We start from the raw sequence: 72089 nt of genomic DNA, 5'->3' as shown, positions 1-72089 counted from the left end.
GCCAACTTAGTTAAATTATCATTTAAGGCAGACCCTGGCCATTCATAAAACGACTGTAACACGCACCGTTCGGTTAAGGCATACAAAGTCACATGATTAACAACCCAAACTAACTCAACAGTACCATTGAGCCTCGGCTATTTCATCAACCTAGAAAGCTGCTATAGCAAAACAAACACTAGGAAAGAAAGCCTCTATTCCTGCACTCGTAGTAAAAAAGACTTGAAGCTTCTTAACACTTGTAGATATTAGGTTCAACATAACAGTAAATGATGTACATTAGCTTGAGCTCAGAAATTAAAGACTCGAGGAGCACATTGTGGGACTAAAGTCTCCCCCAACTCAATCAGATTACCAGGCTACAAAAGTGAATAGTCAGCTCCTGCCTAACAGGATTTAGGTTATTTCCTAATTCTTTTTTTTGTTTCAATTCATTCATTCGTCTTAAAGACTCGAGGAGCACTGTTTCTTAAAATTTAAAGAGACCACTCGTTTAGCTATATTGAAATGAGAAACAGGACTACTTTCCAAAAGTAGTCTGATATAACACATCTGCACCAAAAAACATATATAACACATCTTGGAGATAGACATTGAGAAGGTCTTTGTAGCTTAGATTTTGTTTGATCTTCAGTAACCTAGAAAAATATTATCCTAAGTTTTGTTTGATCGTGATGGTAAACTAGAATTCACTCACTTGAAGGTCCAAAATTGTATAATCACCAACGAATTGGAGAACAAAAACTCAAAATCTCCAATAATAACACAATAAAATCAATTAACCAAATCCCTACCGCCACGAGAACTATATTCACAAAAGATAAACTTTGAGACAACAAAAATGAAATTAATCTTCACGGTAACGGCGCCAATGTTGAAAGAAAACATAGATCGTAATTACTATATTATAAATAAAAGAAAATAAGTCATTAGATGGAATCAATACAATACAAATAAAAAGAAATATCAAAAGGGTTCATTTGAAAAAAAAGCTCTATGATCAATCGGCTCCACCCTCTTCCTCTACCGGTAAAGAATCACCTAAATCAAACAAGTCTCTAGGCTTATTCTTAACAACATGCCACCACCCTTTTTGTATCTCATCTTCTATGTAAAAAACTTGTTTTGCTTGAGATGAGAATACAAATGGATCATCTTGCAATAATCGCCCCGCTATGCATCAATTTAGAAAAATTGACACATACTCCTCCATTTGGATAGGCTCTTACACCCCTATAAATGTCTACCCAATCACAACGAAACAATACAACTTTATAATCTCCATAGTAAGTTAATTCATAAATATCTATCACTTTTCCATAGTACGCCTCTCCATCCGCTTCAACCATAATTCCAGAATTTTGTGTCAAAAGACGACAATCGCGATCCGTGGAAAGGAACTTATAACCATTGATCATGAATCCTTTTAATTTTCTACCATAATAATTCAAACCACCCGCCAACGCTCTTCTTAGTTTTCCATCTTCGGTGGTTACATCTATGCAATGTACCTACGATGGTACATCATTAAATCAAAATACATTTTTTTCAAACAAAGAATTATTTGTTCACATTAAAAGAACTTAAGTAACCTTATTTTGCAGCCACCCTCCAAATTCATTGATGATCCAATTACTTTCATCACTCTCCGTGACAGAATTTCGTGAGTTCATTTGACGCTTCTCCGTTAAAAATTCACTTCATAGAAGAAGAAAAAACTTAGAGTGGTCTTTAAAAATTGATAATTCAAAAGAAAACAGACATAATACTTACTCTAATTCCCCTTTAATCTCATCACAATGAAGTAAAACGTAGCGATGAGCTTGCTTTAAGGTTTTGTCATCAAGGCGAACGCTAACCTCCTTCCCTATAACTCGACCACCAGAATTAAACAAGTAATCATTGGGATTTGGAATGTCATCATCCATCCTTTTAGGTATATTGAAGATAGTCTTAACACCTTGAAGATATCTCGAACAAAACCTAATTGTCTCCTCTAAAAGGAAGCCTTCTGCAATAGATCCTTCAGGTTGGGCTTTATTGGTTACATGTGATTTCAAATGGGACAAGTACCTTTTAAATAAAACATTTATACTTAAATTATAATAAATAAAAAGAATTTAATGAAATAATATAGCTCAGACATATAAGATATTAACCTTTCAATGGGATACATCCATCTGTATTGCACTGGTCCACCAAGTTTAACCTCCTCCACTAAGTGAATCAACAAATGGACCATGATTGTAAAAAATGAAGGCAGAAACTCCTTTTCCAACTCACAAAGAGTTAAAATAATTCCATCTTGAAGACCATCTAAATCATCTAGATCAATACTGGTGGAGCACAACTTCTTGAAAAACGAAGATAATCTAGCCAACAAGTCAATCACCTTTGTAGCATTAGAAGCTCTTAAGGCGACGGGGAGGATATCTTGCATTAGAACATGGTTGTCATGACTCTTGAGGTTAATCAACTTCCTTTGCTTCATATTCACACAACTAGAAAGGTTGGATCCATATCCATCCGGAACTTTAAGTTTCTGCAAAACATTTAAGAACCTCTCTTTCTCCTCCGTAGACATAGAATAAGAAGCCGGAGGCATGTATTCGCTTCCATTATGATTGTATCAAGCCAAAGATGAGGCTTTATCCTCCAATGTTTAAGGGCTACTCGATCATCCCTACTATCTCTACTCTTATCATTACCTAGAAGAGTTCCCAAAATATTCTCAGACACATTTTTCTCAATGTGCATAACGTCTAAATTATGCCTTAGAAGATTATGCTCCCAATACACCAAATCATAAAATATGCTTCTTTTTGTACCATAAGAATTTTCATCTTGGACATCATTGTTATTATTGTTATCATTATGACCTCTTTGTCTACCTCTTTTTTTTGTGGTGCCTTCGAATTTCCATAAACATACTCGACCTTTTCTTGTTCCCTCAATATATCAGTCCCGCTAGGACGAGATGGAGCTTCACCCCACTCGTTAGTTCCGAACTTCTCACAAAACATGGAACCTTGAGCTCGATATGGGTGATCTGGCGGGTAACCATTTTCTATACATACAATAACATATCTTGCTCCCAAATCTATCAGAAGGTGTGAAATCTATGCATACTGGACATGCATTGTAACCTTTTGTGCTCAAACCAGAAAGCATTGAATAGGCAGGAAAGTCATTAATAGTCCAAAGCAAAGCCGCTCGCAAATTAAATTTCTCTCTACCAAAAGCATCAAAAGCTTCAACCCCCGTCCACAACAATTTTAATTGATGCACTAACGGTTGCAGATACACGTCAATATCAATTCCGGGACTTGTTTTTCCGGGAATAAGTGTGGATAAAATGAAAGAAGATGGTTTCATACATAACCATGGTGGAAGGTTATAAGGAATTGACATCACCAGCCACGTACTATAAGAGGTGTTCATTAAACGATAAGGATTAAACCCATCACTCGCAAGACCTAATCGAACACTGCGAGGGTCTAATGCAAAATCGCTATGACGCTCATCAAATGCTTTCCAAGCTAAGGCATCCGATGGATGCCTCAAAATCTTCTTATCATGTTCACCCAATCTCTCTGTATCATGCCATCTCATCTCTTCCGCTGTTTCTGATGACATGTAGATTCTTTTTAGCCTCGGGATAAGAGGAAAATATCGCATTACCTTAGCTGGCACACTTCTCTTCAATGTATTTGTATCTCCATCACTTACATCGCCACTCATACCCTTAGTTCTCTTCCACCTTGATGTACCACAAACATGACACTTGTCTTTCTCTAAAAATTCCCCCCAATACAACATACAATTATTCGGACAAGCATCAATCTTTTCATACCCAAGTCCCAATTCTTTTATCATTTTCTTACTGTAATAATAAGACGAGGGAAAATCAAGTATTTGAGGAAATGCATCTAAAATTAGCTTTAACAGCATATTAAAAGATTCAATAGACCAGTGATTCATACACTTCAAGTGAAACAAGTGTAAAAGAAAAGATAACTTTGAAAAATTGATACACCCCTCATATAATCTCTCCTCAGAAGCTTCAAGTAACTTCTTATATGTCGCATCTTCTTCTATTGTAGAATCATCATATTCAACATCTGTTTCATATGTCACTGGTTCCTCAATCCATTCATCATCCTCTTGTGCTTCAAAAGTTTGGCAATTGGGAGGCATATTAACACTAAAAGCTGATCTTAATAGTCCCCCCATATTATCTCGACCAATAAACCCACTTTGATTACCGGGGAATCCTTCACTAGTACTCCCTCCATCACTCTCAAACATACGCTGAACCATATCCCCTTTCCCATGAAAGATCCAATTCTTATAAGACTTATAAAACCCTTTAAACAAAATATGTCTCTCTACTTCATTTATCGGAAACCATTTATCCACCTTACAGTTCTTACATGGGCATCTAATTTTTCCTAGGACTAGATCTTGCTTGGCAAACTCAATGAATTGCATACATCCATCGATATATTTAGGGTGGCCAGTGGGTAGATCGATCCAACTTGTATCCATATCTATATGAAATAAATTTAGTAATAAGATAAATAAGTAATAATATAATTCATGTAATAGGAAATATTTTATAAGTGCGTACTAGAACGTTATGATCTTCCTTAGAACCTTCATATAGCATATAATTCAAATATGAAATAGTTAAAAATATAATTTACATAGGAGATTAATTAAGTGAAATATTAAAATTATGATGTCCGTCGTTCTTCATCGCCATTGAAATTCTTCCCTTCGATGAGGTTTTCTCTTTCTACAGTTCGTCAAATTTATAACCTATCTTATGCATATGTTCTTCTATTTTGTAAATGTAACCCTATAATTTACAATCAATTAATATAATGTAGTTATAATTTGTAATTTATAGGTGTTTCCTGAGAAAGAAGAAGATGAAGGTGTGGGTTAGTCTTTTTTTTTTTAATTAATGGTATAAGGTGTTATGTAAATAGTGTATCCCTGGGTATGCTAATTATGTCTAATGAATCAAAATTAGAGATAAATTATTTGTCAAATTGGGTATTTCTTAATATTTTGGGTTGTTTTTGGTTATAAGCATAACTGAATTTAGTCTTAGCATAAGTTTGATTTGTTTGGAAATGTTTCACACACGAAGTAATTTCTATCAAAATGATGGTGTCTTGCAATATAATACGGAGTACCAAATATTAATTTTCTTTTAGTCCAGTATTTATTTATTTTCTCAAAATCAAAACAAAAATAAAAGTACTAAATAATATTTAAACATTAAAGAAAATTTTAGGCTAGAGATATTAGGTAGTAGTAAAATGTGATTATAATTTATAACTTTGAATTTTTCATAACGCATTTGTTTAATTAAACAATAGTAGCAGTAGCAGTAGTAGTTCAATATCACCATCAAGCAATAGAAACAGAAGCAAGTTGTAGCAGTAATAACATCGGCAAACAACCAGTAACATCACCATCATCAAAAAATCAAAGCGAAGAAACAGCAGCAAGCAGTAGCAATAGTAGTAGTAGTTTAATATAACGATCAAGCAATAGAAGTTGAACATCACAAACAAGTAGTACATCACATTAACTGAAACTTAGCTAAAAAAAAATTAGAAGAGAAAGAGTTATGCACCTGTGAGAAGAGAAGGCAATACTAATCAGCTTGGTCCACTAGTCCTTACAAACCTTCTGATGAGCTACGCACACAAAAAAAAGGTTTAACAAATTAAAGTTCTTGTTCAACAAGTAAAAAACACAATCAGTGATAAAACAAACTCAATTGTTGTAAGAATGCGACACTAAATAGGATATAGGTGTTCACTCATAATGAAAATCTGTTTAAGAATGTCACATACACAAGATTATAATGAGCATAAATTAGTTCAGAGTTAGGTAAACCAAATTAACCAATCCGACGACCCTTTACCATCTCTAGTCTGTACGAGTACTGTAATGACTATAATGACAGCACCAGGAGATCAGTGAACAATCTTCTGGAATAACTAAAGAATAAAGCAACTTAACTAGCTGATTTATGAATTGTTTTCTGGCTAAATATAAAGGTGGACTTTGACTAGCTGATTTATGAACTGCTTTTCGCTTAAATAGGATGGAAACAAGATTGAATGCTGGAAACATAAGATTGAATACACAGGCAGTATTTTTATAGATTGAAGCAAGCTATATTGATAAATAATACATAGTTCCTGTTCCATAAACATTTGATAAGCTAGAAGGAATCTTTTGATCATCCTGAAATCACACACTTTTAAGCAGTGCTTTACTGCTGATTCCTTCATGCATTCTCGTTTGAACAGCTTTTACAGCTGCTACTCGTGCTGCATTAGCTGCTCTACTAGAAACTACAGTATACTAACCGTAAAATATTGCATAACACTCTTTAAGACTTATTGAGTTCAAAATTCAATAATTCTGCAAATATCAAACAGAGACCATATGCATCACGCTCAAAGCACAACTGAAAACAATATTTGATAATGCAGAAAATTCATCACAAAATCATCAATCCGGTGTCAACTCCTACATCCAAAAACACTAATCATATTGTACAACAATTCCAACAACATACCAAATATAAAATTCAGATTAGAGTGCAGAAACGGATGCACGGCAAGAAACCAACACAAAAGCTAAACAACAGCAACAGATGTAACAGCCTGCATCCAACAGACATGCAAAACAGGATAAAAAAAACACCTAAGGACCTAAACCAGCAAGGAGAGCCTTCTGCAAGCATCTCAAATAGGAAATAAGCACAGAGCACCAATCTATAGAGTCTGCTGCCAAATACAGCTTGTAATCAAAACAAGAAGCAACCAAAAAGACAAAACAACTAACCGAAAATCGACAACAACAAAGACGAATAATAACTCAAAACAAGAAAGATAGAAAGGCATAAAAAGTCACATGATTAACAAGCAAAATACAAACTCACTCAACATTACCATTGAGCCTCGGCTATTTCAACAACCTAGAAAGCTGCTATAGCAAAACAAACACTAGGAAAGAAAGCCTCTATTCCTGCACTCGTAGTAAAAAAGACTTGAAGCTTCTGAAAGAATGAATGTCTAGTTCATTTGATTATGTTAGGCTAATTATAAAGAATGCAAAAAATCATAGGTCTTTGTAAGGAAGAGTGCCAAAATTGCAAACAACTTTCTCACAGAGATTGAGGCACTTAACAATGAAAGGAGACATGCGAACAAGATTTTCTATGAGCATGACAGGGCAAACAGATTTTCTGTGGAATAGTGAGCCTAGCCTTCTATTCTAGAGAAAATCATTATATCCCGGTCAAAGATAGCTTCCAGTTGAAAGCTCTCCCTTTAAAGAGAAACTTTCGACTTCCAAATGAAACTGACAAATTTTTATTAGTTAAAAGAGGCACCTAATAGGCTAATATGCAGATTTCTCTCTTCCCTAACCCCTCTCCAACAGTAAATCACTGTCTCATCTAACTGCCTTGCATCTCAACCCTAATCGTTTCGGCAAAAGCACCTAAATGACAATTACATGCTTAAACAGAATTTTCCAGAGCTACCCCATATTTCAACAGATTTCATGAAACACATTCCTACATAAAAACCATTTACATACATCCTCCGTGCTTTGTATTACCATAATAAGGATGGAAAAGAAAAAAATCAAATTTTGCCCAATACCTTTTGGTTTGAAGGAAGATACATGGGCTCCATATTACTGGTATGATCAAAATCTTCAGTTTTTAAATTTCATCATTTGAGTGTTATCATCAAAATCCATTTTAATCGATCTATATAGTTTTGTTTTGCGTAGATTTGTGTTTGCCTTTTTCCAATATTTTGGTTCTGTTCTTCTATTTGCTGCTTTATTATAAATTGATAATTTGCTTCTGCAACAGCCAACAGAGGAACTATAATTGTGGAATGTTGATTAGTTGACAGGCGAAGTTAAAAGGTTTCCAGTTTAGAGAGTTTGGTTTCTTCAACTGACTTTCTACAGTTTGCTCTCTGTTTGTTAACCTGCTTACTTCTCCATTTTTTAAGATTCTGCTTTTGCACTAAAGTTATCAATTATTTTTATGGAATGTTGATTATTTCACAGGTGAAGTTAAAACTTAAAAGGTTTCCAGTTTAGAGGAAACTGCAAAAAAATGTTGGTTTTTTTTTTGGAATCAGTTGATGAACTCCAGCCTCTACTTATTTATCATTTGGAACGGATTTGCTCGAGTGCTTTCCCTGAACTCATTATGACTTCTTTTAAAAAAAATATGACTAGTTGTAGTCCAGTCTCTGTGTGGGTTTGGTGAAGCAGGGTGATAATCTGAAGTTCAAAGAGTAAAGTCTGAAGTAGAAGTGTAGAACCAACAAACTGTTGTCATTCTGAAGCTAAGATTGTAGCAGCAGGGTTATGTATGTCATCAGAACTTCAGTTTTTCAATTTCATCATTTGAGTGTTATCATAAACAGCATAATTTTGCAACAAAAGTGTAAACAACATCATGAGTGAATTTTGCAACCATAAACAGCGTAAAACACCATAAACAGCATAAACAGCATAAAAACCATAAACAGCATAAAACACCTAAGATCAAAAACAACGTTCAAACACACAAATTTTGCAACAAAAGTGTAAAAATATAACCAAAAAAAACCTTGAAGAATTTATTGGAGTGAATTGGACGAATTTATCTCACTAACCAAATATCTACCACGATGTGTAGGCAATTCTTTTTGCAATTACGGCAACAAACAAATATGGGCAACAAAAGTTTTTTAAAAAAACTAACCTGGAAGATCTAATTACTGTCAATAATTGAGCGAAATTATCCCGTACACCAAGGAAACAGCCCCAAATCAACCAGAGGATGCTCGAAGTTCTCCACAAAAAATCTCCAATTAGAAATAACAGCAGCGAATTTATTTTCGAATTTGATGGTAGAATTGTGAATTCAGTTGGGATTTTCCATAAATATATACAATGAAGAGTGAGATAAAAGTGGGTGAACTGAGAGAATTGAGGGACTCTGTTGGGATAACGTACAGGTTGAAGACGAAATCCAAGGAATTCGTTAATGTTGCTGAAGGTGAGGAGGAGTGAAGACGGGAAACTCTGATGAGGGTGGTTAGGTTTCGCAGCTAGCAAGGTCCTTGAGGAGGTTGAGAGAAACGTGGGAGGTGGAGTGAGTGTAAAGCGGGATTCTCCCAAATTTTAGAGACTTCGGCGGGAGATATTTGGCCGAAATTTACCCTGGTAACAGACACGTGGGTTCCTCGTGTCTTCATTTTGCAAATATCGACGCTTTATGATGTCGAAAAATATTTCGACAGTATAAAGCGTCGAAATTTGCAAATTCTGAATTCGCGCTCCAGAACCCATTGCGACTATTCCACACAACTGAAGGAAATAATGCCCTTGGTCCAAGTATGCATTCTATGTTAAGTCTAATAAATGCGGTTCAGTATTAATTAACAAGTTAATAATTCAGTGAGATCAAGTGAGCTGAATGCCTAGCTAGAGGCCGCTTCAGTTCAAGTGGAATTAATGATATTAATCCACATCTTACTCTTGACTGAACCCGTAGGGTCACACAAATAGTACGTAAACGGATCAAGTATTTAATGGCATTAAATACTCTATCTATGGATATTCGGAACCGACGGATCTTGGTTTCAGTGGGAGCTGAGATCGTCACAGGCAAGAAATGAATACTCCGGAAACGATGATATTACCGGAAACGGAAATATGGATCGTATCGGAAATATAAATATTATCCAAGTCGTAGATGTTGCCGAAAACGGAAACATGGTACGTATAGGAAAATATTATCGGAAATGGAAATATTACCAGAATCGGAAATATTGCCGGAAACGGAAATATTGTCAGAATCGGAAATATTACCGGAATCGGAAAATAATTCCGGAAACGGAAATATTAAATATTTGTTCGAAACGGAAATTAATTCCGGAATCGGAAATGTTAAATATTGTTCGTATCGGAAATGAATTCCGGAATCGGAAATTTAATCGGAAGCGTATCGTACGAATAAGCATCGGACGAGGCCTGCCGGACGAGGCCCAGCACGAAGCCAGGCCATCGCCCAGCAAGCCAAGCGCGCCGCACAAACAGCCACGCCAGGCCCAGCGCAAGGCCAGGCCCAGCAGGCCGTGGCAGCGCGCACAGCGCGCGCAGCGCGCGCGGGAGCTGCGTGGGCTTGCAGCTCGCGCAGGCCTCGCTGCGTGGGCTGCTGCTCGTGCGCACGCATGGGCGGCCCATCGTGGCTGCCGTGTGTGCGTGTGTAAGTGTTTGTGTTCGTGCACGTTTCCTAAAACGTGCAGAGTTCGGTTAATGATTAAATTCCTAATTCTATTTGATAAATTAATTAAATTAGAGTTCTTGTAGAATTCTAGGTTTAATTAATTTGTATCTGAATAGGATTCCAATTCCCTTTCCATACCCCTATAAATATGTGGCCTGGGTTCACAATTTATAACGAGTTTTAAAAAGTATTCAAAGTGAGTTTTTGAGAGAAAAATTCAGCCACACATCTTGCTCAAAAGTGCCGAAAATTCTAGTACCTTAAGGGCGATTCTAGTTGGTCAATCTTAAGGCGGATCCGGACGTGCTGTGGACCATCTACGGAGGGACGACACTTGGAGTCCTAAAGACTTGTTCTTGTTCGGTTCGGGCGCAGCTAGGGAGGGCACGCAACAAAGAGTATGCATCTAAATTATGCTATATGATTATGTGTAAATAATATGTAATCCTGGGTTAATGGTTGTTTCCGCATGATTTATGTAATATTATATGTATCATAACCTAACAGTGGTATCACGAGCCCCTTATTATTTTCATAATCTAAATTGCATGAACATGGTTAAATATTACAAATTTGCAAGAATTAAAAGGGGTGATTAATTTTCGTAATTGTTAATTAATTGCAAATTGCGTTTATTTAATTATACGTACGCAGTTTTTCGGCAGTTTCTTCGTTACTCATCCAAATCGAGTGATTTTTGTGTCAATTTCGCATGTAAAAGGCATTCTAAAATTTTGACAAAAAAGTGTTTTTCTGCCGAACCTAGAATTCTCAAATTCGAAGCCTAACTATGACTTTTCGAAGGTTTTAGTTTTTCGAATGCAAAATTTCGTAAATTTAAGATGTTAAATTAAATATTTGCGATTCTTGTTGATAAATCTTGAATTTTTGATTGACCTACTGTATATGTTTAACAAGTTTGAATGCCTAGCCTTGTTAATTATGCAATCTAATTTGTAATTATGATTAATTTGTTGAAAATTAGAATAATTTAGAATTAATTTGATTTTCATAATTAATTATAATTTAATTAGAAACCTATGATTAAAAACCACCATAAAAATTGTAAATTTATGATAAATTTTAAATTTTTATGACCTAGACTTGAATCCATGTAAATCGGAAATCAATTGAATAATAAATTTTCGATTTTTCGCCCTAAAATTATGAAATTAATAATATTTATTAATTTGTCATTAATTTTATAAATTTTAAATTTTTTATGCGATTCGTTCATATAACTTGCACGCACAAAGCAATGGACGCTTCGTGTTACCCTTAAGGGGTGTTGTATAGTGCGGGCATGCGACGACGAGCAAGGGAGCTCGTCGCCCGTGCGGCACGAATGCAATGAGCAAGGCATGGTGCACGTGCACAAGGCAGCAGCCCTGCCTTGTGTCGTGGGCCACGAGCAATGGACGAATGGGCATGGGCGAAGGGCGAGCCAAGGCAGTCGCGTGTGGGCAGCAAGCGAGCTGCGCCACAACGCGCACTGCCTCGCGCAAGAGCGCGCAGCCTCGCGCGCAGCGAGCGCAAGCTCGCGTGCCACGAGCGCTGCGCCCAGCGTTGCTCGCGCGCACAGCGAGCGATGTCGCGCGCCCAGCGAGCGATGTCGCGCGCCCAGCGAGCGATGTCGCGCGCCCAGCGAGCGATGTCGCGCGCCCAGCGAGCGATGTCGCGCGCCCAGCGAGCGATGTCGCGCGCCCAGCGAGCGATGGCTCGCACGCACAGCGAGCGATGTCGCTCGCACAGCGAGCGATGGCTCGCGCGCACTGCGAGCGATGGCTCGCGTGCGACGAGCGCTGGCGCGCACGCAGCGTGCGATGGCTTGCGATGGAAATGCAGCAGCTATGCGACGAGCGCATGGGCTGCGCGCACATGGCCAGCGATGGCTGTGTGCGAGCGGCCCATGGGCGTGCAATGCGTAGGGTGTTTGCGTTACGATTAGATCGTTTTGAATGTTTAATTTGAAAATTTCAGTTCACGTAATTTTAATTAATTTTAAAATTAATAATTTAAATTATTTTCTTGGATTTTAATTTTGAATATTGTAATTATAATAAATGTTATTTATTCTAATTATTTTACTAAAATTAAAATCATGAATTAATTTAAATACGACTGAAATTAAATTAAACTTTTTGGATTCAATTATAAATTTATATGAGCTTTAAATTTTAATTAAATTTGTATGTTTCCGGTTAGACTAGAAATACATTTTTATGTTTAAAATTAGTAAAGCATATGAATTTATTGGTTTAAGTGGGAGCGTATTTTAGTCATAAACTCTTGATTAGGTCTACAAATCCTTAAGGTTAAAACAACTTGATTAGAATTAATAAGGACTGAATAATTGGTAGATTATTGGTGCCCTTGATTAATTGCTGCAAATGTTTACGTGATGCATAATGTGTTTTACTAACCAACTATGTGGGCCATTCATGATAATGAATGGGTGAATGGTATATATTGTATATGTACTGTTTTGCAGGTTATGAAGTGACTAGTATGGCCCAAATAGGATAGAAAATATGGTCTGCGTACCATTAATTTGAATGTAATTGGTCTGAAGTACCAAAGTTATTTTTCAATTCAAATATGGCCTGCGTACCATCAAATAGTTGTAATTAGTTATAGCTTATCCTATTTGAAGAAAATGGTGCCTCCCACGGAGATTTTCAAGACGGACTTTGAAGTTAAAGCTTCAAGATGAAGTCGGGCCATACTAGATCACAAATATCTTATGCATGTTTTAAGTTATTTATTGCTTTTAAATATGTCTTAAAATGCATGAGATCAAAAGCTTGATTATGTTGCATGATTAAGGATTTTAGTTCACTTAAAATCTAACCAACATAGTAAGAGCTTTAAGTTCCAAACTTAAAAATTGAGTTAAAAGGTGCCATGCCAAAATATACACTTGCTTGGATATCCTTTACATCAATCTAGTAATAGTTTTCGCTCAGCGAGGTGTTACTTATTGGTCCTAAAGGGGCAAGGTACACAAATAATTGTGAGTACATGTTAGTTTTGGTGAAACTCAACGATATAAGTAAGGAGTCCTTTTATGTCGTGGCAAATTCGATAGGTTTACCTAATAAGTTCTTAGACGTACCTATCAACCAAGAATAGTTTCTAGACTATTAGCAAAAGGCTTTTGCTTACCTAAGATGTTCTAGGATTAAGTCGACAAACTGTGCTTAGTTCTTCAATGATTTTAGGATCTTGGAATCATTTTATTCACACCTGCCGGAACACATAATTTGAATAAAATGCTTAATAAACATTGAATTATGCATGTATGCTAGAATTTAAGTTTATTAAGAGAAACTGTGAATGGTTATTTATTTGTTTATTCTTTTCAATTGTAGTTTTAATATGGCAAACAACAATCAAAACATCATCATGGGTTCTGAGCTTATGGTCAAGCTAAACCTGACAAATTTTCTTGAATGGGAAGCTGAGCTAGTTGAAATAGTCAAACTCAATGGACTTGAGTATGTACTGTCACATCCCATGCCAAGCTACTATGCCAGAGACATGACCCCTGAGAGATTTTACGCCTGGGATGCGGATCTCAAAAAGGTTATGAGTCTCATGCTGAACAATATCCCTGATGATTGGGCTAAAAGGTTTGTAGCCTATGAACCTTTTACGCTCATCAAGAATCTGAGGGATATCTGTCGTGGAAGTACGGAGGACAGGGACCTGAATGTCCATGAGTTGATTGAATCAATGTCTGGTCTAAAGGTTAGTTCTCCCAACAGGTGTTATAGGATGGAGGTCCAAGAAACACATGTTCAGCTCCTTCGCACTAAACAGAGGGTAGGCGTCCCACTGAGGTTCCATGTGGATCTTATGTGTTCATATTTTGATCGCCTAAGTCTACTAGGAACACCAATAAGCGAAAGGATGGCAGTCTCTGTCTTGCTCAATTCACTACACAGTGGGTTTGGTCGCTTCAAGCAACTATACCTAAGTGAACCAAGAGAAGAAACAGTTGCAGAATTTATTCACCTTGTCAGAAAGGCTGAAGTAGTACTGGACTGTGAAGCCAAAGATTTACTCAAGGCTAGAAAGAGACCATTCAAGAAAGGTGGAAAGTCCAAGGGCAATGCTAAATCAAAGCAGGACAAGTCCACATCAAGCTGTCTTTATTGTGATGGAATAGGCCATTACAAAAGAGAATGTCCAAAGCTAAAGGAAGATCAGAAGAACGGAACAGTCGTTCCATCTTCAGGTATTTTTGTTATAGACTGTATACTTGCTAATTCAACTTCTTGGGTATTAGATACTGGTTGTGGCTCACACTTATGTTCCAATCCACAGGGACTAAGAAGAAGTAGAAAGTTAAGCAAGGGTGAAGTCGACCTACGAGTGGGAAATGGAGCAGGGATTGCTGCATTAGCTGTAGGAACTTACTATTTGTCGTTGCCCTCCGGGCTAGTTTTGGAACTGGAAGAATGTTTCCATGTTCCAAGTCTTACTAAAAACATCATTTCAGTTTCTTGCTTAGATGCTAAGGGATTTTCTTTTTTAATAAAAGACAATAGTTGTTCGTTTTATTTTAAAGAGATGTTTTATGGATCTGCTAGATTAGTCAATGGACTTTATTTATTAGATCACGACAAACAAGTATATAACATAAATACCAAAAAGGCCAAAAAGAATGATTCAGATCTCACCTATCTGTGGCATTGTCGATTAGGCCATATAAACTTGAAACGCTTAGAAAGACTTCAAAAGAAAGGAATTCTAGAACCATTTGACTTAGAGGATTATGGTAAATGCGAATCATGTTTACTTGGCAAAATGACAAAGCAACCTTTCTCTAAAGTTGGAGAAAGAGCAAATGAACTATTGGGTTTAATCCATACAGATGTATGTGGACCAATGAGTACAAATGCTAGAGGTGGTTTCAGCTACTTTATCACTTTCACTGATGACTTCAGTAGGTATGGTTATGTCTACCTAATGAAGCATAAGTCTGAATCCTTTGACAAATTCAAGGAATTTCAGAGTGAAGTAGAGAATCAATTAGGCAAGAAGATTAAAGCACTGCGGTCTGATAGAGGCGGTGAATATCTGAGCTATGAATTTGATGACCATCTGAAAGAATGTGGAATTCTATCAGAATTGACTCCTCCTGGAACACCACAATGGAACGGTGTGTCGGAACGGAGGAACAGAACCTTGCTAGACATGGTCAAGTCAATGATGGGTCAGGCCGAACTTCCATTAGAATTTTGGGGACATGCACTAAATACAGCTGCACTCACTATAAATAGAGCTCCGTCTAAAGCTATCGAAAAGACTCCATACGAATTATGGTTTGGAAAGCCTCCAAATGTGTCTTTTCTTAAGATTTGGGGATGTGAAGTATACGTCAAACGATTAATTTCAGACAAACTTCATCCAAAATCTGACAAATGTATCCTTGTGGGCTATCCAAAGGAAACAAAGGGGTATTACTTCTACAATACATCTGAGAACAAAGTGTTTGTTGCTCGAGATGGTGTCTTTTTGGAGAAGGATCACATTTCCAAAATGACAAGTGGGAGAAAAGTAGACCTCGAAGAAATTCGAGTCGAACAACAAACTCTAGAGAATGCTCAAGATGACATTCAGGATGAAACTCAGAGATCTTTAGAAGAATCTGGTGAGAATCATGGTCAATCTAGAAATGTTACCCCGCGTAGATCGCAAAGATATAGATCTCAACCAGAAAGGTACTTAGGTATTTTGACGAACGAGAGCTATGACGTTCTATTACTTGAAAGTGATGAACCTGCGACTTACAAACAAGCTATGACGAGCCCTAGCTCCAAGCAGTGGCAAGAAGCCATGCAATCTGAATTAGACTCCATGTCTGAAAACCAAGTATGGGATTTGGTCGATTTGCCAGATGGCTACCAAGCCATTGGAAGCAAATGGGTTTTCAAACTGAAAAAGGACAAGGATGGGAAACTTGAAGTTTTCAAAGCTAGATTGGTTGCAAAAGGTTACAGGCAAGTCCACGGTGTGGATTACGATGAAACCTTTTCACCAGTTACAATGCTAAAGTCTATTCAAATAATGTTAGCAATCGCTGCATATTACGATTACGAAATATGGCAGATGGATGTCAAAACTGCTTTCTTAAACGGCGTTTTAACAGAAACTGTGTTTATGACACAGCCTGAAGGTTTTGAGGATCCAAAGAATGCTAAAAAGGTATGCAAGCTAAAGAAGTCAATCTACGGATTGAAGCAGGCATCCAGGAGCTGGAATATACGTTTTGATGAAGCAGTCAGTGACTTTGGTTTCATCAAGAACGCAGACGAATCTTGTGTATACAAGAAGGTCAGTGGGAGCAAAATTGTTTTCCTAGTATTATATGTCGACGACATATTACTTATCGGAAATGACATTCCTATGTTGAAATCTGTCAAGATTTGGCTTGGGAAATGTTTTTCGATGAAGGATCTAGGAGAAGCACAGTACATATTGGGCATCAAGATTTACAGAGATAGATCTAAAAGGATGATTGGACTTAGTCAAAGCACTTATATCAATAAGGTGCTTGATAAGTTCAAGATGGAGGACTCCAAGCGAGGCTACCTACCCATGTCTCATGGAATGACTCTAAGCAAGACTCAGTGCCCAAAAACACTTGATGAGCGTAGACGAATGAATGGGATTCCATATGCATCATTGATTGGTTCAATAATGTATGCTATGATATGTACACGCCCGGATGTTGCGTACGCACTCAGTGCTACGAGCAGATACCAGTCAAACCCAGGAGAGGCGCATTGGACTGCTGCCAAGAATATTCTGAAGTACCTGAAAAGGCACAAAGATGACTTCCTGGTCTATGGTGGAGATGATGAATTAATTGTTAAAGGCTATACGGACGCAAGTTTCCAAACCGACAAAGATGATTTTAGATCACAGTCTGGGTTTGTCTTCTGCCTCAACGGAGGAGCAGTAAGCTGGAAAAGTGCTAAGCAAAGCACCATTGCGGATTCTACAACTGAAGCGGAGTACATTGCTGCAAATGAAGCAGCAAAGGAAGCTATATGGCTAAGGAAGTTCATAGGTGAACTCGGTGTAGTCCCCTCCATTAAAGGACCAATAGCCCTGTATTGTGATAATAACGGAGCTATTGCACAGGCAAAAGAGCCTAGACACCACCAGAGAGTCAAGCATGTACTTCGTAGATTTCACCTTCTACGAGAGTTCGTTGAAAGAAAAGAAGTCGAGATAAGCAAAATTGGAACTGATGACAACATATCAGATCCATTAACTAAACCTCTGCCGCAAGCGAAGCACAACTCGCACACTGCAGCTATGGGAATCAAGCATATTGGAGAATGGCTTTGATGTCTCTGTTTAATGTTTTAAAGTTTTAGAGTTTAAATCTTTGTAAAACATTATTGGTTAATCATTCACAATAAATGAAAAGAATTCATTTTTCCATTTAATTTGTGGTTTATTAAATGATGAGTCCCTTCAATTTGACGATATATTCAAGATAGACTGTCAGGACCAGTCCTGTGACTAAGAAATGTCTATCAAGTGAACTTGAATGTCAAAGGTTGAAAATGGTCCCTAATCGAAGTTTTCTATAAAATTGGACGCATAGAAAACGTTAGACGATTAGAATGCAAGATGACTAGTAGTTCTGTTTCTTGAACTATGTGGACATGGCAATGTCATAATCATTTGCATAGATACTTACTTTGGGAAGACTAGTATCGGACAAGACCTATGAAACTTTACTGTAAGAGATGAAAGTCTGTCATAAGTAAATTTCATTAAATTATTAGACACTAAATCCTCAATACCTGAGTGATTTGAGATTACTTGTTTGAGAACTGGTTGCTTTGACGTTGACCAACCGTCGCACCGTAAAAGGAGGCTATAAAGGCAACGCTCAGGTAATCACCTATCAAACGAAGTCTAATCTCAAGATCGCAAGATTGGGATTGTCCTCCCATAAATCGGGATGAGATGCTTAAAAGTTGTACAAGGCCACTCGGAGAGCTAGAAACTGTGAAATGCATGGTCGTGCTCGGATGAATCATAGGCTATGATTATCTGTTTATTTGATCAGTTGAACTCTGAAACCGAGGAACACCTCTGGACAGAATAAGGATGACAACTCTTACCTTATGTTCAAGAGCAAGCATCGAGCGACAAAGGAATTAGGAAAATGCACACTTGTCCCTAAGGACAAGTGGGAGACTGAAGGAAATAATGCCCTTGGTCCAAGTATGCATTCTATGTTAAGTCTAATAAATGCGGTTCAGTATTAATTAACAAGTTAATAATTCAGTGAGATCAAGTGAGCTGAATGCCTAGCTAGAGGCCGCTTCAGTTCAAGTGGAATTAATGATATTAATCCACAGCTTACTCTTGACTGAACCCGTAGGGTCACACAAATAGTACGTAAACGGATCAAGTATTTAATGGCATTAAATACTCTATCTATGGATATTCGGAACCGACGGATCTTGGTTTCAGTGGGAGCTGAGATCGTCACAGGCAAGAAATGAATACTCCGGAAACGATGATATTACCGGAAACGGAAATATGGATCGTATCGGAAATATAAATATTATCCAAGTCGTAGATGTTGCCGGAAACGGAAACATGGTACGTATAGGAAAATATTATCGGAAATGGAAATATTACCAGAATCGGAAATATTGCCGGAAACGGAAATATTGTCAGAATCGGAAATATTACCGGAATCGGAAAATAATTCCGGAAACGGAAATATTAAATATTTGTTCGAAACGGAAATTAATTCCGGAATCGGAAATGTTAAATATTGTTCGTATCGGAAATGAATTCCGGAATCGGAAATTTAATCGGAAGCGTATCGTACGAATAAGCATCGGACGAGGCCTGTCGGACGAGGCCTGCCGGACGAGGCCCAGCACGAAGCCAGGCCATCGCCCAGCAAGCCAAGCGCGCCGCACAAATAGCCACGCCAGGCCCAGCGCAAGGCCAGGCCCAGCAGGCCGTGGCAGCGCGCACAGCGCGCGCAGCGCGCTGGAGCTGCGTGGGCTTGCAGCTCGCGCAGGCCTCGCTGCGTGGGCTGCTGCTCGTGCGCACGCATGGGCGGCCCATCGTGGCTGCCGTGTGTGCGTGTGTAAGTGTTTGTGTTCGTGCACGTTTCCTAAAACGTGCAGAGTTCGGTTAATGATTAAATTCCTAATTCTATTTGATAAATTAATTAAATTAGAGTTCTTGTAGAATTCTAGGTTTAATTAATTTGTATCTGAATAGGATTCCAATTCCCTTTCCATACCCCTATAAATATGTGGCCTGGGTTCACAATTTATAACGAGTTTTAAAAAGTATTCAAAGTGAGTTTTTGAGAGAAAAATTCAGCCACACATCTTGCTCAAAAGTGCCGAAAATTCTAGTACCTTAAGGGCGATTCTAGTTGGTCAATCTTAATGCGGATCCGGACGTGCTGTGGACCATCTACGGAGGGACGACACTTGGAGTCCTAAAGACTTGTTCTTGTTCGGTTCGGGCGCAGCTAGGGAGGGCACGCAACAAAGAGTATGCATCTAAATTATGCTATATGATTATGTGTAAATAATATGTAATCCTGGGTTAATGGTTGTTTCCGCATGATTTATGTAATATCATATGTATCATAACCTAACAACAACGTCGAACCTAATCCGTCTAAATATATAACGTTTTTTTGTTGTGAATAAAGTGGTTTCCTAGTACAGTCAAAGTAACCGCATATTTCCTCAATCCGGTCTCTTTTTCTTTGTATTTAAATTCACAGGAAATGACCTAAGAAACCAGTTTTCTGCCAAAATCGGTTCCTTAGATATATCAAAGAAACCAGGCCAAAACTCCGGTCTCTTATGCTAAGAGACCTACTGGCTACTACCTAGGCACCGTATAAAGTGAGGTTTCTTTGCCTTGTTTTGCCCGGTTTCTTAGGCTATTTTTGTAGTAGTGAATGACATAATCAGCTGTTAAAACCTTGTAGCTAATTTGGGCTACGTAGTTCAAAAAAAAATATAGCTCAAATAAATAAATTATTTAATTTAAAAATTATAGAGAGCTACAAAGTATTGTAGCCCACCAATGTGATAATTTGTAGTTTTAATCAATTGTAGTTAGAAATTTGATGTCGCAAATTTAGCCACAACATCTTGTAGCTCACCATTGGAGTTTCTCTGATATGTGAATTCTTGACGAAAGCAAGGATATGACTCATATAAGACTCTGCCATTAAAAATGGATCACATTCAAGAAAGACAAGTTCAAATACTGTCATTTGAAGAACAAAGTTTAACACAGAATAATCCCAACAATCAAAGACAACTGTTCTTGAGAATTTTAAGATACTATCATTTGATATACACCAAATAACTTGGTAAAGAAATAGTGAAATACAATCCGCAAACTTCCTTTTTCATTTTTTATTTCGCTTTGGACAACTTCCCATCTTAAATTAGCTTACATACAACCATCATGGGTCATTTCTTCTCGACATTTCACCTCTATAGTTGTACATTAAATGTATGCATGTATACGGTATACCTTGCACTGCATTCACAAGTTAGAAGTTAAGGTCAATAAAAATACATTACTACCCTCCACGACACACGTAAATTAGTAAATATAAATAGAAAAAAGGAGTAATACAACTTACTACGTATCACTTAACCAAGCAAACCCAAAAACAAAACATACCTCTAAGATCAAATAAACAAACACACACAAAAACGGCAGTAAACGTACGTTAGGGGGAGTGGGGGTCACTTGGGCGATATTTAATTAATGGGTATATCCATCTTCATTTCTGAAAGGAAAAAAATCCTAAAACTAAATTTTGCAAAAGTATTGGTTTTGTTAATCAGTCAAATTCTTGCTTTCTAAAATTAAAAGATTACACGTAGTAAATTTAAAGTTTTGCGGAAAGAAACCTAGATTATATGGAGAATTACACCTACAAATAATTAATTAATTAAGAAACAATAAACTTGCTAAAAAATAATGAAACCATACCTCGATCATTCTTAAATATACTTTGTGTACGTTAATATACTATACGATACACGAAAATTGTTGGAGCTCGCAGCGGAAATTTGGCTTTACTAGATAATATTAAATCGATACCTCACAATGAAATAATATTTTGTGAATAAACAAACAACCCTTTATGAAGGAAATAATAAATATTACGTAAGAAAAATAATCTTTTCTTAAAACTAAACTTTAATGATGTGAATTATTGAATTAACTTACAACCTATGCATTATATAATAAATTAATGCTAAACAACGAATGGCTGAAACTATTTAACTAAAGAAACAACGTAACATGTTGTTTGCAAAATATACTCCTTTCATTTTGCATTTTGCCATCACACAATCATTTTTCTCTCCTAGAAAACCTCTTTTCCATTCACATTATTTATCTATTCTCAATTTAGAGAAACATATGATATGGTTAATTTTAGCCATATATTCCCACAATTCTCCACCTCGTACATAATTTGAAAACATTCAAATTTTTGGACGAACAAATTGCGTAATCCTTATCCGGTTGCACCATTTTAACAATGATTGCCTACGTACCCTCGACCGGGATCAAACCCATCGTAGTTCAATTTATTTCTCCATGTATTACCTAACATGAGATAATATTTAGCAATTCCAAACAATGTCGGAACTTGCTTCCTGACACAACTTTCGTTAACATGTCTGCAGGGTTCTCATTTGTATGCACTTTCACAAGAGAAATACTTTCTTTCTCTATGACATCCCGTACAAAATGATACCTTACATCTATATGTTTGGTACGAGCATGATGAACCTGGTTCTTGGCCAAGTGAATAGCACTTTGGATGTCACAGTTTAGATTCACACTGTCCTGCGTTAACCCCAAATTATCTAGAAGTCCCCGCAACCACAATGCTTCCTTAACTCCTTCTTCCATAGCCATATACTCGGCTTCTGTCGTAGATAAAGCCATTGTAGCCTGTAACATTGATCGCCAATTAGCTGGAGCACCATGTATTTTAAACACATAACCAGTAGTAGATCGTCTTCTATCTAAATCTCCAGCGTAATCCGAGTCAACAAAGCCACTTATTTGACATGTATATCCACCAAAGCATAAACCTGTGTCAGTGGTACCTTTTAAGTACCGTAAAATCCATTTCACTGCTTCCCAATGTTCTTTACCTGGGTTCGCCATGAACCTACTAACAACATTGACTGCTTGTGAAATATCTAGACATGTACACATCATGGCGTACATTAAGCTGCCAACTGCACTAGCATAAGGTACATTATCCATGCATGCCTTATCTTCCGTTGTAGTGGGAGATTGTTTACTAGAGAGCCTAAAATGTGGAGCCAATGGAGTCACCACTGACTTAGCACCTTTCATCCTAAACCTTTCAATAACCCGCTCAATGTAACCTTTTTGGCTCAAGAACAATTTTCGGTTTGACCTCTCTCTTCTAATCTCCATACCCAGTATTTTCGTTGCAGCGCCCAAATCTTTTGTCTCAAACTCTTCACCAAGTTGAGCTTTTAAAATATTTATCTCCACCTTGCTTTTTGAAGCAATAAGCATGTCGTCAACATACAATAAAAGATAAATATCATCTCCACGAAGTTTACGAATGTATACACAACAATCATAATTACTTCTAGAAAACTCTTGCTTTAACATAAAGGAATCAAATCGCTTGTACCACTGCCGAGGAGATTGTTTCAATCCATAAAGTGATTTCCTCAAACGACATACCTGACTCTCTTTACCCTCAACCTTGTATCCCTCAGGTTGATACATATAGATTTCTTCATCCAAATCACCGTGTAAGAAAGTTGTCTTCACATCAAGTTGTTCTAGCTCAAGATCACCATGAGCAACAAGACTTAATAGCACCTGAATAGAAGTGTGTTTTACCACCGGAGAAAATATCTCATTGTAATCAACACCCTCTTTCTGTGCAAATCCCTTGGCCACTAGTCTAGCCTTATATCTTATGCCATCGGTCTTGGAAGGATCCTCTTTTCTTTTATACACCCACTTACAACCAATAGCAGTCTTTTCCACGGGCAATGGGACTACCTCCCATGTCTTGTTTTTATGAAGAGATTGCATCTCTTCCTCCATAGAAACCAACCAACTCTCTCTATCATTGTCTTTGATAGCTTGTTTGAAGGTGTCCGGCTCATCATCCTCCACCGAGAGTGCATATTCTACCAAGTTAACCGGCCCGTAATGCCTCAGAGGTTTGTCTGGCCCAAACTTCTAAACTGATTTATAATTTCTCTTTGGCCTAGTGGTTGCCAAAGATTCTTGTTGCTGTTGTGGTAACACATGTACATTTTCCCGCTGAACCTCCTCATGTTCATCCTCCTCATCATTTTGATTAACACCAGGATTCTCCACCTGAACATGACTAGAATCTGGTTGGTCTCTAGATTCTATCTCCACCACTTGAGTATTTGAAGTAGTCCCGACATGACCATTATTTGGCACTATACCTTTAAACAAAGCTACCATGGAACTTTCATCAAAGGTCACATCCCTGCTAATTACAAATTTAGAATCCTCTACACTCCAAAGACGATAGCCATTAACGCCTTTGGGATACCCCAAGAATATTGCTTTCTTGGCTCTTTCATCAAGCTTATTATCCTTGACATGATAATAAGTTGTGGACCCAAACACTCTAAGTTTCTTATAATCTGCATGTTCCCCTGACCACACCCTATAAGGGGTGTCACCATCTAAATAAGAATGTGGGGATCGATTCACTATATAGCAAGCTGTAGCAACCAATTCTGCCCACCATTCTTTGCCTAACCCAGAATTAGAGCGCATACACCTATCCTTCTCAAGTAGTGTACGATTCAGTCTTTCTGCGACTCCATTCTGCTATGGTGTCTCTCTCACTGTCCAGTGTCTCACAATGCCTTCTTGACCACAAAACTCCTTGAAAGCTCCCTCTGTGTACTCCGTACCATTATCAGACCGTACAGTTTTTAGCTTTCGACCCGTTCTGTTCTCAACCATTTCTCTCCACCGCTTGAAAATGTCGAATACCTCATTCTTATGCTTGAGAAAATAAATCCAAGCATATCTAGAATAATCATCAACAAATGTAGCAAAGTACCTAGAACCACCCTTGGAAGTAACTTTAGTCGGACCCCAAACATCCGTATGAACATAGTTTAACAACCCTCTGCTTTTGTGCTTGCTTGTAGACAACTTTACCCTTGTTAGGTTATGATACATATGAACAACATAAATCATGCGGAAAAACCTATATGCCAGGATTCAAATTAATTGCACATAATCAAATAATTAGTCTAGAATGCATACACTTTGTAGCGTGCCCTCCCTAGCTGCGCCCGAACCGAACAAGAACAAGTCTTTAGGACTCCAAGTGTCGTCCCTCCGTAGAAAGTCCACAGCACGTCCGGATCCGCCTTAAGATTGACCAACTAGAATCGCCCTTAAGGTACTAGGAATTTTCGGCTAATATGGGCAACAATATGACTGAATTTTGCTCTCAAAATGTCACTCTGAATACTTGAAACTCGTACTTAAATTGTGAACCTAGGCCACATATTTATAGGGGTATGGAAAGGGAATTGGAATCCTATTAGGATCCTAATTAGCTTAATTAGAATTTTATTAAAACTCTTTTTAACTAATTCTATCTATTAGGATTAGGAATTAATCATTGAGTGAATCGCATTAGATTTAGGATTTGTATCGAACACAAACGCACACGAGCCCACGGGAGCCTCGCAGCCCACGCGAGCAGCGCAGCTCGCAGCCAACTTGTACGCGCGCCTTGGCCTGCTGGGCCTGGCCTTGCGCTAGGCTTGGCGTGGCCTTGGCTGCCTTGTGTTGGCGCGCAGGCTTGCTGGACGCGGGCCTGGCTTCGTGCTGGGCCTTCCTCTAGCAAGTCTCGTCCGATGCTAGTTCGTACGACACGCTTCCGATTAATTTTCCGATTCCGGAATTTATTTCCGATACGAACAATATTTAATATTTCCGATTCCGGAATTAATTTCCGTTTCGAACAAATATTTAATATTTCCGTTTCCGGAATTATTTTCCGATTCCAATAATATTTCCGATTCCGACAATATTTCCGTTTCCGACAATATTTCAGATTCTGGCAATATTTCCATTTCCGATAATATTTTCCGATACGTACCATGTTTCCGTTTCCGGCAACATCTAAGACTTGGATAATATTTATATTTCCGATACGATCCATATTTCCGTTTCCGGCAATATCATCGTTTCTGGAGTATTCATTGTTTGCCTTTGACGATCTTAGCTCCCACTGAAACCAAGATCCGTCGATTCCGAATATCCATAGATGGAGTATTTAATGCCATTAAATACTTGATCCGTTTACGTACTATTTGTGTGACCCTACGGGTTCAGTCAAGAGTAAGTTGTGGATTAATATCATTAATTCCACTTGAACTGAAGCGGCCTCTAGCTAGGCATTCAGCTCACTTGATCTCACTGAATTATTAACTTGTTAATTAATACTGAACCGCATTTATTAGACTTAACATTAAATGCATACTTGGACCAAGGGCATTATTTCCTTCAGTCTCCCACTTGTCCTTAGGGACAAGTGTGCATTTCCTAATTCCTTTGTCGCTCGATGCTTGCTCATGAACATAAGGTAAGAGTTGTCATCCTTATTATGTCCAGAGGTGTTTCTCGGTTTCAGAGTTCAACTGATCAAATAAACAGATAATCATAGCCTATGATTCATCTGAGCATGGCCATGCATTTTACAGTTTCTAGCTCTCCGAGTGGCCTTATACAACTTTTAGCATCTCATCTCGATTTATGGGAAGACAATCCCAATCTTGCGATCTTGAGATTAGACTTCGTTTGATAGGTGATTACCTGAGCGTTGCCTTTATAGCCTCCTTTTACGGTGCGACGGTTGACAACATCAAAGTAAGAAGTTCTCAAACAAGTAATCTCAAATCACTCAGGTATTGAGGATTAGTGTCTAATAATTTTGATGAAATTTACTTATGACAGATTTTCATCTCTTACAGGAAAGTTTCATAGGTCTGTCCGATACTAGTCTTCCCAAAGTAAGTATCTATGCAAATGATTACGACATTGCCATGTCAACATAGTTCAACAAAAAGAACTACTAGTCATCTTGCATTCTAGGCGTCTAACGTTTTCTATGCGTCCATCTTTATAGAAAACTCCAACCAAGGACCTTTTTCAACTTTTGATATTCAAGTTCACTTGATAGACATTTCTTAGTCACATGACTGGTCCTGACAGTCTATCTTGAATATATCGTCAATTTGAAGGGACTCATCATTTAATAAACCACAAATTAAATGGAAAAATAAATTCTATTCATTTATGTGAGTGATTAACCAATAATGTTTTACAAAGTATTAAACTCTAAAACTTTAAAACATTAAATAAGGACATCAAAGTCATTCTCCAATATGCTTGATTCCCATAGCTGCAGTGTGCGAGTTGTGCTTTGCCTGCGGTAGAGGTTTAGTCAATGGATCTGAGATGTTGTCATCAGTTCCAATCTTGCTTATGTCAACTTCTTTTCTTTCAACGAACTCTCGTAGAAGGTGAAATCTACGAAGTACATGCTTGACTCTCTGGTGGTGTCTAGGCTCCTTTGCCTGTGCAATAGCCCCATTATTATCACAATACAGAGCTATTGGTCCTTTAATGGAGGGAACTACACCAAGTTCACCTATGAACTTCCTTAGCCATATAGCTTCCTTTGCTTCTTTATGTGCAGCAATGTACTCCGCTTCAGTTGTAGAATCCGCAATGGTGCTTTGCTGAGCACTTTTCCAGCTTACTACACCTCCGCTGAGGCAGAAGACAAACCCAGACGGTGATCTGAAATCATCTTTGTCGGTTTGAAAACTTGCGTCCGTATAGCCTTTAACAATTAATTCATCATCTCCACCATAGACCAGGATATCATCTTTGTGCCTTTTCAGGTACTTCAGAATGTTCTTGGCAACAGTCCAATGTGCCTCTCCTGGGTCTGACTAGTATCTGCTCGTAGCACTGAGTGCATACGCAACATCCAGGCGTGTACATATCATAGCATACATTATTGAACCAATCAATGATGCATATGGAATCCCACTCATTCGTCTACGCTCATCAACTGTTTTTGGGCACTGAGTCTTGCTTAGAGTCATTCCATGAGACATGGGTAGGTAGCCTCGCTTGGAGTCTGCCATCTTGAACCTTTTAAGCACCTTATTGATATAAGTGCTTTGACTAAGTCCAATCATCTTCTTAGATCTATCTCTGTAAATCTTGATGCCCAGTATGTACTGTGCTTCTCCTAGATCCTTCATCGAAAAATATTTCCCAAGCCAAATCTTGACAGAGTTCAACATAGGAATGTAATTTCCGATAAGTAATATGTCGTCGACATATAATACTAGGAAAGAAATTTTGCTCCCACTGACCTTCTTGTATACACAAGATTCGTCTGCGTTCTTGATGAAACCAAAGTCACTGACTGCTTCATCAAAATGTATATTCCAGCTCCTTGATGCCTGCTTTAATCCGTAGATTGATTTCTTAAGCTTGCATACCTTTTTAGCATTCTTTGGATCCTCAAAACCCTCAGGTTGTGTCATAAACACAGTTTCTGTTAAAATGCCGTTTAAGAAAGCGGTTTTGACATCCATCTGCCATATTTCGTAATCGTAATATGCAGCGATCGCTAACATTATCCGAATAGACTTTAGCATTGCAACTGGTGAAAAGGTTTCATCGTAATCCACACCATGGACTTTCCTGTAACCACTAGTAGAAAAAACCCCTGTTGCAGCCCCCTTGTTGCAGCGTACAAGTATAAATACGCTTCAACAACCAGTCGGTCAACGCGGGTCAAACCCTTTAAAGGGTTATCGCAGCGTACATTTTAGTTGTTCGCAACAAATGCGTTTGTTGCAGCGTACAAAATAAAAGCCCGCAGCAACAAACCTTAGTTATTGCAGCGTACATGTTAATGCCCGCTGCAACAAGTCCGCGTTTCAAATTAAAATTTTTACTTTCCTAGTTGCAACGTACGTACAAACCGCGCTCAATCATATCTCTGTTCCTTCTCTGCTATAGCTCCAAGCTTATCCAAGGTCGCCGTCGAACTCAGCTCGCGTCGCCGTCGAACTCAGCTCGCGTCGCCGTCGAACCCAAGAGTTGCTCAGCTCGCGTCGCTGTCTTGGTTCCGTTGGTTGCTCATCTCCCCGTCGCGTCGTGGTTCAACCCTGCTTCGCTGTCTTGGTTCCGTGGTTCCGTGGTTCAGCCCTGCGTCGCTGTCTTGGTTCCGTGGTTCAGCATCTCCCCGTCGCGTCGTGGTTCCGGTGGTTGCTCGGCGTCGTGGTTCCGGTGGTATGGTGTGTTCAATTTTTATTTTCGTTTTTTATTTTCGTTTTCAGATTAGGGTTCAATTTTATTTTTTGATTTTCGTTTTGATTATTGTTTTTGATTTTCGTTTTTGATTTTCGTTTTGATTTTCGTTTTGATTTTCGTTTTTGAAACTTAACGACTCAACGAAGTAAATGGGGATTGCTATGTTTCCGAGTATAGATCTATTTCTTTAAAAAGCACACAGCCACTATGTTTCCAAGTAATGGGGAATGGGCTAAGGCTGTTGCTGACTGCTACTCACCCCTTCAGACTGTTGTTTGGATGTTATTTTGCTGATTTCCAAGAGGCTTTTGGATTACCTTTTTTTTTTTTTAATTTTTTTAATTTCCAAGTATGCTCAAAGTGTTGAATACATCACTTAGATCAGTAGTATCAGGCCCTTAGTTCCCTTCTTCCTTCCCCGAGGTTACAGGATTTTATTCTGGCATTACCCTTCTTCCTTCCCCGAGGTTACGTAAGCACTTAGTTCCGCACTTGAATGCTGCGATAATGCCAATAACTTGAATAATGTGATTGCTATGTGGTGATGTGGTAGATAGTTAATTTCCTGTTACATGCATTCTATGAGAAATATCTGAATTTGGCCCTCGAACTATTTTCGTTTGATTTTCGTTTTGATTTTCGTTTTGATTTTCGTTTTGATTTTCGTTTTGATTTTCGTTTTTATTTTGATTTTTTTGGCTGTTTTTCAATTATTTCTTTTATTTGCAGTTAATTGTGAAGATGGGTAGATACGCATATGGTTGAAGAGAGGGGCGATGATCGTACTGCCAGCATAATCTATCATCGTGCTTGTTCGAATTTCAACAATTGCATAAGGTATTGATATATCTAATTATCTTCATAAAATTTCTCTTTTCCTCTTTTGAAAGTTGAAATCAATAGTACAGTAAGTGCATATCATTTTTACGATAAATAAAATTTGGATAAGTATAGTAAGTGTAATAATAAAACGTGTACATTAGTATTCTATGCTTAAGTATCCATTCCGTTTTACTTATTATGACTGTTTTTGGACTTCTAATATCACTTCAGTGAAGCATTGATAAACTTAAATGATGTAACCAAAGATTTGCGGAACTTCTTAATGATTTTGTGACTTCTTAATATATGTGTTTATGTGTGGAACCTTTTGTTGTTGTTATTAGTAATGAGTCGTCGTTGGATGTATGGTGACCATACTACGGCAGAATACTTGAGTGGGGTCGCAGAGTTCATTAGATGTGCTTTAGCACACCAACGGAGTACAAAAGCCGAAAAAATCTATTGTCCCTGCCGTGATTGTAACAATATCAAGCGGTTAGGTGACATTGATGAAATTGAGGATCATTTATTTCGCCGTGGGTTTAAGCAAGATTACCATGTTTGGTTTTGGCATGGTGAAACAATACCTGATCGTCCAAGTTCTAGTGTCCATCAATTTGATGTTCAGAGTAATGAGAGTGATGATGATATTTATGAGAATAATGAGACGGATGATGATGAGGAAGAAGATGATGAAATAAATGAGATGATGGATGGGCTGAAAGATCACTTGGACGAACGACCTCAGATGTTCGAACAAGTATCAAAGGCTGCTGAAACTCCATTGTATCCCGGTTGTACAAAATTCAGCAAGTTGGAATGTGTGTCAATACTTTACAACCTCAAATGTAAAGGTGGTTGGAGAGATGAACACTTTGACACCTTATTGGAGTGGGTAGGTGAATTTTTGCCGGAAGGGAATGATATCCCCACCTCTACCTATTATGCCAGGAAATTGATGTGTCCCTTAGGCTTAGAGGTCGACAAGATAGATGCTTGCCCAAATGATTGTATCCTTTACAGAAAAGAGCATGAACATTTGGATGAGTGTCCAACATGCGGCGCATCTCGTTACAAACGCAAAGGGGCAAATTCAGCTAAGAGGGGCCCGCCTGCTAAGTCTTTGTGGTATCTTCCAATCATACCTAGGTTTGAGCGTATGTTTTCATTGAAGAAACAAGCAAAAAACTTAAGGTGGCATGCGGAAGTGAGGAAGAAAGATGGACTCCTTCGACATCCTGCAGATTCTGTTCAATGGAGAAATATTGATAAGAAATATCCTGAATTTGGTAAGGAGGTTAGAAATCTAAGGCTTGCTTTATGTGCAGATGGTGTGAATCCATATGGAACTCTAAGCAGTCAACATAGCACATGGCCGGTTCTTCTAGCAATTTATAATCTTCCTCCATGGCTGTGTATGAAGCGGAAGCATATCATGTTATCACTCCTCATCTCGGGGCCTAAGCAACCTGGAAATGACATAGATGTGTACCTGGCTCCACTCATAGATGATTTGAAATTATTGTGGAATGAAGGTGTTTCAATGTTCGATGCACACACCAATTCAAGCTTTACATTGCGAGCTATGGTTTTTTGTACCATAAATGATTTTCCGGCATATGGAAACTTGTCTGGATACAAAACCAAAGGAGAACAAGCATGCCCTATATGTGAAGAGGACATGAAGCCCACATGGTTGCATAATTTCAAGAAAAATGTTTACCCAGATTTCAGGAAGCACCTCAGTCGATATCACCCTTATCGTAAGAAGAAGAAAGAATTCAATGGGTTCACCGAGGAAAGAGTAGCTCGTACGCCTTTGACAGGATCACAGGTTTATGAACGAATAAAAAATGTTGAAACCAAATACGGCAAGTGCTACAAGTCCAAGTCTAAAAAGGGTGTTTTGTGGAAGAAAGTATCTCCATTATGGGATCTTCCCTACTGGAGAGATTTGTCGGTTAGGCATTGTCTCGATGTAATGCACATTGAGAAAAATGTGTGCGATGCTATCATTGGGACTTTGCTAAACATGCCTGGAAAGACTAAGGACAATGAGAATGTGCGGAAAGATATGAAAAAGAGGAATATTCGACCAGATTTGTGGCCTGTTGAAAAATCTGGTGCGGGTGGTACTAAGACTTATCTGCCTCCAGCGTGTTACACAATGTCAAGAAAGGAGAAGAAGCAGTTTTGTGAGTGCTTACATGGAATTAAGGTTCCCTCGGGATATTCGTCGAATGTAAAGCGCCTAGTATCTCTCTCGGACCTTAGGTTGGTTGGTATGAAGTCTCATGATTGCCATGTAATGATTAATGTGTTTTTGCCAATTGCACTTCGTGGGATATTGCCGAAACACGTGAGACATGTTATAACAAAACTTTGTGTGTTTTTCAATTCTATATGTGCTAAAGTGATTGATCCGGAGAAATTAGATTCTTTGCACAATGATATTGTTGAAACTTTGTGTCGATTTGAAATGTACTTTCCACCATCTTTCTTTGATATTATGGTGCACTTAATTGTCCATTTAGTTCGAGAAATCAAGTTATGTGGTCCGGTGTTCTTAAGATGGATGTATCCTTTTGAGAGATTTTTTGGGCATTTAAAGGACAAAACAAAGAATCGGGCAAGGCCGGAGGGTAGTATCATTCGGGGAGTCCTTGAGGAAGAGATATCTCAATATGTAGCTGAATTCTTAACAAGGCTTGAGCAAATAGGTCTTCCAAAATCTCGTCATGCAGGGAGGCTTGAAGGGCATGGGGTAATTGGTAAAAATGTGATCTCGCCTCCATCTGAAAGGAAGAATAAGGCACATCTTTGTGTGTTGCAGCATCTTACCGAGGTCAATCCTTACATAGATAAGCATTTGCTAGAATTGCAACAAAAGAATCCTAAGTTGAAGGAAAGAGCGTTGATGCAAGAACATAATCGCACATTTGTTGATTGGTTTAAGAAGGAAGTAGCCGAGGAAATGAAAAAAAATCTAGATGTTTCTGAAATGGTCCAGTGGTTAGCTCGAGGTCCTCGACTATGTGTTCTGTCTTATGAAGGGTATGATATCAATGGGTTCACATTCTACACTAGAAGACAAGATGAAAAGAGTGTGGTGCAGAATAGTGGAGTGAAGCATGTTGCAGCATCTAGGGTCTTTGCAAGCGCCAAGGATAGAAGACCGGTTGATGCGACACAATCATATTATGGTGTTATCGAAGAAATATGGGAGCTTGATTACAACAAATTTACGATCCCTGTATTCCGGTGCAAGTGGGCCAACAACCATAATGGGGTGAAACAAGATGAAATTTTTCCTGGTTTAACATTGGTTAACTTTGATCGATTAAGTGATAGTGACGAGCCATTCATTCTAGCATCACAAGCTAAGCAAATTTTCTATGTGGTAGACAATGTTGATCCTATATGGCGTGCAGTTGCCCAAGGCAAGAGAAATATTCTGGGTATTGATGATGTTGTGGATGAAGATGAGTATGACAAGTACGATGAAACACCCCTGTTACCAACGGCTGTTCAACCGTTACCGGAGGAGGAAGATGCAAATAATACTAATCATATGCGCACAGATCATAGGGAAGGAATTTGGGTTGTAAACCGTAAATGAATAAGATGAGTTGGCTTCTGGGAATAGGTAATTCTAGCTAACTGAATATCAGATTAAATGTATCTTTTCTAGCATTTAGGAAGGTGTAGTTTGTACTTCCACATCTTTAATTCTTATTTTATACTTCCATTGTGTTCATGATTATACTTTTCTAGCTTTCTTTAATTCTTACTGTACTTCCACATCTTACTTTTGTTCCTGACCAAAGTTTTCTAACTTTCTGTGCAGATGACTTGAGATCCCCGAGTCAGAAATTTTCAGAAGCTTTCGGTGATTTGTGTCTTTTCAGAAGTTCTCAGAATCGGAAAATAAAGCACGTATTTACTTTTGGTGAGTTGTGCGTTTTCTCCTAGTGTTGCGCTAATTAACATGTCTCCTAATCTTGAGCTAGAATGACCTAAATCAAAACGAGCGGGCTTAAATTGACCTTAGTTGAATAAATTGACCTAAATTGACCTTAGTTGACTAAATTAGCATAAATATGAACCATAACTACCAAACAAGTCTCAAATGGCATAAATTGATTGAATTGAGTCTAGGTAAGTTAAAACTAATCATATTAATCATTTAAAAGGATTAAAATGAGTGTTTAGGTTCTTTAGTTCAAAGTTGGGAGCGAAAATGTCATTTTAGCTCTATATATGACATATAACGACCCAACGAGCCATAAATGTGCATGAATAGGTTCGAATGAGTTTTAGAAACTTAAAACTATGCATATTAGTCATGTAATAAGAATAAAATGAGTCATTAGGTTCTTTAGTTCAAAGTTGGGAGCGAAAATGTCATTTTAGCTCTATATATGACCTATAACGACCCAACGAGCCATAAATGTGCATAAATAGGTTGGAATGAGTTTTAGAAACTTAAAACTATGCATATTAGTCATGTAATAGGATTAAAATGAGTGTTTAGGTTCTTTAGTTCAAAGTTGGGAGCGAAAATGTCATTTTAGCTCTATATATGACCTTTAACGACCCAACGAGCCTTAAATGTGCATAAATAGGTTCGAATGAGTTTTAGAAACTTAAAACTATGCATATTAGTCATGTAATAGGATTAAAATGAGTGTTTAGGTTCTTTAGTTCAAAGTTGGGAGCGGAAATGTCATTTTAGCTCTATATATGACCTTTAACGACCCAACGAGCCTTAAATGTGCATAAATAGGTTGGAATGAGTTTTAGAAACTTAAAACTATGCATATTAGTCATGTAATAGGATTAAAATGAGTGTTTAGGTTCTTTAGTTCAAAGTTGGGAGCGAAAATGTCTTATTTTAGCATAAATATGAACCATAACGACCAAACAAGTCTCAAATGGCATAAATTGATTGGATTGAGTCTAGGAAAGTTAAAACTAATCATATTAATCATTTAAAAGGATTAAAATGAGTGTTTAGGTTTGTTAGTTCAAAGTTGGGAGCGAAAGTGTCATATTAGCCTAAAAATGAGTTCTTAGGTTCTTTAGTTCATAGTTGGGAGCAAAAATGCCTCATTTTATCATAAATATGAACCACAACGACCAAACAAGTCTCTAATGTGAATAAATAGATCGGATCGAGTCTTGGAAAGTTAAAATTAATCATATTAATCATTTAAAAGGTTAAAATGAGTCCTTATGTTCGTTAGTTCATAGCTGGGAGCGAAAATGCCTCATTTTAGCATAAGTGGTGTTTTCTAGACTTATCTCATATGAGTATATGATTTCATGATATAAGAGAAGTGAGATTGTCAGATTTCCTCATTAAGTTTCTTAATGATTGTTGCTTGAGTTTAAGTGAAACTCAATTACATAATTTCATTTTACGATCTAACTTACATACTACTCCGTACTATACTAGATTAATAGAACTTGTTTATAGAATGAGTTAGCTGCCCTGCATTCTCATATTGCCTCAACAAACACACCAAGAATGACAAAGAACATTGCAGATCAGATCAGCACATGCAGATCAATGCAGATCAGATGAGGGTAGCACTGATCTGTGTTGATCTGTTCTGCACTGATCTGTGCTGATCTGATCTGCACAGATCAGTGCAGATCAGATCAGCACTGATCTGTGCTGATCTGTTCTGCAGATCTGATCAGTGCAGAACAGATCAGCACAGATCAGTGCTGATCTGATCAGCACTGATCTATGCTGATCAGATCTGCACAGATCAGTGCATTCCACATATATAATTTTTCATGCTTGTTGGCTTGTTGCTGCTATAGAGTTCAAATTCTTTGATATGATTTGATTCTTTGAAGGCCGGAGCATGTGTCAACTTAGTATTCTATCAATTGTTCAATTACATTGTAAAGCGATGTTTTGGTCCCTAACAAAAAGCGGAGAGGAATAAAAAGAGGGAAAAGGGGTGAAATGGATCAAGGAAGGGATGTGAAGGTTGGTTTTTCTGGTGATGTATCCATGGTGGGTGGAAGTGAGAGTTGCTTTAGTGGTGACTAGTGAGGTGACGGTGATAGTGGTGGTGAGGTGATGGTGGGGTGGGGTGGATTGATTTGGGATGATGGTGGTGACCATTGAGTCATTGACCAATGAGAGACTGATAGAAATTTGGGGGAATCCAAGTCCAGGGGGAAGTCTGGGGAACCAAACAGCCCCTAAATTTCTTTCTCTCTATGCTGTTCTTATTGATTTTCCATTATGTTGAGCTTTGACATATTTACACTTAAATTTCTCGTTCATTCTTCAATTAGTGCCATCTCTTTTGCATGATCCCCTTTGCACAAACTAGAGACTTAAAATTGGTGGGGAGTGGTACTGTTAGTTGCTGTTGTTTCAAAATTGACCTTGATTTATCTCTTCTGACTGCCATAAAACTAGCATCTGCAAATCCTTGATGAAATTTTATTAACCAAATATTTGGTTAAAATAGTGTCAATTGTTCCTCTATGGTTTCACTTTAAAAAAATGGACTTACCTGACTACCTGTCTCAAGCTGCAGATGCAACAGTCATATTGTTATAATTCGAACAAAATCAACAAGGGGGGAACATTGCAGATCAGGTCAGCACAGATCACTGCAGATCAGATCAGCACTGATCTGTGCTGATCTGTTCTGCACTGATCTGTGCTGATCTGTTCTGCACTGATCTGTGCAGATCAGATCAGCACTGATCTGTGCTGATCTGTTCTGCACTGATCTGTGCTGATCTGTTCTGCACTGATCTGTGCTGATCTGATCAGCACTGATCTGTGCTGATCTGATCTACACTGATCAGTGCAGATCAGATCAGCACAGTTCAGTGCTGATCAGATCAGTGCAGAACAGAGAAGTGCAGATATCACAGATCAGATCAGCACTGATCAGTGCAGATCTGATCAGCACTGATCTGTGCTGATCTGTGCTGATCTGATCAGTGCAGATCAGTGCTGATCTGATCTGCACTGATCAGTGCTGATCTGATCTGTGATATCTGCACTGATCTGATATCCTTCTGTATGCTAGAGCACTGATTTGCTGCTGCGCGCACATTTTGTAACCACTCTTCTGTATGTTTTACTTGATGCAGGAACAACATAGGTACGATGAATGAAAACCAAATTGTTGTTAGGCATGAATCAGAAGGTGGCAAGACTCCCACAACGCGTGACGAATCACAAGATGTTAGTACGATTACAAAGACCATTAAAGGCCGTGGTCCGTCAAAAGGTGTTAAAGTCGCTAAGCCTATGTTCCTTGAGTATAATGTATATAATGTCCCCGATGGACAATGGTCTCATGAATACGGGAAGCAAGTTGGGAGTTGTGCTACTAGAATTAATATTAACGTCCCATTATATCCAAAGGTAGATGAGCAAATCAAGAAGGGGTTTTGGGAGGAGACTAAGGTAAGCATTGGATATTAACTTGATTTGTATATTTTAGGGATTATTTAATTTGATTTAAATACTATTTTTATAATTTAACTTTTTTTAATTATTAACAGCTTATGTTCCACATTACTGATGATTCTAATCATTCGAGGGAGAAATATTTTCATTCTTGTGTGGCGAAACGATTTAGTTGTTTCAAGAGCAAGTTGGTGCGCCGATGGATAACTATGAAGGAAAAGAAGCCAAAAAATCAAACAAACAAGATGCCTTGGGATGTCTACAACCATATCACAGAGGATGATTGGAAGACTTTTGTTAAACATTATTTCCTGCCAGAGTCATTGGTAATGATAATATTTCTTTAACTTGTCCTTAAAGAGTTTTTCATGTAGCAAACTGACATTGGTTCTAGGACAAAAAGTTATCAGAAAAAACATTTATTTCCATCTTTTTATGTTGTCTTTGACAGCTTCGTAGTGAAAAGGCGAGGAAAAGTGCATCATGCAACAAGAACCCACATCGCACCGGCCAAAAGGGTTATAATAGAAAGCGACTAGATTGGATAAAGGATGGACGACTTCCACCAGATGCAGCTTTACCTATCTCGAGTAGCTCCTCGGTGAACTCATCAGTGACCTCAAATGTTAATAGAGTTAGAAAATACAGATCAAAGGAGTGGATTTTGGCCCATCAAGTACAAAATAAAGAGGGAAAGTGGGAAATTGACCCGAACGATTCAGAAGTTGTTGAAATCGCAACAAAAGCTGTAAGTAGCGATAATTAATTAATATTTACTTGCTTTGATTAGAGAATATAAAGTAATTTTACTTTCCTAATTGGCAGTTAGAGTACATCGCAGAAGAGGAAAAAGGAAATCTTTCTTTCGAACAGGGTGAGGATGCCCTCACTAAAGCTATAGGGAAAAAAGATCATCGTGGGCGTGTCAAGGGAACAGGTGGCATGGTTGGTATCAAAAAGGCTTTCGGTCCGTGTATTCGACATAGTAGAAGTGACCATGGTGAAGCTTCATCAGAAAATTACGAATCAATCAGAGCTTCTGTGAAAAAGGAGTTTGAAGGTGAATTAGAGAAAAGGGTAGAGAAGAGGGTGGCAGAGGCCCTCCAAAAGCAACTAAGCACCTTGTTAAAAACAGGACAACTAAACTCCATTTCTACCCCGATACCTGATGACCTCCACTTAAATGATTCTGCCAGAGTTGACCTTGATGTTAGTGCTACAAGAACCACTCGTCACATCTTAGTGCCGCAACCACGCGAGCTAAAGGTACGACGTAGTCACTCTTTTTTAACATAGTTGCTTGATCCTTTTATGTTTTTAGTTGACATTTACTTAATAATCTGTATCACTTACAAAGTTGCATTGAAACCTTTGTTTATGAAGGAAAGGACTCCATGTCGTCTTGCCCTTGAGGAGAAAGTTTCAGGCAACAACATTGTCGTGGCGGATGGTATGGTACAACCCTCAGATGGTGCATTGCCCCAACATTTTACATCGATGAAGCCTGGTCACTATAAAGTCCAAGTTGATTTTGTTTACGACGGACATGTTGATGATATTCTTCCGGTACCTACGGGAGATGGTTTCACTAACTTAGGCGGTGCTCTGGGTAGTTTTGTGCAATGGCCCATACACTTAGTGATTTTCGAAGACGGCGAGGTATATATGTTTTATTGTTTAGAATGTATATGTTCACGCAAGCACATTCGACATCTTACCTACTCTTGTTTTTGTTGAATTTTAAAGGATTGTATTTCACCTCCTAAAAAGAAGTCCAAGTCTAATGTTTCTAAAGAGAGGGATGGTAGCTCCAAGAAAAAGACAACGGTGTTAGCGGCCCAAAAGAAGACAACAGACTTACCATCCAAGGTAAACCCTCTAAAACTCATTCGAACCTAAAATGACATTTTCGCTCCCAACTTTGAACTAAAGAACCTAAGGACTCATTTGATTCTTATTACACGACTAATATGCATAGTTTTAAGTTTCTAAAACTCATTCGAACCTAATTATGCACATTTAAGGCTCGTTGGGTCGTTATAGGTCATATATTAACCTAAAATGACATTTTCGCTCCCAACTTTGAACTAAAGAACCTAAGGACTCATTTGATTCTTATTACACGACTAATATGCATAGTTTTAAGTTTCTAAAACTCATTCGAACCTATTTATGCACATTTAAGGCTCGTTGGGTCGTTATAGGTCATATATTGAGCTAAAATGACATTTTCGCTCCCAAATTTGAACTAAAGAAGCTAAGGACTCATTTGATTCTTATTACATGACTAATATGCATAGTTTTAAGTTTCTAAAACTCATTCGAACCTATTTATGCACATTTAAGGCTCGTTGGGTCGTTAAAGGTCATATATAGAGCTAAAATGACATTTTCGCTCCCAACTTTGAACTAAAGAACCTAAACACTCATTTTAATCCTATTACATGACTAATATGCATAGTTTTAAGTTTCTAAAACTCATTCGAACCTATTTATGCACATTTAAGGCTCGTTGGGTCGTTAAAGGTCATATATAGAGCTAAAATGACATTTTCGCTCCCAACTTTGAACTAAAGAACCTAAACACTCATTTTAATCCTATTACATGACTAATATGCATAGTTTTAAGTTTCTAAAACTCATTCCAACCTATTTATGCACATTTAAGGCTCGTTGGGTCGTTATAGGTCATATATAGAGCTAAAATGACATTTTCGCTCCCAACTTTGAACTAAAGAACCTAAACACTCATTTTAATCCTATTACATGACTAATATGCATAGTTTTAAGTTTCTAAAACTCATTCCAACCTATTTATGCACATTTATGGCTCGTTGGGTCGTTATAGGTCATATATAGAGCTAAAATGACATTTTCGCTCCCAACTTTGAACTAAAGAACCTAATGACTCATTTTATTCTTATTACATGACTAATATGCATAGTTTTAAGTTTCTAAAACTCATTCGAACCTATTCATGCACATTTATGGCTCGTTGGGTCGTTATATGTCATATATAGAGCTAAAATGACATTTCCGCTCCCAACTTTGAACTAAAGAACCTAAACACTCATTTTAATCCTATTACATGACTAATATGCATAGTTTTAAGTTTCTAAAACTCATTCGAACCTAATTATGCACATTTATGGCTCGTTGGGTCGTTATAGGTCATATATAGACCTAAAATGACATTTTCGCTCCCAACTTTGAACTAAAGAACCTAAGGACTCATTTGATTCTTATTACACGACTAATATGCATAGTTTTAAGTTTCTAAAACTCATTCGAACCTATTTATGCACATTTATGGCTCGTTGGGTCGTTATAGGTCATATATTGAGCTAAAATGACATTTTCGCTCCCAACTTTGAACTAAAGAACCTAATGACTCATTTGATTCTTATTATATGACTAATGTTAATTGACTATTGTTATAGGAATTTTCGCATCCAAAGAAGTCGAATTCTAAGCCTAAGTCCAACTTAGAGGTCGTGGGTAGTTGTGATCGTAAAACACAAGAATCAACCACCAAAAGCAAGAAAGCGGGACTTGTACACGATGCAATTCAAGGTCTTGGCCCGTCATGCAAATACTTGCAGTTTATCATGACTTCGGCGCCTGATGATATATATGATAATACTACCATCCCATTGGCGGCCTCAGTTTGGCACTCGGATTTTGATCAAGAAACATACATAACTGCGTCTGATATAGGAGAGTTCCTTCGCGGGGCGTGCTTAAACATTTCAGCGATCCAAGTCTACATATTGTAATTAAATGTTTTATTGTTGTTAATAAAACTATTATTTCTTTGAAGTTTTTTCTCTTTATCGATCTTAATAGTGTAATCTTGTTTATTTTGTAGGTGTTTATTGCACGATCATGCCAAATCATTTGAAATGTCTCGGATTTCGTTCATTTGTCCCGAGATTATGTCAAGCACTAGAATCAAGGCCGACCCTGGAGCGCCAACAATGTATTTGAAAAACATTTTCCAAGCTGAAATTGAAAAGGAGAAGATGGGTAATCCTAACCTAACTAATTGGTTTTTAATCCCATATAATCAAGAGTAAGTGTGTTATATTATATAAGTTTCATATAAAATATTAATTATTATTGTTATTAAATATTTAATATATCATTTATAAATTATACAGAAATCATTGGAATTTATACGTGATGGACCTACGTAGAGGTTATGTATATATTTTCGATTCTGCTAGAGATCCACGTCGAACAGATTATGCATGGGGAATCTTGAGTTTGTAAGTTCTTTTGCTTACAAATTACATTAGTCTTTAAGAAACCTAAGCCAAAATCATATTCATGAGTACCCATGTTTCGTTAATTTTCTAGGGCATACCAAGTGTACAAGTGCAATGGTGGGCATTGTCCGAATAAAACGAGTTTTAAGTCGTGTAAACCCATTCATATAGAGGTATAACATGTTTCTTAATTAGCTTTTTGCTTTGTTTTTATTAATTATTGGCCTTGCAAGATAAAGTATTATGTTTCTTAATCAGTGTGCTCAACAAATCGGCGGAACTGAGTGTGGCTATTACGTTATGAAGTTCATGTTAGAGATAGTCACGTTACAACATGACTATGAAGGCCGGCTAGATGAGGTAATTAAGTAACTAATTGATTCGTATTCTAGACTATTAATACATTGTCATTAGTTGCTTGAATGTTAAAATGTGACATTTCATTTGCATTTAATCGATCTAATATATGCTCCATCAATTTTTTGTTTTTGTAAGGTCTATACTCCGAGGACTGCGCCTTATGCTAGTGAGGAAATTGATGTGGTTCGTGAGCAATGGGCGAAGTTTTTTACCACCAAGTATTTATTATTGACCTGATGGCGCTTGATCGTGTTGGTTTAGATGTTATAGAACAATCTTTTATGTTAAAATGTATGCGTACTTTGAAATTGGAACGTAAATGTATTTAAATGTATCGGTATGTGCACTTTTGGTTTTGGGATATATACAAAACTCCAGTTGTTGTTTTTATATTTGTTATACAGGTTGCGTTATTCTATTATTGTTTTGACAGGTTTCTATATTTGGTGCAAGGCACTCTAGGTATCCCTAAACAAAATTAGAATTTTCCCGCCAAAAGTGCTTTTTTGCAGCGTACATATATGTTGTACGCTGCAACAAGGGAAAAAAATTTCGCAAAAATTCAGACTTGTTGCAGCGTACAAATAAATGTACGCTGCAAAAAATTGAGTAATTCAGACTTGTTGCAGCGTACAAATAAATGTACGCTGCAAAAAGTTGGGTCTGTTGCAGCGGGCTTTTATATGTACGCTGCAACAAGTCCAAAATTTTGCCAATTTTTTGGCACTTGTTGCAGCGTACATCTAAAAGCCCGCTGCAACAAATCACTTTTTGCAGCGAACATGTACGCTGCAACAAGTTCAGACTTGTTGCAGGCCCCCCAGTTGCAGCATACGATGTACGCTGCAACAGGGGTCTAAAAGCCCGCTGCAATAAGGGTTTTTTCTACTAGTGAACCTTTTGCAACCAATCTATCTTTGAAAACTTCAAGTTTCCCATCCTTGTCCTTTTTCAGTTTGAAAACCCATTTGCTTCCTATGGCTTGGTAGCCATCTGGCAAATCGACCAAATCCCAAACTTGGTTCTCGGACATGGAGTCTAATTCAGATTGCATGGCTTCTTGCCATTTGTTGGAGCTAGGGCTCGTCATAGCTTGTTTGTAAGTCGCAGGTTCATCACTTTCAAGTAATAGAACGTCATAGCTCTCGTTCGTCAAAATACCTAAGTACCTTTCCGGTTGAGATCTATATCTCTGCGATCTACGCGGGGTTACATTTCTAGATGGTCCATGATTCTCACCAGATTCTTCTAAAGATCTCTGAGTTTCACCTTGAATGTCATCTTGAGCATTCTCTAGAGTTTGTTGTTCGACTCGAATTTCTTCGAGGTCTACTTTTCTCCCACTTGTCATTTTGGAAATGTGATCCTTTTCCAAAAAGATACCATCTCGAGCAACAAACACCTTGTTCTCAGATGTATTGTAGAAGTAATACCCCTTTGTTTCCTTTGGGAAGCCCACAAGGATACATTTGTCAGATTTTGGATGAAGTTTGTCTGAAATTAATCGTTTGACGTATACTTCACATCCCCAAATCTTAAGAAAAGACACTTTTGGAGGCTTTCCAAACCATAACTCATATGGAGTCTTTTCAACAGCTTTAGACGGAGCTCTATTTATAGTGAGTGCAGCTGTATTTAGTGCATGTCCCCAAAATTCTATTGGAAGTTCGGCCTGACCCATCATTGATCTAACCATGTCTAGCAAGGTTCTATTCCTCCGTTCCAACACACCGTTCCATTGTGGTGTTCCAGGAGGAATCAATTCTGACAGAATTCCACATTCTTTCAGACGGTCATCAAATTCATAGCTCAGATATTCACCGGCTCTGTCAGACCGCAGTGCTTTAATCTTCTTGCCTAATTGATTCTCTACTTCACTCTGAAATTCCTTGAATTTGTCAAAGGATTCAGACTTATGCTTCATTAGGTAGACATAACCATATCTACTGAAGTCATCGGTGAAAGTGATAAAGTAGCTGAAACCACCTCTAGCATTTGTACTCATTGGTCCACATACATATGTATGGATTAATCCTAATAGTTCAGTTGCTCTTTTTCCAACTTTAGAGAAAGGTTGCTTTGTCATTTTGCCAAGTAAACATGATTCGCACTTTCCATAATCCTCTAAGTCAAATGGTTCTAGAATTCCTTCCTTTTGAAGTCTTTCTATGCGTTTCAAGTTAATATGGCCTAATCGACAATGCCACATATAGGTGAGATCTGAATCATCCTTTTTGGCCTTTTTGGTATTTATGTTATAAACTTGTTTGTCGTGATCTAATAAATAAATTCCATTGACTAATCTAGCAGATCCATAAAACATCTCTTTAAAATAAAACGAACAACTATTGTCTTTTATTAAAAAGGAAAATCCCTTAGCATCTAAGCAAGAAACAGAAATGATGTTTTTAGTAAGACTTGGAACATGGAAACAGTCTTCCAGTTCCAAAACTAGCCCAGAGGGTAACGACAAATAATAAGTTCCTACAGCTAATGCAGCAATCCGTGCTCCATTTTCCACCCGTAGGTCGACTTCACCCTTTCTTAACCTTCTACTTCTTCTTAGTCCCTGTGAATTGGAACATAAGTGTGAGCCACAACCTGTATCTAATACCCAAGAAGTTGAATTAGCAAGTATATAGTCTATAACGAAAATACCTGAAGATGGAACAACTGTTCCGTTCTTCTGATCTTCCTTTAGCTTCAAGCAATCTCTCTTCCAATACCCCTTCTTCTTGCAATAGAAGCATTCAGATTCAGAAGTGGGTTGGCTCACCTTCTTCTTTTCAGATTTGGTGCCACCTGGTTGCTTAGTCTGGCTGGCCTTGTTGCCACCTTTCTTAGCATTCCTCTTCTTTCCAAATTTCTTGAAGTTGCCCCCACGCACCATAAGCACCATCGCTGCCCACACGCGTCTCGCTCGTTGCTTGTGCCTTGCCCCATCGCCCTCGCCCACCGCACAGCACACACGCCTAGGCCTGGGCCTTGCGCGCGCGCCTTGCTTGTCGCTCGCTGCATTCGTACCGCACGGGCGACGAGCTCCCTTGCTCGTCGTCGCGTGCCCGCACTATACAACACCCCTTAAGGGTAACACGTAGCGTCCATTGCTTTGTGCGTGCAACATTTATGAGCGTTTTTCATAAAAATTTAAAATTTTTAATTCAAAATTAACGACAAATTAATAAATCATATTAATTTCATAAGTTTAGGGAGAAAAATCGAAAATTCATTAATCAATTAATTTCCGGTTATCATGGATTCAAATCTAGGTCATAAAAATTTAAAATTTATCATAAATTAACAATTTTTATGGTGGTTTTTAATCATGGATACCTAATTAAATCGTCAATTAATTATGAAAATCAAATCAAATTCTAAATTATTCGAATTTCAACAAATTAATTACAATTACAAATTAGGTTGTATAATTAACAAGCTTAGGCATTCAAATTTGTTAAACATATACAATAGGTCAATCAAAAATTCAAGATTTAACAACAAGAATTGCAAATATTCAATTTAACATCTTAAAATTACAAACTTTTGCGTTCGAAAAGCTAAAACCTCCGAAAAGTCATAGTTAGGCTTCGAATTTGGGAATTCTGGGTTCGGCCAAACAATACTGCTTTTGTCAAAATTTTAGAATTCCTTTTACATGCGGAATTGAGACAAAAATCACTCGATTTGGTTGAGAAACGAAGAAACTGCCGAAAAACTGTGTACATATTATTAAATAAACGCAATTTGCAATTAATTAACAATTACGAAAATTAATCACCCCTTTTAGTTCTTTGCAAATTTGTAAAATTTAACCATGTTAAGCAATTATTGATCATGCAATTAATAAGAGGCTCGTGATACCACTGTTAGGTTATGATACATATGAACAACATAAATCATGCGGAAAAACCTATATGCCAGGATTCAAATTAATTGCACATAATCAAATAATTAGCCTAGAATGCATACACTTTGTAGCGTGCCCTCCCTAGCTGCGCCCGAACCGAACAAGAACAAGTCTTTAGGACTCCAAGTGTCGTCCCTCCGTAGAAAGTCCACAGCACGTCCGGATCCGCCTTAAGATTGCCCAACTAGAATCGCCCTTAAGGTACTAGGAATTTTCGGCTAATACGGGCAACAATATGACTGAATTTTGCTATCAAAATGTCACTCTGAATACTTGAAACTCGTACTTAAATTGTGAACCTAGGCCACATATTTATAGGGGTATGGAAAGGGAATTGGAATCCTATATATTATAATACTAATTAGCTTAATTAGAAGTTTATTAAAACTCTTTTTAACTAATTCTATCTATTAGGATTAGGAATTAATCATTGAGTGAATCCCATTAGATTTAGGATTTGTATCGAACACAAACGCACACGAGCCACGCCCTTGCGGGTGCTCAGCCCGCGCAAGCCTTGCGGCCCACGCGAGCTTCGCAGCCCACGCGAGCAGCGCAGCTCGCAGCCCACCTGTGCGCGCGCCTTGGCCTGCTGGGCCTGGCGTGGCCTTGGCTGCCTTGTGTTGGCGCGCAGGCTTGCTGGACGCAGGCCTGGCTTCGTGCTGGGCCTTCGTCTAGCAAGTCTCGTCCGATGCTAATTCGTACGACGCGCTTCCGATTAATTTCCCGATTCCGGAATTTATTTCCGATACGAACAAAATATTTCCGATTCCGGAATTAATTTCCGTTTCGAACAAATATTTAATATTTCCGTTTCCGGAATTATTTCCGATTCCAATAATATTTCCGATTCCGACAATATTTCCGTTTCCGGCAATATTTCCATTTCCGATAATATTTTCCGATACGTACCATGTTTCCGTTTCCGGCAACATCTACGACTTGGATAATATTTATATTTCTGATACCATCCATATTTCCGCTTCCGGCAATATCATCGTTTCCGGAGTATTAATTGTTTGCCTTTGAAGATCTTAGCTCCCACTGAAACCAAGATTCGTCGATTCTGAATATCCATAGATGGAGTATTTAATGCCTTAAATACTTGATCCGTTTACGTACTATTTGTGTGACCCTACGGGTTCAGTCAAGAGTAAGTTGTGGATTAATATCATTAATTCCACTTGAACTGAAGCGGCCTCTAGCTAGGCATTCAGCTCACTTGATCTCACTGAATTATTAACTTGTTAATTAATACTGAACCGCATTGATTAGACTTAACATTAAATGCATACTTGGACCAAGGGCATTATTTCCTTCAACGCTGTGTGCTTTTCCATACAAACAATGTTCACAAAATTCCATTTGTGGTTTCTTTATGTTCTTCAACAAACCTTGTCCGCAAAGCAATGATAGACCTTTTTCTGACATATGCCCAAGGCGCATGTGCCATATCCTAGTGCATTCTATTTGGTCTTTACTTCCACTGATTCCAACTGCTAAATCACCTGTAACAGTTGTGCCCAAAAGAGGATAAAGATTACCGTGACGAATCCCCTTCATCACTACCAAGAAACCACGAACAACTTTTAATACTCCATTTTCCATGGATATTTTGAAACCATTTTTCTCTAATAACCCAAGAGAAATAAGGTTTTTCCTAAAATCTGGGATGCCTCTCACATCCTTCAAGGTTATTATTGTTCCATCATGCAACTGAACTCGGATAGTACCTAACCCGACAGTATTACAGGCATGATCATTTCCCAACAAAACCATGCCACCGTCCAAACTTTGATAAATTGTAAACCACTTTCTGTTTGGGCGCATATGGTGTGATGCTCCTGAATCAAGCATCCACTTACCAGATAGTTCAGTGCATTGTTCTGAAACAGAGTAACAATAATCTTCCTCGTCATTTGAGACAAAACTTGCCTCTTGTTTTTCTGGTTGTTTTCCTCGGGAGTTGTTGTTGTCCGGCCTCTTGAATGCATAAAATGACCAAGCTCACCACATTTGAAACATGGTTTTTCCGCTAGGGGTCTAGATTTTGATCTAAACTTTCCTCCCTTGCCTCTTCCTCTTTCATTAGTCCTTCCTCTAGTTGTAAACAATCCCTGAGCTTGTTCATTGTGTTCTCTTCCATTACTAGACATCATTCCACTTGTAGCAACCTTTCGAAGGTCATCCGCTAAAAGCGATGTTCTAGTCTCATCCATGGTTAGGGTATCACCCACAAGCATCAATGTTTGAACCAGATTTTCATAGGATTTCGGTAATAAAAGCAATAACATGAGTGCTTGGTCTTCCTCATCTACCTTCACATCAATATCCTTCAAGTCTGATATAATCCTATCAAACTTATTGATATACTCCCGAATTGAGGCGCCTTCTTCCATCTTGCATGTATACAATTTGGATTTTAGATAGATCCTGTTTGTTAGAGTTTTCGTCATGAAATTTGTCTCTAACTTTGCCCACACGCCAGCAGCCGTTGCTTCCTCATTTACCAAGAATGCAACATCCCTCTCAAGGCACAAGATTATGGCTGCTCGTGCTAGCTTCAAGATCTAACTCTTCCCAATCCTCATCCTTCATATCTCCGGGCTTTTGTTCTTTTCCCGCTAGCGCTTTGGGCAGCTTTTGCGAAATTAGTAAATTTTTTATTTGCATCCTCCAATAGGAAAAATCATTTTTTCCATTGAACTTTTCAATTTCATATTTCTCAACTTTTACTGTTCCACTAGTACAAGCCATTATAACAAATATTTTTCAAAATAAAAAATTTAACCACTTAATATTTTGACGTTGGCTCTGATACCAATTGTTGAAGCTCGCAGCGGAAATCTGGCTTTACTAGATAATATGAAATCGATACTTCAAAAAATATTATTTCATTGTGAGGTATCGATTTCATTATATCTAGTAAAGCCAAATTTCCGTTGCGAGTTCCAACAAAAATATTAATACAATTTATTATTAAGTGCTTTGCATTAACCAAGCAAAATAAAACAACAAATTAAAACATACCTCATAAGAACTAATAAACAAAAAAAGAAGAAGGTTTTTTTTGTGTAAAGGAGGAGCAAGCATCTGAAAAAGAAGTACAAACTAATAAGCTATAATAAGAAAATAACGAAAGGAAGAAATTAAAAGAGCAACAAATTGAAAACAATAACCAAAAAAAGAAGGAAACATACTTGCTTAGGGGGTTGGGGAGGAGATGTGGGGTTGATAATTAATTAGGTAGGTTTATGGGTATAAATATACCTTTTATCTACGAATGCAAGCATATTATCTTAAGAATCATAACTATCTTAAACTGAAAATTATCTTTATAATATTATCTTTTTTCAAGAAATTTTTGATTTTATCATAAAGGTTAATGTGTATATATTTTTCCACATTCTTTTATAGAAAATTTCAACACTTATCTTAAAATTTTGTTTTTTATTTTATTATTTAAAAATCGCATTGCCATTTAATTTTGTGACATGAAAATCTTACGTGGACGCTCTCATTAATCTCCAAAAATCCCCCCTTGATATATATATATATATATATATATATATATATATATATATATATATATATATATATATATACATATATATACTAGATTTTAGCCGGTGCGATACACTGATTCTATTAAATTATTATGTTTAAATAGAACTTCTATGTATATACCAATTTTATATATTAGATTAGAGTAGTTTTTTTATTTTGCATTGAATTTTATTTTAGATTTATTTTTTAATTATTAGAGTGTTTGTTTTTGGATGAAATTGTACATGTGTAATATTAATAATTAATTATCTACCTGACACTTAATTATTTATCTATGTGGCACTCGACTTTTTTAATTCAAAATTAATTTTGAAATCTTATTTTCATTGGCCGAAACCATTAGATTTCCTACGTGGCGCTCTAATATTGGATTAATGTTTGAATTTAAATTGAATTTTATTTAATTTATTTTAGACCAGTGTTTGATTTTGGATGAAATTTATTTTAGATTTATTTTTTAATTTTTAGAGTGTTTGATTTTGGATGGAGTTGTATATATTAGTAATTAATTAATTAGAATATCTACGTGGCACCTAATTAATTATCTACATGGAAATCGATTTTTTTAATTCAAAAATAAATTAGAAATCTTATTTTTCATTGGCCAAAATCATTAGTAGTCCTAGGTGGCGCTCTAATATATATATATATATATATATATATATTAGATTAAATGTTGTTGTAATATGTGTGTTGGAATAGTTAATGTACATTATTCAAATATCAATTATTTAATTTTGTGATTTCTTTTAGAACTTTTTCTAGTATTTATCATTCTGAATTTGCTTCCAAATTATGCTAAATTTAAAAAAATCCAAAAAGATCAATCCCGAAAAAATAATTCTTAAAAAAAAAAACAGGTTTTTGTAATTTTTAAATAGGATAAATTATTTTTTACCACCTAAAAATCGAAAAATTATTTTTTTACCACCTTAAAAATTAAAACTTGTTTTTTTACTACTTGAAAAATGGAACCCTAATGTCTTGAGTCTTAGAGACTTATGAACCCGCTTTAGCAACGCAACATTATCCTTATCCAGCTCCCCAAAAGAAGAGAAAGAGAACGGAAGAAAGCCATAACCAATCGCCCCGCAACGCGCTTCGTACTTGACTCGCTTCTGAATAGCCGCATCAGTCACAACCCGTCCTTGGACAAAGCTAGACAACCCAGATTGTGTCAAAGGAGAAGATCCCATCAAGTAAACACACACATCACAGCCCCTATCCCAAAAGTAGAGCTACACGTCTGCAGGTCGAAGAGCTCCATCGTTCCCTCCAGATCAACCAATATCAACCTCTTTCCGCGCCGAAATCCTAGATCGATAACAAGCATCAACAAGGGTATCCCGAACCACATTATGCCGATGTCTAATACCCACAATGCCAGCACATGACACCGCATGATCACCGAAAATATCTCCCGCAAAGACCCTGGAGCAAGCAGAACATGGCGTCATAACAGAGAACAAAGGAACTCCCAACCGGTAACACATCACACATCTATAAGCCTTAGCATTCATCGTCCCAAACCTGATGTGGGGACCGCACGAAGCCAAGCAGAGGTTTGATCTCCCTGCTGCGATTCCCATAATGCCGATTGTCGAGGAAATAAAGAGAAGGTGGATTCTGCAGATGCAGTAACCTTTGTGAAATATATATATCTGCCAATTTCTTCATGAGTTTAGGGGCAACAACCTCACTGGGGTTATTCAGAATGTCATACTCCACCGTTATATTAAATAGACTCAACACATCTTCAAATACTCGACCAGGACCAACAATGCCAACATGTCGTAGAAGCTTTATCTACAAACCAAAAGACTGTAATCGAGAAGCAAGAAAAGCATAATGACGAACATCACCTGCGGCATAAACACCAAGCCCGCCAAAAGATAAAGGTAAGGTGGCAAGTCGTCACTTCCAATCGCCAAAGCCTGGCCCCGAAGCCGTAACAATACGCTCCAAGGAAGATCAAGAGCCTCATCGAATGTGCGCTGAGCCGGCTCAAAAATACCAGGGGGACAAGGACGCAAAGCAAAGTAGAGTTTAGAAACTCCGGTACATGCCCTCAGTAACAACAACTCACACTGAGGATCATCAAGATGAGCAACCTTACCCATAAGCCCAATGGTCTTGGTCACCCTTTGCATCACAAGCTCACCACTAAAAACTGGCACTACTACAAAAATGTCATTTTATCGCTTTTTTTAGTAGCGCTTTTATCTGTTTCGCTATTAAATTTATTTTATACAGCATATAATAGCGTTTATTTTATAACCGCTATCGTATGAACAATTTATTAGGGCGCTTCATATCAAACTGGTATTAAAACCTAAAAGATAAATAAATAAGTAAAAATGAAAAATGAAAAATGAAACAAACCTATGGGAAACAAATAGATCGAACCACCCATCCTCTAATTTCTTCCCTTGCTCTTATCTTCTACTCATAAAGCATATCTCTTTTCTTCTCTTCTCAAAAAAAAAACGGATATTTCATGAAATACCCCCGAGGTTTAAGTTAATTCACCAGGTACCCTCGTTGTTTCAGTAATCTACCAGGTACCCCTCAGGTTTCATTTTCTCGCATGACTTAACCCTGCCGTTAAGTGGCCGTTAGAAACTTTTTTTCACCAGGTACCCTCGTAATTTATTTCACCAGGTACCCCTGAGGTTTTTTAGATTTTCACCAGGTGCCCTTGTGCTTTATGGTAATTTCACCAGATACCCCTGCTCAGCAACGGCTAGTTTCACCAGGTTTTGTTCTGTAACAGTTGCTGGGGGGAGGGGAATATGAAGTGAAAGAGGGGGCTGTCAAATACCCTATTAAGTTTGATGCAAGGACTTGTGGTTGTGGTGTATGGCAAATATCTGGCATACCTTGCAGACATGGCCTTAGGGTTATTTACCACCAAAGACTTGAGGCTACTGATTTTGTGTCTCACTACTTCAAAGGGCAAGCATACAAGTTAACTTACTCAGAGCACATACACCCCATGCCTGACCCAACCCAATGGCCTTCTTTTGACCTTCCTATTATCCTCCCACCACCCATGAAGAGAGCATCAGGTAGACCCCCTAAACTGAGAAAAATAGGTAAACATGATCCAAAAAGGGGAAAGAGAAATAGCACTGTGAGGTGTGGTAAGTGCAAGGAGGTGGGACACAATGCAAGGACATGCAGAGGTGGGGCCACAGCAAAGCAAAAGAAGGATGCTGCTGCTGCTGCTGGTGCTTCTGGTTCTGCTGGTGCAGCTGGTGCAGCTGGTTCTGGTGCAGCTGGTTCACAGCAAGGGGGAGATCAAGGTGCTTCCAGTTCACAGCAACAACGTAATGCATCAAGTAAGGGAAAAAGGAAGCGTACTTGATTTTGTGATTTATGCATAACTTTTTGCTAAACTTATCATGTATATCTTTTGCCAATGGGAGCAAGTTTTTGTAGAGCTACACTTAAAGTTTTTGCGTGTCGGGGGCACACTTTTGTAAAGCTACTTAATTCGGAAATGAAATATCATATTATTGATGAAATGTCATCATTCACTTTCTCATTACAAATACTAGAATAAAAAACATTACAATGCCAATATTGATAGTTCCATGCATTAATTTCTTTTGCTGCTTGAGTTTCTTCTTCATTTGGTGAATTTCTTCATCCAAGCTTCTGTTTTCTTCAATTTCTCCTTCCTTTGTGCTACCTCTGTTGTTTCTGATTGGCAGTGGTTGCTTAATGCTTCCCTTGCACCACTTGAAGTTGTCACATAAGTCACACTTGTTGTAACACCCCCAAAATTTGGACCCTTTTATATAATCAAAAACCCTGTTTTTGTATCATAAAACAATCGTCCAAACCTTGGGAGTGTCACTGCTACATTTATTCTCCATAGAAAATAAATGCAAAGCAACAAAACAATTTAAAATCATTAAAGTCAAAATTAACTAAGTGGTCTAAAAGGTGCCCCATAAAAACTACAACCAATTCCCATAAAATGAATAACAAAAACCAACTTAAACTTAAACTGAAATAGAAATTGTCTCTTGACTAGGTGGTTATTCTAAGCGTCTCCTCACTCGTAGCCAAGTACCTTTACCAACCTGCAAAAATAAATAGAAAAGAGACAAGAGAGACGAACTCCCAAAAATCAGATAAACTGAGTAATTCAAACTCCATCCCGTAAAATAAATAATTTTAGTTCGAAAACATTTTGAGTACATAAAATAGACAATTAAACAACCAGTACCAATTTAATAACTCCATTATTAAACTTATCACATAAAGATCAATATTAATTAAGTGAGGGAAAAAGAACGCTAAGGGTCGCGCGTAACCCTTGAGAATGGCCAAAGTAAGATGAGTACAGAATGTCCCTAGTGTGCACACCCCTCACTAATTAACTATGGGTCTCCGCGACCGCGCACCAATAGAATTAGGAGGAAGACTAAGCAGAAAGTTAAATACATAATGATATAATAGAAACCTACTAGAAGCCTACCGGGTCTCCACTAAAGTGCACCGATAGAACAACATCTAGAAGGGCAACCTGTTCCTAACCCTTACGGGCTTTTCCCTCTGAGATTACACTTTAAGTCATTAGTATTTTAATAAGGTCGAAACACATAATACAAGTACTCACATAAAATCATTACCAATATCAAGGTAACATTATCACTTCATTCGATCAATTAACTACATGTTAATATAACTCTCAACAATAATGTTCATTCAATTAGTCAAACTGACGAACTACCTTAAAGGAATCCGCATGCGACAACAATTAACTAATGTTAACGTTTAATTAGGATTGTCCCCATTAGCTAATGTATTCCACTTGAAACATATTAACCCTCATGGAAAATATACGTGTATATATATATATATATATATAAATATATATTACAAACAACATGATTATCATAATGAGGCTAATATAATACGTGCCCAATATAACTCATATAAACAACACTTCCCTAATACAAAATAGCATATAGATATATTCAAAATATTTTAACTAACAGGACCTAAAGATGATGGACATCGAAAATTACCTTGAACACGCACGTACTCAAACTAGTAGTCTCCTTGCGTGGTTCCTAAGTAGTCTCCGTCTACGATTACACAAAATAAATAACCTAAATTAGTCTACACTACCACGTACCTATGAATTAAACAAAAGACCGACCTTGCTAAATTATTAGCCCAAATTTTATAAAAGACGAAGGAGTGAAATACTGTAAAACTAGCGGAAGGGAGAAGTGTATAGGAAATCATGTCAAACCAATTTAAAATCCTTGAAATACTTTGTTGTAAACAATTGATGCCGTTGTAATGACCAATTAAATCATGGAAAAAAAATAGAAAAACTTAACACCCGAATCATATGGTCTTACTATGGAGATCATGCTAAAAAAATTAAAGTTAGAGGAGATATAATCCATTACCTACCCAAAGGATGATGCGATGATGGTGGAAACTGATGACGGCAGAGAATAACTGATGGAGGAAGAAGGGTTTTGAGAGGGTTAAGAAATAACGTACGAGAACTTTTGATAATAACAGGGTATTTATAGCTTAGGGTATTAGGGTTTAACTAGGAGAATAATTTCAGAAAATTTAAAAAAATAAATTTGAAAATATACTTGTAGTTAAAACTCATTTAAAACTTTATTTTAAATTGTAAAATCTTTTTAAATTACAAAAATAGTTTATTAGAAAATATCCGAAAATTCGGGATATTACACTTGTAATATAGTCTTTGAGGATTTTTCATTGTTTCAGAACTTCTTATTGCAAATTTTTTCCCACATATGTTGCATGTTTTGTTTGGAACTACAACGTATGAGGATTCATACGTTGTAGAAGAAGATTGGGATTGAGAATATAAGCTCATTTGAAGGTGAGTTGGGAATTAGGGAAAATATGAGTTGGTTAAGGGGAAGAACAGAAACTTGTAGTGAAGAGTTGCAGCGGCTCCCCCTTTAAATAGAGAAGGCTTACCAACGGCTAGTTTTTTAAAAAAAAACTAGCCGTTGGTGAGCAGGGGTATCTGGTGAAATTACCATAAAGCACAAGGGCACCTGGTGAAAATCTAAAAAACCTCAGGGGTACCTGGTGAAATAAATTACGAGGGTACCTGGTGAAATTTTTTTTTTCTAACGGCCACTTAACGGCAGGGTTAAGTCATGCGAGAAAATGAAACCTGAGGGGTACCTGGTAGATTACTGAAACAACGAGGGTACCTGGTGAATTAACTTAAACCTCGGGGGTATTTCATGAAATATCCGAAAAAAAAAGGCCCCTTTTCTTCTCACTTTCAAGTTTCAAGTCTCAACACCCATAATCACCCAACCACAATCGGAGCGGCGAAACTCAGCCACCCAAAACCCTTTACACGGCGGTGATTTCCTTCATAAGGCGGGGCTTCCCTTGTCACGGAAAGAGTGCAAAATCGAGTTTGAAGGTATACTTCTCTATAACATTTGCGGAATTTGGGTCTTTTTTAAAAAAAGTTAAGCGTTTTTAGAGTGGGTTTGTTGTTCATAAATTTTGTTGAATTGGTTTTGTGGAAAAGGGGGTTTGTATTCAATTACGATTGATTTTAATTATGGGTTTTACGGTTTCGTGCTCTAAATTGGTAGGTTATGAATATTGGGTTCTAATTTTCCATCTTGAGAATGGGTGGCTAAATTACTTAGAATCATCGTTCATTGTAGTGCACAAGAAGGCTACCCTCACTAATCTCGAAAATGGCGTCAAAGGTATCTCTGTTTCTACCGATATTTACAACCATGGACTTCTGTATACTGTTCTTTTATCTCTCCTAATTTTGCACTTGCAATCACGATTTCAGATATCTTGTTTTCGTTTGATTTTCCATTGCTTTTAAGTTTTTAAATTGAATGCTTGCGTGCTTGATTTTGGTTGCATATTGATTTGGGAGTCAATTCAGTTGGAATTGAAATTTGATTACAATTTCATTGTTTAATCTTGAATTTTGTGCAGTTGATTAATTTTTTGAGTTTACAAATTGATCGACAATACTTGTATGTTAATCGAAAACTTAAACTGATTTTACATGAATTAGTTCCTATTTAAAGTACTAATGTATTGAAAAACTAGAATCATTTCCCTGGAAAAGCATATTGGAGATTAAAGTTCTCAAGCCTGTATGTCCAAATTTTTTTATGTTTAACTCAGTCCTGTAGTTTTGATAATGTGATTGTCATTGACAAAAAATCGCGTTTCTGTTAGACCTCAATAATGAAATAGCAGTAACGAGTATTAGTAATAACCAAATATCGCATTTCTGTTATGCCTCGTGATCAAAACAGTAGTAATAAGATAAGGATCGAATATCACATTTCAATTCTATTAGATCTCATGAATAAAATTTGAGTTATGACTTGTGAGTATAGGTAATGATCGAAAATCACATTTCAGAAACCCCATGAGGCCATGATGTTTCATAATTTTATTGATATTACCATAACTAGTCAAAGGGACTTGATGAGTATTGCAGCTGTTTTTGACATGAATGGATGAAGCCTTGACATATTTTAGAATTGACAAAATTTTATGTTTAGATTGGCTACTTTCATTAGTTCTTACACTATAGGGAATACGATGCATTGAGTTCCTGTTCATGTCAATTTTGTTATGTCTAACAAAATGATAACAATTGAGTTCCGCAATGGTGCTCTTTTTCGTCTGCCTATTAGATGTCTAACATGTGTTTATATTTGATTAATGCATTCAGAGCTGTGTATGATATAAGCCATGTCGACAAGAACTGGCCAACAGATTCATTTGATGTGGCCAGTGGCAACTTTTCAAGATCATGGGACGGCCTTGATGTGTGAGTATTTATTTACTAGCAATTAAACTATATTTTCTCTCCGGGAGTTCCTTAGTTGTGAATCTGTAAACTGATTGTTGTTATTCTCAATTGGGAGGAAGTCAAAGATCATAAAGCAGAGAGAGAAAGGGGTTAGAGAACAAATTTGAGTTCCATAATAACCACCATCAAATATCTAGAGCGCCATGATGTTGGGAAATCATTGTATATGTTGAAGAACCCTGTAATATTCATTTAATATTCTATTATGCTTGTGAAGAACTTAAGACCTTATCTCAGCGTATGCTTTGAGTTCATAAACTCGCTTCTCAACATCTTTCCCTGTGCTTCCATAAGTAACAATTGGAACAACATCTTTCCACGTGTCATTACTCCACAGCTGTCAGCTATATTGATATGTTTGATAGTTGAAACTGTAAATCTAAGTGGAGTTTTTCTTTCTTATATGACACTTATCTAGACTAAATTTTTGTTAATTTTATTTTTCAATATAATGCTTATGGTAATGCCAATTCTTTCGTATTAACTTTTTTTCCCTTCTTTATATGTATGAATATCTTATATCCTGTTGTTGTTTTGCAGTACTTTTAAAATTGCCGGCTTCTAATTCACGACAAAGAGTAGATTGACGAAGTAAGAACTCAGTGGGTACGCCATGTTGTTTAACAACTGTATATTAGCTAGGATATTAGCTAGGTTACGTGAGAAGGAACCAATAAATGTATAGCTCTATAATGTACAGCTTTATAATTAATTTATGTTGCGTAGTTTAATGTTTTTGTTCTTATTTTAGAGAAAATTTATGTAATCAGTTTATTAGGGTGACAATTGCAAATCATTGAAGCTTGAAAATTAATATAAAATTATTTACTATACTTTTCAATATATGGTGTTATTTTGAAATATATATAGTTACTTTTGGGGTATAAAACGAAATACGGAGAATCATAGCCAGCAAAATAATATTTTTTTTTTAAAAAAAATATCACTTTAATAGCGCTTTATATATCTCCCCTATTAGAAAATTATTTAAAACTTGGCGGTAAAACCTTTTAATAGCACACGTTTAATATCGCTTATATTGTGCTATGAAAGAATTGTTTGATTTATCCTAATAGTACCTTTTATAGCGCTTTTGAAAAGCGCTATTAAAATCACCTTTTACTTTTAGTAGCGGAGCCTTATAAAAAGCAAAAATAAGCGCTATCAAAAGCATTTTCTGGCGTAGTGTGGGTTGGAACTAGCGGGACCACCAAGAAACTTAACACCATGCAAAGGACAAGAAATATCAAGGGGAAAGACTCCCACAAGCCTGCTCCGAGGGTCCTCTATAGGCCAGAATACCTCAGTCTTCTCCACATTAAGATGTAGCCCGAGACAAGGCCCTTCCTCCATAATCAACTGTAGAACCTTACCCACTACCAAGGTGTCACCAATAATGGCATCGTTATCCAAATACCATGCCTGAAGACATACATCAAAAGCGTCTCTGAATTTACAAACCAGGGGTTGTAAAACCAAAACAAAAAGCAGAGGGCCAAGAGGATCACCCTGTTGCACCCCCTGAGACGACCATCAGGTGTGCTCCCCATAATACAATCTGGCTGGAGTAGAGTAGAAGAATTCAACCCATCGTGAAATGCCCGGACAACGAAGAAGAACTTCGCGTAACATGGCCGCACGATCAACTAAATTCAAGTCATTTTGAAAATCCACCAACAACATAGACCCACGTCAGATGTCCGTGTTAGAAATAATCATGTGGGCCTACATGTATGACCATATGTGTATAACAGCTATCTTAAAGTTAGCCCATAAAAGTGATCGGTTTTATATTTAAGTATATTGGGCTTATAGGTATCTTATTGGTATGGGCTAATATGTGTAGAGACCCACTTCTATGTCTCTTATTTTATGATGGGCTTAATAGGGGATATGGAAGACCCTATATATATATATAGGTATTAGGGTTAGGGTTATGGTCCCCGATTCATATGGTTTTCTATTCTCTCTGACATTCCATCATCAATAGAATATCAAGGGAGACCATATAGAATTGGAAGATCTAAAAACCCACCGTTCATCAATCCAATGGAGAAAGGTACGCTTCCGCAATTATATTTTACCGATTAATCTAGTATGAAGTATTGAGTTAGGATTAATTCCAACAAGTGGTATCATGAGCCTCCTTCATATTAGATTAGTTGATTGTTTTTTTTCCCCCCGGCAAATTACTTTTACGGTTTGGGTCATGAAATCAAATCGGTATTATTTGCCGCAACTATTTATATCTTCGATTGATAAATTTTTCGGGTATTCATTCATTTTTTTTTAATTGGTCCATAAAGCTCGTACTTTTATGTGGTTGGCCGCTACTTTGTTTGTTTGGATGATGTATTCCGTATTGATCAAGTTGGAATTATTGCCATGTTATTGCTCAAACAGTCAAACTTGATTTTCTTCCGCTGCAAGTTTTGAGCTTTTGTTTTGTGGGTATAGGGTGTAGGGGAATACAGTTAAACATAATAACATGTGCGGAACAATCCCCAAAGCCAGGAAACATGTATAAAGCACAGATTAAGCAAACTTACATTCGAAGCGTGTTTTCCACAATAATCTGTCAACGAACACGAACAAAGAACTCCACTTGTCGTTCCTCTACTTGGTTCACCGACACGATCAGATCCGTCTTGATAATCGTAGCTTAGACAATTGATCAAGAAACTTTGCTTTTGGGAAGAACTCACTTTGGAGGCACAGAGGATTAGGGTTCTCTGTGTCTCTAGGGTTTGAGTGTATGAATTGTGTGTGTGTTGGAAACTAGGTTGTAAGGTTATATCATTAACCTTACTAACCGACCAAGCAAGAAGCAAGGTCGGCTAGCAAGCCGTGCGAGCCAAGCAACGGACACACGCCCGCGTGCCCAGCGACACACTACAGGCCGAAGCCCACAGCGTGCGCGCCGAGCAGCTGGGCCGTGGGCCTTGCTCGCTCGTCGCTGATGTTGCGCTATTGCTTGCTGCTGCGTGCTCGCGCCCAATGGGCTTGCCTTTCTTGCTCGCGAGCTTGCAGCTGGCTCGTTGGGCCTTGCACGCTTACGGGCTTGGCTCAACGGGCCGGCAACTCCGATGCCCTTCGTATTCGCGATTTAATATATTCCGATATATTATTTATCGTTTCGTATACGACGAATCACCGTCGTACGATACGATTTATTCGTGTCGCCCAGCTTACGAATATTCGCGATACGATATACGATTCCGACAAAGGTCGTATCGTATAATACGTTTCCAACTAATTCCCGAAAAGCTATTAAATGAATTTCTGATTCATTTAATCCGGTGATCTGTTACGTGTCATTGGTGTGACCTTGTAGGTTCAGTCAAGTGTAAGGTGTGAGTTCAATATCCATTAGAACTCACTGATCGGAAGCATTGCTCCAGCTAGCTGTTCCAATCACTTGATCTCACTGAATTAATTGTTCGCAATTAATCTGAACCTTGGTATTAGACTTAATGTACCTTGGGTGAAGGACATATTTCCTTCAATCTCCCACTTGTCATTCAGACAAGTGTGCATCCACATTCCTTTGTCACTTAGTGTTACTTACTGAACATAAGGTAAGATCCAAGCCTTCCTTATTAGGTCCAGAAGTGTTTCTCGGATTACAGAGTTCAACTGTCAAACTTTTGCAGAAAGTTAAGCCTAACCATTATGAGCACGGCCATGCATTTTACAGTATCTAACTCTCCGAGAGGCCTTGTTACACAACAACACCATATCCTATCAAAGATAGGAGGACAATCCATTCTTGCAATCTATGAACACTCACTTTGATTCATAGTACGCCCAATAACTGCTTTTATAGCCTCCTTTTACGGTGCGACGTTTAGCTAGTATCAAAGCGAACTAATTCTCAAACGAGCAGACATAATCGCTCATGTTCTGAGGAACGGTTTCTAATCACCATTAATGAGAACTACCTATGACATGACTTTAATCTCTTAAAGCGTTCTCATGGTCAATCCGATACAAGATCCAATAAGTATCTATGCAAAAGATTCTGACATCCAGTCACTCTAGTTCAAGAAACAGAACTAAGTAATCTACTTGCAATCTAATCTTCATTAGTCATTGGTCGTCCACCTTTCAATGACCTGGATTAGGGATCCTTTGTGACTTCAATATTCAAGTTCACTTATGGGTGTTTCTTTGTCCAAGAATCAATCTTGACATCCCATTTGAATGATTTGAATCACATGGACTTATCATTTAATTCTAAACCACAATTAAATGAATATGAAATAAATAAATTTCATAAATATGAAATGGTTAAACCAATTGTTTTAAACATAGATCTAACATATGTTCTAAAACAATACTTAGAAAATCAAAGACATTCTCCAACATGCTTGATTCCCATGGTTGCTACATGTGCGTTGTGTTTCACTTGTGGCAACGGTTTAGTCAATGGATCCGCGACGTTGTCGTCAGTTCCAACCTTGCAAATCTCGATTTCCTTTCTTTCAACGATCTCTCGAAGTATGTGAAATCGCCACAGTACGTGCTTGGACTTCTAGTGGCTCCTAGGCTCCTTTGCATGGGCAATGGCTCCGCTATTGTCGCAATACAAAGCCACTGGTCCTTTAATGGAGGGGACAACACCAAGTTCTTCGATGAACTTCCGAATCCAAACAGCTTCCTTTGCTGCTTCTGAGGCAGCAATGTACTCGGCTTCAGTTGTAGAATCCGCAATAGTGCTTTGCTTAGCACTTTTCCAGCTTACTGCTCCGCCGTTGAGGCAGAACACAAACCCAGACTGTGATCTGAAATTACCTCTGTCGGTTTGAAAGCTTGCGTCCGTATAGCCCTTAACAATCAACTCATCTGTACCACCATAAACCAGAAACTGATCCTTAGTCCTTTTCAGGTACTTTAGGATGTTCTTGGCAGCAGTCTAATGCGCCTCACCTGGGTCTGACTGGTACCTTCTCGTTGCACTGAGAGCGAACGAAACATCCGGCCTTGTACAAATCATAGCATACATGATGGATCCAATAGCCGAAGCGTATGGAATTCCACTCATCTTTCTACGCTCATCAGATGTTTTGGGACACTGATTCTTGCTTAGATATACGTCATGTGACATGGGTAGATGGCCTCTCTTGGCTTCCATCATATTGAACCTAGCTAGCACTTTGTCAATGTAAGTGCTTTGGCTTAGTCCAATCATCCTCTTAGATCTATCCCTATAGATCTTGATGCCCAATATGTACTGTACCTCTCCTAAGTCCTTCATTGAGAAACACTTTCCAAGCCAAGTCTTTATAGACTCCAACATAGGAATGTCGTTTCCAATAAGCAGTATGTCGTCAACATACAAGACTAGGAATGCAATTTTACTCCCACTGACCTTCTTGTATACACAAGATTCGTCCTGATTCTTGATGAAGCCAAACTTATTGACTGCTTCATCAAATCGTTTATTCCAACTCCTTGATGCCTGCTTTAGTCCGTAGATGGACTTCTTAAGCTTGCATACCTTTCCTTGGTTCTTTTGATCGACAAAACCCTCCGGCTATGTCATGAGCACAGTCTCTTCAAGAACACCGTTCAAGAAGGCATTTTGACATCCATTTGCCATATTTCATTGTCATGAAAAGCGGCAATCGCAAGGATTATCCGAATAGACTTAAGCATCGCGACTGGAGAAAAGGTTTCATCGTAGTCAACGCCGTGAACTTGTCTGTAACCTTTTGCTACCAATCTAGCCTTGTATATGTATACAATTCCATCTTTGTCTTTCTTCAATTTGAAGACCCATTTGCATCCGATAGGTGTGAACCCATCCGGCAAATCAACCAAATCTCAGACTTGATTTTCAGACATGGAGTCTATTTCAGATTGCATGGCCTCTAACCATTTAATGGAGCTTGGGCTCGTCATATCTTGCTTGTAAGTCAAAGGTTCATCACTATCCAATATGAGAACGTCTAAGTTTTCAGTCAAGAGGACGCCTGTCCATCTGTCCGGCTGAAAAATAGTTCTATTTGACCTACGAGGGGCAACAACGTTTTGAAGAACTACTCCCACTGGCTCTTCTAAAGACCTTGGAGGTTCATCAACTTGAACTGCTTCTAAAGAGTACTGAGTTCGTTGTTCGTCTCGAATCTCTTCGAGGTCTATTATTCTCCCACTTGTCAATTTGGAAATATGATTTCTTTCCAAAAAGACACCGTCACGAGCAACGAATACCTTGTTGTCTGACTTGTTGTAGAAATAATACCCCATAGTTTCTTTTGGATACCCAACGAAGAAACATTTGTCAGACTTAGGTTGTAGCTTGTCCGAAATTGATCTCTTGACATATGCTTCGCAACCCCAAATCTTCAGAAAAGAAACTTTGGAAGTTTCCCAGTCCATAATTCGTATGGAGTCTTTTCAACAGCTTTTGACGGAGCACGATTAAGTGTGAGTGTTGCAGTTTGCAACGCATGTCCCCAGAACTGTAAAGGAAGTTCGGCCTGACCCATCATTGACCTGACCCTATCGAGTAAGGTCCTATTCCTCCGTTCCGACACTCCATTCCATTGAGGTGTCCCCGGAGCAGTCAATTCAGAAAGAATACCGCATTCTTTTAGATGGTCATCAAACTCGTGGCTAAGATATTCACCTCCTCGATCCGATCTTAGAGCTTTGATTTTCTTGCCATGTTGATTCTCTACTTCATTTTGAAATTCTCTTAATTTCTCAAACGATTCAGACTTGTGCTTCAATAAGTAAATATAGCCATATCTACTGAAGTCGTCCGTAAACGTTATGAAATAGCTGAACTCACCTCTAGCTTTCGTACTCATAGGCCCACATACGTCCTTATGTATTAGCCCTAGTAGTTCGCTTGCTCTTTCTCCCACCTTTGAAAAAGGTTGCTTTGTCATTTTGCCAAGTAAACAAGATTCGCATTGATCAATCTTCTCTAAGTCGAATGATTCTAGAATTCCTTTCCGTTGAAGTAATTCCATGCGCTTTATGTTTATATGGCCTAATCGACAATGCCACAGAAATGTGAGATCCGAATCACCAGTTTTAGCCTTTTTGGTATTTATGTTATAAATGTGTTTGCTCGTATAAAGCACATAAAGACCATTTTCTTGTTGTGCTGAACCATAAAACATTCCATTCAAAGCAAAAGAACAACTATTGTCTTTAAATTGAAAACTAAAACCTTTAGAATCCAAACTTGAAACGGAAATGATGTTTCTGGTGATACTAGGAACATAGTAACAGTTTTCTAGTTCCAAAATAAACCCACTAGGCAAAGAAATAAAATAAGATCCTACGGCTAATGCAGCAATCCGTGCTCTATTTCCCACACGTAGATCCATCTCGCCTTTATCAAGCTTTCTACTTCTCCTTAGTCCCTGTGAATTGGAACATAAGTGTGAGCCACAACCAGTATCTAATACCCAAGAAGTAGAATTAGCAAGATTACAATGTATAACATACATACCTGAAGTAGAAGCAACGTTCCCGTTCTTCTCATCTTCCTTCTTCTTCAAGCAATCTCTCTTCCAATGCCCCTTCTTCTTGCAGTAGAAGCATTCAGAGTCGGCAGGAGAACGAGTCGCCCTTTTTTGTTTACCAGAACCGGCGCCATTGGACTTGGATGAGGGCGAAGCCTTGCCCTTGCCCTTGTTCTTGCCTGATTTCTTGAAGTTCTTGCCCTTACGCACCATAAGCATATCATGCTTATTCTCTTGCTTGAGTGTCTTTTCAGCGGTTTTCAGCATACCGTGAAGCTCAGTAAGAGATTTCTCCATGCTGTTCATGTTGTAATTCAACTTGAACTGATCATAGCCATTATGAAGCGAATGGAGAATGATGTCAATAGCCATTTCATTTGAGACGTCAGAATCTAGAGCTCTCATGTTCTCAAAGAGTCCAATCATTTAAGAACATGTGGGCTCACTGGTTCTCCTTTCTTGAGCTTAGTCTCAAGGATCAACCTCTGAGTCTCGAATCTTTCGATTCTGGCTTAGTCCTGAAACATGTTCTTCAACTCCGAGATGATTTGGTAAGCATCCGAGTTAATGAACGTTTTCTGAAGTTCAGGACTCATGGATGCAAGCATCACACATTTGACATCCCTGTTGGCCTGAATCCTACGATTAAGGGAAGCTTGAGTTACCTCCGGCCCAGCGTCTTCCGGTAACTCTTCCTCAAGGACATATTCTTTTTCCTCATGCATAAGAACTATTTGTAAGTTCCTTTGCCAGTCGAGGAAATTGTTGCCATTCAACTTCTCTTTGTCGAGAATTGAACGCAAGTTGAAAGTGTTATTGTTTGCGGCCATTTTTGATTACTACAATCGAAAAGAATTTGCAATAAATAACCATTCATACAATTCAATAACTTTGAAATAAAAGCAAAACATGCAATCATTAAAGCTATTAAAACATTTCATTCATGCAAAAAGCAAAAACATGGTCCAAAATGAATGAAACGATTCCAAGACCCCAAAAGTCCTAAATCCTTAAGCAGCTTTAGCATGTCTTAAGTAGTTTAAGATTTTAGGTAAGCAAAACCTATTGCTAGTAATCTCCAAATTACTCTTGGTTAATAAATTAATGCCATAATTTATCCCATTGCCACAACTTAATGCCATTGTTGTTTGAGTTGCAACCACAATCAACGTGCTCCTTTAGGACGCCTTACCACCTAAGTCAACTAAAATAGCACCTCGCTTTAGCGTAAACCTACTATCTTAGATCCCTAGATTTTTGTAAGTGTTGATTTGGAAGGCAATTTTTAAAACTCAATATTACTTGGACCTAGTTGTTTCTATGTTGGTTCGATTATTTAGTGAACTTAAAACTAATCGATTCATAGGAAACAACCTGTTCATGCAAAGCATACATACATTCATACATTCACGCATAATATATATATTAAATTGCATAAATAATTGGTGATCTAGTATGGCCCAAAACTTCTTGTCTTGAAGCATCCAATCTTCATTACCTCCTTGTTAGCTTGGCATCGTCTTGAATCTTCGTTCAAATGCTAACTTAAAGTTCTAAACTTAGAAATACTTGAAAATAATAAAATTACATCAAAATTTCCATGGTACGCAGACCATATTTAAAACTTTACATTCAAAGATAGAACGGTACGCAGACCGTATTTAACTATCCTAAATTGGCCATACTAGTCACTTGGAGTACCTGCATTGCATAAAATATATATTCTACGCATTCACCCATTCGTATGCTAAAACGAATGGCCCATGTTAATATGCAAGTATTTATGTGAATTAATTAAAATTCACGTTCACATAAACGCGTCCTAAAAGATTAATCAATTTCCAAATTATTAATCCTTACACTTTATTCTAATTAAAATTGAATTTAATTAAAATAATGCGACCTACGAAATAATTAAAATAATTATTTCATTTTAATTTCATTTAGTGGCTTCCACTCAAACCAATAATTATTCCGGATAATTAATTATGAAATATTAAATTAAAACTCGCGGCCCGGCCCAAGCAAATAAAATATTAAATTAAATATACCGTTAGCCCAAATTAATGCAAATATACGAAGTCCAACGAATTAAACGATTTTAAAAAAAAGTCCAATTGCTTGATTGGGCTAGGCTTGCGCCCAGCCCCACCTCGCGTGAGGCCCAAGAGCACACGAGCAAGAGCTCGCGCAACCCGCCCCATCGCTCGCGTGCGCGCGCGTCCCCGCAGCGATGCTGCACTGCGCTGCGTGTTGTGCATCATGAGTGCTCGACGTCGCAAGGCTTGCGCCTCTCTTCGTCGTAGCCCCGCAAGCTACCTCGCCTGCCCCTCCCTCGCCCAGCGCGCACGAGGCACGCAGCATCGCTGCTGCTGCCCGTGTCGCATGGCTCGGTCGAGCACAATGGCCTCGTATGGCTCGACGAGCCATACTTCCACCATGCTCATGTTTGTGTTTTTGGTTCATAATACGGACAACCTTAATTAAAATTAAATTTAATTCACGAACTTGCATTAATTTTATTTTTCAAAAAGTTACGATTTTTATTTTCGAAAAACAACGATTTTTAACGTTTTAATAAACTTTAACGACAATCCAATTTCGTAAAATTAATAAATCAAGGGCTAACAATATTCAAACTTTCAAGAACGATCAAATCAGCTTTAAAGTTTGAACTTTTAATTAATAAAATCCGAAAATTTATATCGTTCATTAACAACTAAATTTCAGATTATTAATAATTTGGTTTAAGTGCGATTAAAATTAACGAAACCAATCAAAATTTTAATCCAATAATTTTTAAAATTAGCCACTGACCCATGAAATTATACCCCCTTCCCCAATTAACCGAATTATTAAACCAAAATTAATTAAAATTCAATTAGGGTTGTAAATTTTACGAATTGGGGAAAGGAAAAATTAGGGTTTATACTTATCGGAAAAATCTGAAATTTTTACCATAGATCAAGAATGTACCCAGTAACATTGTGTCAAAATTTCAAGCAATTCCGAGTAGTTTAGGTCAACCTCTTAATTGAATTACTGTCCGACACTTTTAATTTTTAATGAAAAATTAACAAAAACGCCCAAAAAACGATACTTCGAGGCCTGTTTTCGCAATTCTATTCACATGAGTTGATCTTAGAAAATCGTTCCCCATCAGATTAGGGTTTTAAAAATCGAAAAAAGCGATGATTTTTTATTTCGGACCTGATTATACGCAATTCATCCAATAATTCGTAAAAAAATCCGAAAAATCAACAAAAAATCCAAAATTTCGACAGATGCAAAAACAATAATAATCATGCTAATTCATGCTTTGAATACATAAGGCTCATGATACCACTGTAGGGGAATACAGTTAAACATAATAACATGTGCGGAACAATCCCCAAAGCCAGGAAACATGTATAAAGCACAGATTAAGCAAACTTACATTCGAAGCGTGTTTTCCACAATAATCTGTCAACGAACACGAACAAAGAACTCCACTTGTCGTTCCTCTACTTGGTTCACCGACACGATCAGATCCGTCTTGATAATCGTAGCTTAGACAATTGATCAAGAAACTTTGCTTTTGGGAAGAACTCACTTTGGAGGCACAGAGAGAATTAGGGTTCTCTGTGTCTCTAGGGTTTGAGTGTATGAATTGTTTGTGTGTTGGAAACTAGGTTGTAAGGTTATATCATTAACCTTACTAACCGACCAAGCAAGAAGCAAGGCCGGCTAGCAAGCCGTGCGAGCCAAGCAACGGACACACGCCCGCGTGCCCAGCGACACACTGCAGGCCGAAGCCCACAGCGCGCACGCCGAGCAGCTGGGCCGTGGGCCTTGCTCGCTCGTCGTTGTTGTTACGCTATTGCTTGCTGCTGTGTGCTCGCGCCCAATGGGCTTGCCTTGCTTGCTCGCGAGCTTGCTGGCTCATTGGGCCTTGCACGCTTACGTGCTTGGCTCGACGGGCCGGCAACTCCGATGCCCTTCGTATTCGCGATTTAATATATTTCCGATATATTATTTATCGTTTCGTATACGACGAATCACCGTCGTACGATACGATTTATTCGTGTCGCCCAGCTTACGAATATTCGCGATACGATATACGATTCCGACAAAGGTCGTATCGTATAATACGTTTCCAACTAATTCCCGAAAAGCTATTAAATGAATTTCCGATTCATTTAATCCGGTGATCTGTTACGTGTCATTGGTGTGACCTTGTAGGTTCAGTCAAGTGTAAGTTGTGAGTTCAATATCCATTAGAACTCACTGATCGGAAGCATTGCTCCAGCTAGTTGTTCCGATCACTTGATCTCACTGAATTAGTTGTTCGCAATTAATCTGAACCTTGGTATTAGACTTAATGCACCTTGGGTGAAGGACATATTTCCTTCATAGGGTTTGATTTATAATACTCCGTATTTGTTTGAGCGGCAATCAAATTATGGATTGATTTTGATGTTATATTTTCCCATGTTATTACTTATGATTTGATAATGTTTATTACGTTGTCGATTGTATACAGCGTTATTGCAAATCGTGGATAAAGTTTGACTTTATATGTGAATTAAAACATGTTTTATTATGAATTAAGGTTTAACAATCAGATTAATTTTGGCAATTTGTATTATTAATATGGTGAATTGATTAATTGAAACAATACGTTGCCAAAGTAACCTTTTTTGTGTAGATTAGTTAATTCCAATATTAAGATGGTTTTGTGTATTTAATTTCCATGCGGGTAATGGTCGGCCCAAAGGAAGATTATTGTTTGGCAGGAATTTAAACATACATGTGGTAATAAGTATGTAACAGTTATAAGGTTTTCCATGTGAATGTGAAGTCGATCCAAAGAAAGGCTTAACATTTGACAGGATATTATTGTTAATATTTGATTACTACACCAAGAGTACCACTTACAGTTACTTTTTCTGTCCAAAGACTAAAGATTAATGTTGTGTAAGGTATCTTGTGATGGGTTTTGCCAATACTTGAATTTGATGATTATATTTGGATTATGGAATTTATTGTGAGCTTGTGTTTTATTTGTTTTGTTCTATTTTCCGTGAATACTTCTGCTTCTGTAATATTTGCCAATGTCAACTCGATTCCATTACTAAATGGGACCAACTTTAAGGATTGGAAGGAAAATGTAAGCATTGTCCTTGGCTGCATGGATCTTGACCTTGCATTGAGAACGGATAAACCAGCTGCTCTTACGGCTGAAAGTACCGCTGATCAAAAGCGTGACTTTGAGAGGTGGGACCGTTCTAATCGTATGTGTCTAATGATCATGAAGCGCGGAATTCCGGAATCATTTAGGGGCTCTATGTCTGATGAGGTCACTGCCAAAGAGTTCCTTGAACAAATTGAGAAGCGTTTTATTAAAAACGATAAGGCGGAAATAAGTACAACCTTGTTGAACTTAATTTCCATAAAGTATAAAGGTCAAGAGAACATAAGGGAGTACATTATGGAAATGTCTCATCTTGCTTCAAAATTAAAGGCACTAAAGTTAGAGCTGTCAGATGACTTGCTCGTGCATTTAATTTTGATCTCTCTTCCTGCACAGTTTAGTCAGTTCAAGATAAGCTATAACTGTCAAAAGGAGAAATGATCTCTTAATGAGCTCATATCTCATTGTGTGCAAGAAGAGGAAAGGCTTAAGCAAGAGAAGACTGAAAGTGCTTATTTGGCTAGTGCCTTTAAAGGCAAACAAAAGAAAAGGAAAATGGATAAGGAAGCTGCAAGTGCTCCAGCTCAAAAGAAACACCAACAAAATAAGGCTGAAGGTGTTGGTTGTTACTTTTGTCAGACTCCTGGACACCTAAAGAAGGATTGTACCAAATATCACGCCTGGCGTGCAAAGAAAGGTATACTTCCTGTTTTGATTTGTTCTGAGGTTAATTTAGCTTCAGTACCTAGTAATACTTGGTGGGTAGATTCTGGTGCTACTACTCACATAAGTGTGTCTATGCAGGGTTGCCTGAGCTGCCGAAAGCCAAGTGATGATGAAAGATTCATTTATGTGGGCGATGGCAAATCAGTTGAGGTTGAAGCAATAGGGACGTTTAAGTTGTTGTTAAGAACTGGTTTTTATTTGGATTTGAAAGAGACTTTCGTTGTACCGTCTTTTAGACGGAATTTGGTTTCTATTTCTGTATTGGAAAAATTTGGTTATTCTTGATCTTTTGGGAATAGTCAGTTTGCTCTTTCTCTAAATTCAAATATCGCTGGTACTGGTTCTTTATCCCATTATGACAACCTATATTTGCTTGACACCATTGCTTCTTATAATGAAGCCTTGCATACAAGTTCAAGAGGTACAAAGCGAAAGTTAACTAATGAGGATTCCACTACATTATGGCACAAACGTTTAGGGCACATATCTAAACAAAGAATTGAAAGGCTTGTGTCAAACGGAATTCTTGATCCCCTTGATTTTTCAGATTTTCAAATCTGTGTTGAGTGTATTAAGGGGAAACAGACAACCACAAGGAGATTTGAAGCCAATCGAACTACGGATGTCTTAGAACTTATTCATACAGATATATGTGGGCCATTCTCTACACCTGCTAGAAATGGTCAACCATTTTTCATTACGTTCATAGAGGACTTTTCTCGATATGGTTATCTTTATCTCATTCATGAGAAGTCTCAATCACTGGATGTGTTCAAAAGTTTTAAGGCTGAGGTGGAAAACCAACTTGGCAAAAAAATTAAGACTGTCAGATCTGACCGTGGTGGTGAATACTATGGTAGATACGACGGATCATGTGAACAACGTCCAGGGCCATTTGCTAAATTCCTCGAAGAGTGTGGAATCGTCCCTTAATACACTATGCCAGGATCTCCTACCATGAATGGTGTAGCTGAGAGACGTAATCGGACTTTAAAGGACATGGTAAGGAGTATGATTAGTCACAAAACCTTACCAGAATCACTCTGGGGAGAGGCAATTAAGACTGCAGCTTATATCCTAAACAGAGTTCCTACAAAAGCAGCTACTAAAACCCCTCATGAGTTATGGACTGGGAAAAAGCCCGGTATAAGGCACTTACATGTTTGGGGATGTCCAGCTGAGGCAAGGCCTTATAGGCCAAATGAAAAGAAGTTGGACTCAAAAACAGTTAGTAGTTATTTTGTGGGATACTCTGAACGGTCAAGAGGGTATAAATTTTATGATCCCACTACTAGATCAATCTTTGAGACGGGAAATGCCCGGTTCTTTGAGGATGTTGAGTTTGGGGGGAGAGATATTAGGGATTTTGTCTTCGAAGAGGAACTCGTTCCCCTTCCAGCCATTGTTGAAAACAATTATCAAGATGCAGTTATTGGAATTGTTCAAGAAACAGTCCAAGAGCAGCAAGACAATATCGAAGAACTCCCTAATCAAGATCAACATGTTACACAGGTCATTCCTGAAGAACAACCTCAAGCACCTCAAGAACAAATGCCATTAAGGAGATCCACTAGAGAAAGGAGAAGTGCAATTCCTGATGATTATGTTATATTTCTTCAGGAACATGAGGATGGCTCTGA

At 37.8% G+C, this 72089-nt stretch overlaps 3 protein-coding genes and 2 long non-coding RNA genes across 5 annotated transcripts; 3 read left to right on the top strand and 2 right to left on the bottom strand.

The window, feature by feature from the left end:
• Positions 1–2669: 2669 nt before the first annotated feature.
• Positions 2670–4548, bottom strand: LOC130465506 (uncharacterized). The gene is made up of 3 exons (XM_056834290.1): positions 3147–4548; positions 2829–3067; positions 2670–2708 (listed from the first exon to the last, which is right to left on the bottom strand). The coding sequence occupies exons 1-3, from the start codon at positions 4546–4548 to the stop codon at positions 2670–2672; spliced, it is 1680 nt and encodes a 559-aa protein (XP_056690268.1).
• A 16138-nt stretch (positions 4549–20686) lies between these two features.
• Positions 20687–21578, bottom strand: LOC130466016 (uncharacterized). Its single transcript, XR_008926031.1, has 2 exons — positions 21371–21578; positions 20687–20908 (listed from the first exon to the last, which is right to left on the bottom strand). It is a non-coding gene; the product is annotated as an uncharacterized lncRNA (long non-coding RNA).
• Positions 21579–28213: 6635 nt separating this feature from the next.
• On the top strand, positions 28214–38975 carry LOC130465505 (uncharacterized). The gene is made up of 9 exons (XM_056834289.1): positions 28214–28782; positions 29528–29635; positions 33468–33569; positions 36755–37073; positions 37172–37402; positions 37528–37824; positions 37902–38342; positions 38460–38735; positions 38823–38975. The coding sequence occupies exons 4-9, from the start codon at positions 36771–36773 to the stop codon at positions 38973–38975; spliced, it is 1701 nt and encodes a 566-aa protein (XP_056690267.1). The 5' UTR covers positions 28214–28782; positions 29528–29635; positions 33468–33569; positions 36755–36770.
• Positions 38976–40523: 1548 nt separating this feature from the next.
• Positions 40524–42094, top strand: LOC130467451 (uncharacterized). Its single transcript, XM_056835962.1, has 6 exons — positions 40524–40848; positions 40945–41148; positions 41237–41344; positions 41436–41517; positions 41603–41704; positions 41840–42094. The coding sequence occupies exons 1-6, from the start codon at positions 40685–40687 to the stop codon at positions 41939–41941; spliced, it is 762 nt and encodes a 253-aa protein (XP_056691940.1). The 5' UTR covers positions 40524–40684; the 3' UTR covers positions 41942–42094.
• Positions 42095–55462: 13368 nt separating this feature from the next.
• On the top strand, positions 55463–57912 carry LOC110800869 (uncharacterized). Its single transcript, XR_002536775.2, has 4 exons — positions 55463–55632; positions 55811–55930; positions 56929–57027; positions 57610–57912. It is a non-coding gene; the product is annotated as an uncharacterized lncRNA (long non-coding RNA).
• Positions 57913–72089: the final 14177 nt, after the last annotated feature.

The sequence above is a fragment of the Spinacia oleracea genome, chromosome 1 (genome assembly GCF_020520425.1).
Source record: "Spinacia oleracea cultivar Varoflay chromosome 1, BTI_SOV_V1, whole genome shotgun sequence".
Taxonomy (NCBI): Eukaryota; Viridiplantae; Streptophyta; class Magnoliopsida; order Caryophyllales; family Amaranthaceae; genus Spinacia; species Spinacia oleracea.
This window is presented reverse-complemented; position numbering and strand designations above follow the sequence as displayed.

Coding starts and splice junctions, on each gene's coding strand:
- LOC130465506 (XM_056834290.1), bottom strand. CDS start 4,548: ATGGATACAAGTTGGATCGATCTACCCACTGGCCACCCTAAATATATC. Junction 3,068..3,146: donor TTCTGGTTTGAGCACAAAAG/GTTACAATGCAT, acceptor TTGTATGTATAG/AAAATGGTTACCCGCCAGAT. Junction 2,709..2,828: donor CCAAGATGAAAATTCTTATG/GTACAAAAAGAA, acceptor GAACTCTTCTAG/GTAATGATAAGAGTAGAGAT.
- LOC130465505 (XM_056834289.1), top strand. CDS start 36,771: ATGAATGAAAACCAAATTGTTGTTAGGCATGAATCAGAAGGTGGCAAG. Junction 37,403..37,527: donor ATTTCCTGCCAGAGTCATTG/GTAATGATAATA, acceptor TGTCTTTGACAG/CTTCGTAGTGAAAAGGCGAG. Junction 38,343..38,459: donor CGCAACCACGCGAGCTAAAG/GTACGACGTAGT, acceptor TTGTTTATGAAG/GAAAGGACTCCATGTCGTCT.
- LOC130467451 (XM_056835962.1), top strand. CDS start 40,685: ATGACTTCGGCGCCTGATGATATATATGATAATACTACCATCCCATTG. Junction 41,149..41,236: donor TTAATCCCATATAATCAAGA/GTAAGTGTGTTA, acceptor TAAATTATACAG/AAATCATTGGAATTTATACG. Junction 41,518..41,602: donor GTAAACCCATTCATATAGAG/GTATAACATGTT, acceptor TTTCTTAATCAG/TGTGCTCAACAAATCGGCGG.